The sequence below is a fragment of the Natrix helvetica genome, assembly GCF_964273705.1.
Source record: "Natrix helvetica genome assembly, chromosome: 6".
Classification (NCBI taxonomy): Eukaryota; Metazoa; Chordata; class Lepidosauria; order Squamata; family Natricidae; genus Natrix; species Natrix helvetica.
In genome coordinates, this window is record NC_138553.1 from 38230302 (window position 1) to 38302390 (window position 72089).

Below are 72089 nucleotides of genomic sequence, written 5' to 3' on the forward strand. Positions count from 1 at the left end.
GTCTATAACCCCATTCCAATCCCCCATAAAAACAAATGATTTGTAGTCCAAGTCCGATATTCTCCTCTGCAAATCCTTAAAGTATTTCATCTGCTGTTGATTAGGGGCATAAATCCCAACAAGTAATATTTTCTGATCCAGTAGCATAAGTTCCACTAAAATATATCTCCCTTGCAGATCTGCTTCCAATAAATTAGCTGACAAGCTTTTATTAACATACAGCACCAAACCATTCTTTTTTTCAGGAGCTGAGGCTACAAAACATTGTCCCAATTTCCAATTGTCCAAAAATTTTTGATCACTAGACTTAATATGCATCTCCTGAAGGCAAATTACATCATTTTTATGCTGTTTCAAATAATAGAAAACCTTTCTTCTTTTTTGTGGGGAATTAAGTCCATTAACATTCCAGGTCAGCAGCCTGACCATCGTCAAGCTTAGTTTGAAGCTTCTGAAACATAGCCCTCATATCAGTAGGAAATCTCTTAGGCCTTGCTCCTCCCACGGCTTCTGATTGTGTAGGTACATCAACAGAGATACTCGAAGTTTGCTGTATAGTCTTCTCCATTTTCTTTGCCGTTGCTCTGGTAATTCTCTGTTCTTTAAATTCCAATCCCAAGCCTACTGCTTCTTCCAGTCTCTCCACAAGCTGTTTATCAACTGACGCAAGTGCCGAGGCTGCTATCTCTATTGACTCCTGCTGAACAGGCTGGATCTTTTCCGATTCCAATCCTAGCTCACCAGCATTCAGAACCTTGGAATAAAAGTATCTAGCCTTCTGAGTAGAATCCAATCGATATCTTTTCCCAGAGTAAATCAAAGTAACGCCAATTGGCAATTCCCATCTAAATTGCAGGTTACGTTTCTTCAATTCATCCGTCAAAAATTTAAACTCTTTGCGCAGCCTAAGCATTTTCAATGGTATTTCTTTCAAAACATTCACCTCCTGATCTCGCACAGTACATCTCTGATGATATGCAGCCTGTACAATCTCATTATGCAGGTATCTCCTTTCCAGATGAACCACCACATCTCTTGGCAAATTTCGCTGTCTTGCATACCAGGAGTTAACTCTGTAGGCTTTCTCAATCTGTTGGAGAATCTCTTTTGGATCCACTTGTAGAAGGGGGGCAAAAGCCTCCACGCAAATCACCCTCAAATCTTCTCCTTTCCCGCTGTCTATATCCTCTGGCAAACCCCTTACTCGCAAAACAGCCTCTAACTGCTTGTACTGGAATAGCAACTGCTCAAGCTCAATTCTATCCGCCCTCTCTTCCAACTTGTCTGCCCGGTATTCCAATTTTCCAACATCCTTCTGAGTCTCTTTAACCACATCATCCAGGAATTCCAAATTTACAGCCAGTCCAGAAAGGGCAGAAACAACATCATTTCTAATATCTTGATTAGCCCGAGCTGCCTGATCCCTCATCTCTTCCATAGTTTGGTTCATTTGATCCATTTGGTCCTGTTGGCTTCTCATTTGTTGTTTCAAATCCAACATATTTTTCTCCATATTACCAAACTTAATGTTCAGAGTATCCAATATTTCTTTATTGGTAATTGCTGCAGGTGGTGGATTTTGGGATTGAGATTGAGGTTGTGCCAACAAGGACAGCTGAGATTGTTGTAAAGGAGAGGAGGTGCCCTTAGGCTTGGTACCTCTCTGTACAGCCATAACTTGCCAAGGCGCCAAGCAAGTAAAAAAAAAAAAACAAGAGGAAAATCCTCTTTTCTTTTCAATTCCAACCACCGGATGGCACTGTTGTATAAGGTTTCAGTAAGAGTCAGTTAAGGAGAACAAGCAGAAAAAGAAAAGTAGCCATTTTAAAAGGGAAAAGTTCTCCGTTTTTTTTCCCCCAAAGTGAAAGTCTTTGTTATAAAGCTGTAGAATAATAAGAGAAAGCAGAAAAAAAAACCCAAAATACTTGCAGCCACCGCTTCAGTCTCAGTCTGTCCGTTACAATTCAGCACCAATCAACAATGTAGACGGAGACGTGCCTTCCAGAGCTTGCCCTGCAAAGCAGGGGGATCCAGCTGTTGGAGCTTCCTCTCGGGCTACCTGGGGAGCACCGCTTCTACCTCCTTCGTGGAGGGTCCAAACAGGCTCAACCCAGCCCGAAAAAGCTCTCCTCCGCCTCTTTGCTCGAAGCAGAGGATTTTCGCCCCTGGGAATCGGCGAAACAATCAGCTGGAGATCGGACGCTCTAAAGGGAGCGTCCTTTGCCCTGGTGGCATCCGCCGGAAGTCCGGATATGATTATTTACAACTAATTAAGCTCAACTCAAAGGTGACTTTGCGTTCAGGCCATGATGCATTGTTATTTAAATCAACTTAATGTTAAAATTGTTTAAAAAATGCTTTTCAGTAGGTTTTCTAGTAAAAAGAAGAAAAAGGGTGACCTACATTTACATCTAAAGCTCTGTGCTTTAAACATAATTTTATGCACTAGTTATTAAAGAATTAGCAAAAGCCTAAGGGTGTCAGTATGGTAAGTAAGTTGCTTTCCCTGGATTATTTCCAATGTATATTCAAATCCACCCAAAGTCCCTTGACATATCAGAAAATGAATAGGAAGTAAGAAAGATAGAAATGAGCTCATAGCTTTCCAGTACTCCAAAGTGCACATGGACGGGAGAAGAGAATAATGCAACACTGAATTTTGGGAGAATTGGAAGATTCTTTTCATTGGAAATAATCCTCTTTCTATTCTAAACTGCTTCTTGGTTTCCTTACTTTGGGGAATCCTGAAGGCAAAACAGGTTTGCTTATTTCTCTCTTCAATAATAATTTCAGCCCAACCTTAAGAAAATATTAGAACCATAGTTTCTCTGTGTATATTCCAGACCACATGCAGAAAACTGGTATCTTTTTTCCTACATGTCTGATTTTTCTGATCACTAATCATAATAATTAACTTCGACCCAAAGAGGGGGGCTCATCCAAATGTCTCTAGGATACAATGGTACAAAGAGCATTGCATAAGAACAGGGACGTGCGGTCAGGGGAGGCAGGGGAGGCAGAGCCTCACTGCTCTCATCATGAAAATAAAAAAAAAAGGGGAAAGGGAAAAGGCGCTGAGGAGCCTTCTGCACACGTGGTCCGGGAATGTGTGCAGGAGGCTCCTCTAGCCTCAGCTTCCCTCCTGCACATGTGGTCCCATTCCCCACCTTCCTGAGTCAACATGAAGGGGACCGCGGAGCGTGAGCCGTGGTCCCATGGAGTGCGCTCCGTGGTCCCCTTCATGTTGACTCAGGAGTCAGGAAGGAGGGGAATGGGACCACGTGTGCAGGAGGCTGAGGCAGCTTAAGCCTCCTGCACACGTGGTCCCATTCCCTGCCTTCCTGAGTCAACATGAAGGGGACCGCGGCTCGCGCTGATGACGTCACCAGCCTCACCAGCCATAAACCTCACCGCACGTCACTGCATAAGAAACATTATCAAAATGGCTTTAAATTAAAATGATAAACAAATTGGGACAATATGCTATACGCTATGCTGATTTTAAAAATCTAGATCATCTGAATGAAATTTTTATACAGATGGAACAGTAACCCTTAAATTAATCAAGAAACCCAAAGGGTATGGTTGACATCAAACATCCTCTACAGCTAACGTGCATCTTATAATCTGCAGCACCTTATAGTCCGAAAAATATGATAGTTCTCTGAAAGCAATATACAGTCATTCTTTTCTTTCAGGAAATATATTTCTCACTTCTTAGTCTAATTTATAGTATTAGGGTTTCCTGATGATCTACTATCTGAATGTTAATCAGAAATGATCCTGCTTAGCTTTTCAAGGTCTGTCTATATATTATTGCCTGAACATTACATTTCCCCATCTGTTCTATTATTCACTATTTTCTATAGAACGATTGTTCACTCTCATTGGGAAAAAAATATTCCTTTGATATAAAGAGTATGGAAAAAATAGGAATAAGTCCAAGAATTCAAAACTTCTGTGCTATCTTTGAGAGAAATAAAATGAGAGAGAGGGAAGAAAACTGAAAGGGGGAGAGAATAAATGGGATTTGGCGATAGTGAGAACTAGGAAGTCCTACTTCAGTCGCTATTCCCTTTTGGATGGTCTGACTTTTATCAGTATCTCCCTTGATCAGTCTCAGATTTCTTAACAGCACTTGTATTTTCTTCACTAGGCTTTTTCTTAATACATTTCAAGCCATGTGATTTAGGTGTAGCACAACTAGAGCTACAAAATATTCCTGCATGAATCCTGTGCATAGAAGAGTATATTTGGGGGGGGGGGTTGATACCTAAACTAAAATACTGTGTTTCATCATTATAGTATTAAACATGCATATGTGAATTCAGCAATAATTTAGAATAAGAACGTTCTGGACACATGGGTTCTAGGCTGGGGGAAAACCCAAACTTGATGGTGACAGATGATCATTGCAAAAGGAAGATAAAAAGAAACAAGCTAAGATAAGTGGGAGAGAGGCAACATAGTCCAGCCTTGCCCTACTAACTTCCACAGAATTTGCCTCCATCAAAGCTGATAGCAACCAGTTGAACCATGGCTCATCCAGCATTGGTCTACTAAATCACAGTATATTTGTTCCATGCATGGAATAAAGGCCCTTTCCTTCTGGCACACACTTCATAAACAAGTGTGCCTTCTGCAAGCCACATTTAACAAGGCTTTAGCTCACTTGATGTTCATATACATTAAAACATCCATGGAGATGTGCAGCAACTCTGAGCAGGCACCTAGGACAGCCACATGGTATAAGAATGTTTCCACAATTTTCAGGACAACAGGTCTTGTTTCTAGGCATAACCTTAGCTAAGTCAAAAGGAACTTCACCACTGAATTAAAATGAAGGGCAAACTCTTATGTGTAATTTCATACTTTTCACAGTTTGCTTCTTCATCATTTATCTGCTATGCAAACATGACTTGGTGTGTAGCATTGACTTTTGTCTTTGTCTGATTGTTATGCCTTAGTTCATTATTTTTTTTATCTGCATATTGACATGAAGTCTTAGTAGACACAGAGGTAATTTATAAAGGTGCATCCACTTGTACACATATGTACACATGTACATATTTTCTCTTATTACTCATAGTCATTGTAAAATGAAATATCATTTCTTTTATTCCAGCTGTTTTTAATTAATTGCCAGTGTAGAACCACTGCTTTTACATACATATGAACAAAAATATGCATATCACCACACACACAAACACGCATACACCTTGTGTAGTAAAAAGTTCTGCTGCTCTTCCTTTACCTGCCAGCAAATGGTATGCAAACCCATACTCTAACGGTTTCTGTTACAATTTGTGTATAGCTGGATATTTTTCATACTGCTGTGCCAATTTTTTTTACAGAATGACAGATAGATGTAATCAGTCCCACTGAGCAGCAAAAATTGTGCTAATGTTATCATTATCTCTTAATCAAATTGGACTTTGATAAGCTCAGATGCTGCTTGAAACCAAATTCATTCATCAACAGGACATATTGTTCTACTTTTGCTTTTGTAATAACACAACTAGAGAACAGTCTTTTGGACAAATTCCAGAGTAGATTGGCTCTTGATTCATGGGTAGTGCATTGGATGAAATGTAACCCCATGATTTTACAGAAGTAAAATGTTCTAAGCTATGTTTTTAAAATAAACAATCATTGCCACTAATAGAAATATATACTTTTCAACAATGAAAATTACCAATAGATCGGCAGTGGTTATAGGGCAATATTGGTTACTGGGTAGTGTGGGATCAGTGGGATGAATGTGATGTTAACTTAATTTATTCATTAAAATCTAATTTTGCTTCTTTTATTCAAATTGCCTCAATATATAATTTAAGCCTCTGTTTAACCAGAGAGAAAGAGGTTTATGGCATGGATTGCACTCATCGGATGCAATGTATCGGTGGTGGATTATATATTAATAATGGATCATTGGAGAACCGAACTCCCTAATACTGTGACTCATAGGACTTGGATTCAACCAAAGTTTCACTAGGTAATTCTGGAAATGGTATTCTTTCTGGGTTTTAGCATTACCGGTATATTCTAGAATGGGAGTAAGTAAATAAATTTCTAGACAACTTGTGTGCCGTTGAGTCATCATTTGAGAGATATTTCTTTACTAAACAAAGAAACAGAATGTCCCCAGCTGGGCAAGAAAACCTCAGTGGGAGTGGGAGCAACTGAATTTCTGTTGGCTTCCCCACTGAGTTTCCTTGTAGGAAACTGACGGGACGTATCAGAAGGTACATTCTCTGATTTAAGTTCTCACATTCAGGACTGGGTTGTTGGACACTTGGATTATTGGATTCTGTTTCACTCATGAGAGATTCATCTGTCCCTTGCACTTCTCCGTCAGGCGTTCGCCTCAGAACTTTCCTTTTCATCACAGGTTTCTTAGAAACTCTGGAATTCTCGAGGTGGTCTGACTGGTAAGTGGCTGCTGCTGGGTGGGGAAAGGACAGAGGGATTACATAACATTGAAAATGAAGATCATGGGACCACAGCAGCAGTCCAGCAATGCTGAACCTTCTCTGTGATGGGCCCAGTCCTCTGGAATGACCTCCCCCCCGACATTAGGACTACTACTGATCTCCGCTCCTTCCGCAAGAAACTCAAGACCCATCTGTTCCAACTAGCAGGCCTGGCTCAACTATAGCTCTATCTTCTAATCCCCCTGGCAATTTTAAATGTTAGGGTATTTTAATGTTTTTTAACTCTATTATTATTCTGTTATTTTATGGATTGTAATAATTAATGTTGTGAGTTTTTATACCTCCTCCGTGCAACGTGTGATGTGTATTTTTATTGTACGCAGCCCCGAGTCCCTTCGAGGAGAGGGAGCAACTTATAAGTCTAATAAAATGAAAATAAAGGAAATGAAATGAAATGAAGTAGCCAGTAGTTACAACTTTTCTAAATTTAATTCCCTCAGCAGTCATGGATCCTGGACTCAAAATTCCACAAATTAGCCAATTTGAGGTATCTTGGTTCAAAAACTGTTGCCCTATGATGCCCTGTTTTGTCCAATTAAAGATCATGACTATGAGAGTTTATGTAGTATATAGATAGGAAAAAACAAAGAGTGTAAAGCATATCATTGCTCTGAAGAGCAGATGTTTGCTATTAGTATTAGACACAGACAAGGTGAACAAAGTTATAGGCCAAGTTTTCATAGATCTAAGGTGATTTTCTATCAACTAAGCTTGCTTTGCTTTGTGTGTTGGCTGGGGTGGGGGTGGGGTGCCTTTACATCAGCATTGATTCCTAGTGATGGCCTGGAAAAAAATCACTGTAGTTTTCTTTGCAAGATTTTGGAAGTGGTTTTCATTGCCTATTTCTAAGACTGTGAGAGAATGACTCACCCAAAGTCACTCAGATGGCTTTGTGGCTAGCCCAGCAAGATGGGACTAAAACCCAGTCTTTGGGTTTCTAGCTGATGCCTCAACCACTACACCAGACTCTATTTTGTGCGGTAGGAATAAGAGAAAGCAATTTGTCTTCTGTTATAAAAGGGCATCTACTGTTCCAGTATCAGTGAAACAGAGGAGATTAAAATGGTCATGATTGTATGCTGTATTTAGGTACATTAATCAGGTATTTGCTTATACTTGTACAGTTTCTAAATAAATATTTGATCATAGGCTACATAGACCCACTTTTTATTTTTTTAATTATCACCGAGCGTGTATACAAAAAAACAATATCAAGTTAAACATCTATAAAATGGACCAAGAATTTCAGCTCTCCAGTTCTGATTGCTCTGTAGATGTCCTGAATACCCTTCACCGAACACAAGTGATTGTTAGGTTGCATAAAAACAGGCCATTCTGAATATTGGCTTAACCATGGTGTATATTTGTGATCCAAGTACTTCAAAAATCAAAGAGAATGACTTTTCTTTGCACCATTCCTTATCTCTGTCACAATATGAATGAATTAACATTGTTCTATCTTTTGCTTTCTGTTTCATCTGAGGCAACAGAGTAGGAATGAATTCATTTTATTCCGTTGTCACTTCTCATTTCTGTCTTTGTCAAGAGAATGAATTATAAGCAGCACTGTCATGCCAATTCCTTTTGTTACAGAGTTTCATTTTGTGAGACAAGCATAGTAATCAGAATGGAGAATTGTGTATACAAAATGGAGACCATTCTTATGACACCATAAAGGTGTGCATTACACTGAAATATGTAGGGCGAGAAAGCGAGAAAGATTAATGCACATATTATGCTAACAATTAAACCTAACCTACATTCATTGTAGTAACTTTTTTGCATGCAAATAAATAGGTTTACAAATGTGACAAGGCATTGTCAAAAAGAATTGTTATTCTGTAATGTGTCCTGCTCAGTGATGCTATTTATAAATACAGTAAACCCTAGATAGCAGTTGCTGTTTTATCACTGATGGAAGCCTGTTTGCTACAGGAAAGTTTGATCCATCAACAGAATGGATAGACAGATTACTTTTGCCAGTGTGCTGTCTTTTAACCAAAATGGCTTAAAGTAGCTGGGGAACATGCAGAAAAGCATGGTAAAATAATAATAATAATAATAATAATAATAATAATAATAATAATAATAATAATAATAATAATAATAATAATAATAATAATAATAATTTTAAAAATCTACAAAGACCAAAGACCTACCAATGTTGCTGATAACAGGACATATATCTGTAGGGTTTCCCCCCAAAAAATTCTAGACCTTCAATACATTCTTCTCTACTAAATGGAGAATAGTCTACAGCATGGATGTCAAACTCAATGGCATCACATGACATCACATGACGTATTGCAACGTTTTTGCCTTTGCAGAGGTGGAGTGGGAGTGGCCTGCATGAGATGCATCTGGCCCTTGGGCCACCAGTTTGACACCCCTGGTCTACAGCATTTCTCTCTTGGTTTCTCTCTTTTCTGGTTTCAAGAGCATTTTTCCAACTTACCTGAAGGGACCAGTATCTGAAGCAGCAACCCTTTGTATTAAAAACATGTGCCGCAGCACTGAATGATGTTTCCTTCTTAATTTCTCTATTCCAAAGACACTTTAGCTACCGCCTTCATGAATATACAGATAGAAGACAAAGGTTCTGAGCACGAAAATTCAAGTGAATTTTAAAATTAACGTTATGCCCAGATGAAATTAAATTGCCACATATATTAAAATAGAGGAAAAATACAAATCATCTAAAAGATTGTTTTAGAAGATGGTTAAACAATTACTCTACCGCAATAGCAATTGTGAAAAATTTGGCAACCCTTCTAGAGTTATTTACTGAGTTGCTTGATAAAAAAAGGCAAAGATGTCCTTGTCTCATCTGACATGATTATAAGTCAGAAAAGCAGTGGTGGGTTCCTACTGGTTCGCACCAGTTTGGCTGAACCAGTAGTGGTTTGGTGGCTTAGGTCGCTGGAATCGGCAGCGACCCAGGCTTGCCATGACCCCAAACTGGTTCTCTGGGTGGTGCCATAGGTGGCCACAATCTTATATTTTAATTGCACTGCACATGTGCACACAGCACACATTAATCACACGCAAAATGCATGCACGGCCACAAAGAAGTGAACCTGCAGTAGTGCCTGCTGAAACCCACCCCTGCAGAGAAGGCATTTCAATGTGTCATGTTTTGTAAAAAGAACATAGGAAGAAGAAACATGAAAGTATTTCTGATTTGACTATGATCATGGACAAGGTCATCACTGGACTTGGAACATTTTGAGATTTTTCTTGTAAAAGGAACAAGGAGTAAAGACTGTCTTATGGGAGCATTTTGCATGAGAGAGGAGACTTCCAGACAGAACCATAGAACATCAGGTGGCACTTGTGCAAGCTAAATATTTGTATCAAGGGATTATATATATATATATATATATATATATATATATATATATATATATATATATATATGTGTGTGTGTGTGTGTGTGTGTGTGTGTGTGTGTGTGTGTGTGTGTGTATGTATGTTGTATTTGTACTGATAAATAAATAAAGGGAGACTAGTATAGATCTATTTCGAGCTAATTAGCTCTCATCAGCTAGCCATACCCTTACTGGGATTTGAACCAGTAAGGTGTAACACTAATACATACCTATTTCCCTGGCTCAACTGATAAGGAGGCGAGCCTGTGGCTTAGTGGCTAAGACTCCTGCCTGAGATATATAACAGCCCAGGTTCAAATCCCAGTAAGGGTATGGCTAGCTGATGAGAGCTAATTAGCTCGAAATAGATCTATACTAGTCTCCCTTTATTTATTTATCAGTACAAATACAACACAAATATAAAAAGGCAACATTAAAAATAAAAATATGGTTTTCTGCCTGCATGGTCTTCTGTGATGAGCCGAAAGGACAGAAAGAGGGAGTAGTGACCTTCCTCCCATATTTAGGCATACCAGGGGTTGTAACACAAATACATACCTATTTCCCTGGCTCAACTGATAAGGAGGTGAGCCTGTGGCTTAGTGGCTAAGACTCCTGCCTGAGATATATAACAGCCCAGGTTCAAACCCCAGTAAGGGTATGGCTAGCTGATGAGAGCTAATTAGCTCGAAATAGATCTATACTAGTCTCCCTTTATTTATTTATCAGTACAAATACAACACAAATATAAATCTTCCCCATGACACTGCCAGCAAAAATTTCTTGACTGACAGAATCCACAGCTTGCCCTTCTATCAGTGCAGGTGAAGTGGGCCCATTAGGATCTTTGGGATGAGGCAATTCCTCAGAAACTCTGAAAATTTTGCAGTACCTGATTCTGTGTATTAGGACTTTGAAAATATTTTTAAAGAATAAATATATTTGTTGGAAAGAAAAACTCTTTTATATTGAAAACATAATAAGATGAGTAACTTATAAGAGTCTTCAGAGATATCTTTGAGGAACTGTATTGGGATTTTGAATCAATTATGTCAGCTATGTTGTGTTCCCAGAGGAAGATGTTACAGAAAAAGATATTCAACAAAATCTACTTGATGAGATCAACATGAATGAGACTTTGAATAATAATTTGTTGTCACATATAAAGAAAAAAATTGAATGAGGCTTTAAAAACTAAAAAGGAAACAAAAATGTATATATTGTGTAAATAAAAAAGAACAGAAGAATTTGATGACTTCCCAAAGGGAATGGCACAGTGGATTCATCTCTCTTCTTGTAATGGAAATTACAAGGCAATTTCAAACATAACTTGTTTAAAATATATACTGTATATTGAAAATAAATGGTAGAGTTGGAAGTATCCCCAGACTCTATCTCAGAAGTTACTAAATTATAAACAAAAGAAAGCATGAGAAAAAATACAGATAAGGAGATGTTTATACAGAAGCATTTGCTAGAGGACTGAAGGCAAATTCTAGACTTCTCCTGTAGCAGATTCCATGAAATGAAACAAAATCAGGCCTGTCCATCAGTATATTTTAGAGGTAGGATAAATGGCCTCTGCATTAAATGGATTGTCAAATATATGGTTCTGATTTTGGAGGTTAATGCATAATTTGGGTAGAAAATGCATGAAATATTAAAGTTATATTCATCTCACAAGACTATGAGCTTTGGTAAATATTTTGTTTATTAAAGTTAGATGAAGAGATTATGAAATTGTTTATATTTGTCATAATACGGATGGAAATTTCCTATCAAAGGAAGGGGTTCTTTTTTTACTTTTTTGCACTCTTTTTATACAATTCATTTTTAGTTTGTATTATCTTGTATTATTGTATCTAAAAGTCTTAATATAATTATTAGAAAAATCAATCTCTTTAAGCAATATCACAAAGTAAACCTTTTTCATCTTTAATTATTAAAACTTTCAGGTCATGTGCATTTTAACATTTTCAGGGTAGTGTTATCACTGTAGCTCAGGTTACTGATTTTTCCACCTTCAGTTTTAAAACCACGTTCATCTTCCCTCAATTCAGCCTTCCTCAACATACCATATTTTTTGTGTATAATATGATACTTTTTCTTTAAAATATTTATCTAAAATGGAGGGGTGTCTTTTACACGAGGGTCCAAGAGGAGAACCATGGTTTGGCCAGGGTCAGGTTGGCTGTCGTGGGAGACGTGGTCCATTCCCATCTTCCAGCTCTGCCGCACATGCGTGAAGAGCCTCCAGTTTACAGAAAACTGAAATTAACTTTCATCCTCTAATTCTGTTCTTGGACCACCAAAAATTTGCCACTCTAGGTAGTGTGGTTTAATATAGCAAACCTCTGGAAAAAGTAAACACATTGTCACATGGTCTCCTAGGCATACAAACTATACCTGAAGCTTTTTCCACCTGCACACAACTTTTCATGGGGTTGAGAAGCTGGTAGTTGGATTTAAAATTGCCAAAAACCAAAGGTGGAATTAAGTAGTCTTTGATGCTAAGGAGATAAACGTTGAATGATGATTCAAACTCACCACAGAGGATTAAGCCATTGAGAAGAAGTATGATATGACATGACAACTTTCTATCCAGATACTAAACTGTGGAAAAAAATAGAAATACAAAATAATAGAGGGTTTTTTCTTCAGATGCAAATGAGGAATTTAATTATTAAACATTAATTTAATTATCATTGATGATACTTTAAGATGTAGTATTTAGATAATAATGTAATAATTTATAATTTATTTAACATTACATTATTAATTTATTTTTTATTTGAGAAACAATTATGAAGTTTTAACTTAAGTACTGTTTTAACTTTATTGCTTTTTTTGCCCTTCCTCTAAATATTTGATCTTCATGAGAGAACTATTTTTGAAGAAAAGTATTCGTGTAAAATCTAATGAAAGCATTATATCTAATATGTTATTCTTGAATGTGATTTCATGATAAAATTGTAAGAAAAGATGGATAATATGGACTTTAACCATATTATAAAATAATACTTGGTGAAAGACTCCCAAATGATGCAAAAACTTTGAAACAATAAAGTCGTTTTTATTGAGTGTGGGCATATGTTTTTGAAATTTTAATCTCTCTGGATTGGATATATGACAAAAACTAGTTATAATTATTATCTGTTGCCCCAGTTTTCTGTTTTATAGATATGCTGGATATTTTTTTATAGAAAGCTGGAAGAGGAAGAGTATGTTTATTTATTTTAGGTTAATGTGCCAACCCCCGCCCAATCACAATTTCTCAAAAGTATTTTGAAAAATATTTTTTCCTACCTTATTCTTGATATGCTTCAGAACTATTTCTAAATTATAGAAAACAAGATATAAATTATTGAATAATAATTGTTCCTGAATTTTCTTAGTGGTGTTTTTAAACTTATTTGATTGTGGAAGGTGACAGATGGTAATACTGCTAATGTTCTGTTTTATACAGTTTCCCCACATTGTAAAGGGTCCTATCACTCTAAATCAAACTTGACAACTTTAAGATGTGTGGACTTCATCTCCCAGAATTCTGGAAGTCTAAAGTTGCCAAGTTTGAAGAACACTGCTCTAAATTCTCCTTGGATGCCCACCCTTCAGCTGTTTTTGTTTGATACATCATTCAGCTTGGTCAGAAACTGAAAGAGAGGGAAGGGTTTATCGGACTGAAGAGCTTCTAGAGGGGATGTGAAAGCATGGGATGGAGAAAGTCATTGAGTTAGTGGCTATTACTAGATTAGCTCCTTCTAAAAATAGCTGCTGCCAACCACTGCAGAATATAGGAACCTAGCAACTCTGAATGAAATGGACTCCCAGGTATTGCAACCAAATGGAACTGGGGCTGACATTAGACAATAAGGAAGCATTTCAGGCCATTCAGTCAGAAAGACCTAAGACACAATGTAAATCAGCAGCCAACAAGAACTTTGGATCAAAGCTGGAACACACAGGCATAGAGTGCATTTGTGATAGGCTGAAAATGGGAGGAGGACAACAGTGCACACAGGAAGTGGTGAATGGTATGTACTGCTGATGGTCCAAGCAGCAATGCAAATATGCCATTGTAAATGCCAGACTGCAGTTCTTGCAGTCATGAAAATTTCACATCCAAATATTTTTCACTATTTTGAATGAGAACTAATGGGGGGAAATGCAAGATTTTGAAAATACAACACTAGACAGTGAAGACAGACAAATGTCATTCAGCAGCATCTTAGAAAGAGAGATGAATATTAGGGTCTCCTTCAGCATTTTCTCACCTATAGTGAACAATCTATAAAGAAAGATAAAGTCACACCTTTTCCGTATTTTTCCCCATTTGTATATACAAATCTATTCCATTTTGCCTACTAAACATAACAACTTTAGTCACTGGTTTTAGGCAAGCAATACCATTAAATAAATAAAATAAATAGTTACATTCATTTTAAGATCTATACTGGCAGTGGCATCATCTAACCCATACAGCATTCACTGTAAATTATTCAGATTTTCAGCCAGAAACATCTATATAGAAGGACTTTCACATTTATGTCCCCAATCAACCTTCAAATTACCACAATTCCTCATACATTAATCATAGATACATTAATCAACCAAGACAGCAACTATCTTTATCCTAGTTCTCAGTTTTGAATCACTCGCTAAACTTGCATTTATTCTCTTGCATGTTTTTCTTCTATCACGTCACATTTATCACATTCCACATCCAATCTCCATATTCATGCAAAATATTCCATAATTCAAGCTTATTCATTTTATTTTACTACTTCTTCAAATCAACATCCATTGAACTTTATTTCCATATTCAGAAATTTCTCAATGGCCTACAAAAGAAAAATCCAGTTTGCAGCTCTCCTCCTCTCCTATACTTCCTTGAAATGGATTTCACAAATAATTCTTTTCAGTCTGTTCTGAACAGCTTTCTCAGCATCTTTTCCTATGTTCTCTGTGCTTATATGTTTACCATTTATTCTGTTTCTAATATTTTTCCATACATGGTCCATATGTCTCTCATGCACTATTTTCATTCTACTTACCAACATTCATTATCCCATTTCTTTTAACTTTACTTAACATTAAATGCATGTATTTCTCTCTCTTAGATGTAGATAAGAAGCTGAATGAAATAAACTTCAATTTTCATTTCTGTTATTTATAGCAACTTTGCTCAAGTATCATTGAAATTCCAGGTTCATGGTGCTAAATGCTATTTATGGCCAGGTTAAAGCTATATGCTATTTTTTAAAAAAATATTTTTTTATTAATTACATGTGCTTAATACACATTGTGTTGGCTGGCTATTTAATTTGCTTAACAATACATATTACATTCTTAATCTCCACCTCTTTTTTCCAATCACTGGTAAAATAAATTCCATGCTTGATAATATTGTGTTTCTTCTTTCTGTTTCATTTTTAATATCAGTCTGTCCATTTCTGCACACTCTAGTATCTTCTTAATTATTTCTTCATCTCATGGTGTTTCTTCATTTTTTGGCATTGCACAAATAGAATTGTCACTGCTGTCAAGATGTGCAATATTAAATACATACTTTTTCTTTTCCAATCATCTTTTCTAGCCATTCGTGTACTTTTCCCATTTTTTTTTCTTTATCACAAGTTCACCAGATATGATAGTATGTGCCCATTTTTTGATTACATTTCTAACATTTGCTAGACATATTTTTAAACATTTTAGCTCACCTAGCTGGTGGTAAATGCTATTTTTTATCTTCTTTATTCCCTTCTTCATCACATGCTAATACAACCTTGAACCTTATGGCATCTCTCATTTAAAAGCTGCAAGCTGTGTGGGTGAAAGAAAAGCAGCTGGCAAAACCAAGTTGGCTCATGTAATAGAAGCTCTTGGTGTGTGCAGACAAGAGTGAGGTCAAATTTAATCATTTAGAAATATCAATAGTTGGACTATAGCCAGCCATCATCTTCATCAAAGAAACATGTCTTCTTATTGTGTGGAAATGATACCCTTCTTTAGAAGAGATAAGAATAGTAATCAATAATGAGTTTCAAATTATCTTTTGGAAGGGTTTAATTATTACATGTTTTTTAACATCTAATAATGATGACAGTTTAATCTATACTAAGGGGAAAAAAACCCTGCACTATTAAAACAGAAATGAAGAATTCAGTGTATGATTTACCAATGGTGTTCAGTTTAAATTATTTTGCTTTATGTGGTAAATAAAGAAATTTTGTTCCCTATTTTAAAATGCTCATTGCCCATCCCTGAATATCTCAATAAACATACTAGGATTTTCTTGTACATGATCTGTATTTTAGGTCTGTGATTCTTATATTCTAAAGGGTCTTTATTTGTCCTTACATTGCAAGTTCTCTGCATAGTCGAAAATAATGTGTCAGCTGAGAGAGCACTATTTTCCTCATGCCTTTGGTTATGTTTACACTAGGGGCTGTTTTTTATGGAGCCTTTTATTCTAGCCCTCCACCAAGACCATTGCTATTGTTAAAACAATATTTAAACACCGACAATAAAACATCAAAATCAAGTTATTGCAACAAACAAAACAAGAATTATTTGATAACAGGGAGAGTGAAAATGCCCCTGCAATTGGATCTACCAGTGTAGTACACCAGTGAGTGAAGACCATTACAAGGAGACTGAACGAAGAAATTAAAGGCTGTGGTAAAACAGGATTAAAAAATGGTGAAAAGGTTGGTCATGGTCCTAAGTCTAAATAAAAGGCTTTTGAAATCTTAAAAATCAACAAGGATTCCTTGAAGTAGGCAGAATTTAATGGATAATCAGGATGGATCATGAAGAGCAAGCATAGTACAGTTTTGTTTTTTCATTAAAAAAAGTAAAACTATGTTTTTACAAAGAGAAAATGGAATCTATAAACAGATAACCAAGGTTCATATTAAATTCTTACAGGTGTTATCATTCACCTTTTTAAAAAGAATAACAATAAGTTGAAAACAATTTGACAAGTTAACAAAATCAAAAGAAATAGATTAGGGCTTTTATAAAAAGTTGCATCCAGAATATACAATACAATACAATAGTAGAGTTGGAAGGGACCTTGGAGGTCTTCTAGTCCAACCCCCTGCCTAGGCAGGAAACCCTATACCGTTTCAGACAAATAGCTATCCAACATCTTCTTTTTTTATTGTAAATTTTTTATTGGTTTTTTACAAATGTTTTAGGGAAAAAGGTAAATAGGTATAAAAAATTTTTGACAGCTACATCATGCGGGAGGTAGAAATCCCCCGGAATCTCACAACTTTAACAAAAAAGAAGAGAAGAAATTTGAATAAACATTGGCAGCTTTTTGTTTTTACATTCAATCATCAATATATTCAATCATCTTTTGTGTCACTTCCAAAAGTTACATTATAATAACAATTGCAATAATGTTTCAACTCATTTTTGTGATCTGAGTCTTCTAAGTGTTGCATCCTCCCCCCTGTCTGCTGGCAGAGCCGCGGCCCCTCCTTCCTTCACATCTTGTGTACTGTCCCCTGTTTGATCTAGGAGGGCACTATTTTTTTAATGAAGGCCTCCGCCTCCACAACTGTGTTAATTCTAATTCTACTGCCCTCCCAGAAAATCAGCATTCCTTCTGGCAACAACCATTTAAACCAGATTCCATTGTTATATAATTTCTTTGCTAAAGAGGAGTATTTCTTCCTCTTATCTCTTACTTTCTTTGGAATCTGTTTAAGAATGGTTATTTCTTTGTCTTTATATTTTAGTGGTCCCACCCTTTGAGCTCCTAAGACCTCATCTCTTGTGGTCTTTCTAAGAAATTTAACATGTACTTCCCTTGATACGTTGTGTGTTCTAGCGTATGCTGAATTAATCCTATAAATCAGATCAATATCCCACCATAGCTGTTGCTTGTCTCTTTTAATATATTCTGCTAAAATTGTGGTCATAATCTCCTTGAGATCTTCATTCTCTGTTTCTGGCAAGTTTTGAAATCTAAGAAAAAAAGACATTCTCTCAAATTCCACCTTTATCATATGGTTTTCAAATTCTACATTCCCCTTTTGGATTGTCTTAACCTCTTCCCTCAAGCCAGTCGCTCCCTCCTCCAGCACCCCTATTCTCTGTTTATTTTGTGTTGTTTGTTGTCGCATTTCTCTGAGCTGATCACTTAAGTCTGCCAATTGTTTTTTCAGTTCGTCCTGTCCCTTTAAGAGAGTTTGAAACATTTGATCAACAGATAGTTCCTTTGAGCTTTTTTCAGTCACTTTAGGTTGTAAAAATGAAGCCAATGGCGTCTTTTGGATAACCGGGCTGGACATAGAAGATGTTGGGGCCGAAGACGGCTTACCAGATGCTAATTTTTTAGGACACATATTAGGTTCAGAGATAGCTATAAGTCTGCACAAAGAAATGGCATCTGTGGAAAGACACAACTGGGAGAAGTTACAAGGCAAGCAAGTCCAGAGGAGAGCATATACAGCTCCAAGCCAGGTGATATAAATCAATGTTCCAAATCCAAGGGAGATATGTGCAAGGAGAGGCCCCTGGAGATCTCTAGGGTGTGATATAGTACAAAGCCAGAAATTCTTTCAAAAGGGAAATTTCATTCATAAGTGCAAGAAGAAGGAGGAAGTTGGTCATCTTGGCTCCGCCTTCACAGGAGATCAGAAAGCAAAATCCAAAGTTTCCATAAAGTAATTTAAAAGAATCAACTCAGCAATCCTCCTTTGCAATTGTAGCAAGAAGTCATCTTCCCATTGCTTAAAGGAAGAGAAAGTAACTTTTAACACTCTCTCTTCTGAGAGAGAGGGATTTTCCAATTGCCACTTTTCCGACGGGGGGTTGAACCCCCCCTCCAGTCTTAACACTTCAAAAGATTGAAACCAGAGTTTAAAAGAGGCTGCTGTTCATCAATTAAGTAGTTAAAAAGGAGATTGAGGGAAGCTTCCCACCTCACTGCATTTCAGCTGTAACATCCGATTAGTTGTTTCCTTCCAGGCTCCGCTCGGCGAAGGCACGCTGTTGCACACCCCCCACACTCCCTGGCTCCTGGGGCAAAGCTGGCGACCCCCTGCGGCTGCCGCCGATTCAGGGGTCCCAACAAGCCACCCTACGGCAGGAGGCCCCTCCAAGGCTCCCTGTGCTCCCCCTAAGCTTAAGGGGAGCCCACCGAGAAGACGAGCAGCGGACGCGAATGTCCATCGCCTTTGGGGACCGGAAGTGATCTCTATCCAACATCTTCTTAAAGACTTCCAGTTTTGAGGCATTCACAACTTCTGGAGGCAAACTGTTCCACTGATTAATTGTTCTAACTGTCAGGAAATTTCTCCTCAGTTCTAAGTTGCTTCTCTCCTTGATTAGTTTCCACCCATTGCTTCTTGTTCTACACTCAGGTGCCTTGGAGAATAGTTTGACTCCCTCTTCTTTGTGGCAACCCCTGAGATATTGGAACAATGCTATCATGTCTCCCCTAGTCCTTCTTTCTCTTAAGCTAAACATACCCAGTTCCTGCAACCGTTCTTCATATGTTTTAGTCTCCAGTCCCTAATCATCTTTGTTGCTCTTCTCTGCACTCTTTCTAGAGTCTCCACATCTTTTTTACATCGTGGCAACCAGAATTGAATGTAGTAGATATAATCAATATCCTCCCATTTCATAATTTAATTTACTTGGGCTGATTTCATAAATGCTATAATTTTTTGTACATCTACTCAGGATATTTGTAAAAACAATATTACAAAATTAAAAATATAAGTAAAGTATAATCTTTGCATTTTAATTTTCATAGTAAGTAGCTTTAAATGTATGTACCAGGGACGTGCGGTCAGGGGAGGCAGGGGAGGCAGAGCCTCACCGCTCTCATCATGAAAAAAAAGGGGGGAAAGCGCTGAGGAGCCTCGGGGAATGTGACTGCGCGAGCCGCGGTCCCCTTCATGTTGACTCAGGAAGGCGGGGAATGGGACCACGTGTGCAGGACAGAGGGAGGTGCAGGAGGCTACTCTAGCCTCAGCCTCCCTCCTGTACATGTGGTCCCATTCCCCGCCTTCTGTCGGGTTCTGACGCCGGAGCTCCTGGTTCCAGGGCGAATGTTCATGCGTGAGCAGCTCCCTTCCTCGCACTGAGCAACGGCAGGTTTACGGGAAGTTGCTCGCAAAAGGACGGACTTTTCGGACCGTAGGCTACTGTTTCCCTGCCAGCTCGCTCGTGAAAGGACTCTGGAAACCGAGTCGTGGCCGACAACTTGCTAAGAATTCTCTGCCTTCCTGATGACGTCACCAGCCTCACCAGCCATAAACTTCACCGCATGTCACTGGTATGTACAGATTGCAATGTAAGTACACCCAATTCTTTATCTACTCTGGGGAAAGAACAAATGCTCATCATTAATATTGTTCACTAATAAAAGGTAAAGGAGCCCCTGTAGATTTTACTCTGCTAATCATTGCCAACTCTACGAGGCAGAGCTCATCTCTGTTTCAAGACCATTGAACCAGTGCTGTCCAAAGACATTTCCGTGCTCATGTGTCCAGCATGATATCATGGAGCACTGTGACCTTCCGACCTAGCAGCAAACTGCCAACCTAGCAGTTTGAAAGAATGCAAATACGAGTAGATAAATAGGTACCATTGTTCACAATGGTTTCCCTCAAAAGCTCAGAACAACACAGTTCGAGGCTGCATCAACAGAGGGATAGAATCAAGATCACGTGAAGTGTTAATACCATTTTATAATGCCTTGGTAAGGCCACACTTGGAATACTGCATTCAGTTCTGGTCGCCACGATGTAAAAAAGATGTGGAGACTCTAGAAAGAGTGCAGAGAAGAGCAACAAAGATGATTAGGGGACTGGAGACTAAAACATATGAAGAATGGTTACAGGAACTGCATATATCTATATCTTTGCTATTGTATTGTATTATTGTATGTTCTTAACACAGTACAAGTTAAACCCACTCCAACCTCAACTTTTTGCTTTTACACATTAATATAATTACTAGCCGTTCCTATAACAGCAAATCTTTCTGATCAACAAAACCAAAGTCAAAGTTTCATTTTTATTTTCTTCACAAGCACAATATACAGAAGTGATGTCAAAATAAAAACATATTTTCCTGGAGGAAACCAGGGTTTTGAAAGCTAACCAGTGATGAATGAAATAATTGAATCAATCTTGAATGAACACAGCTTCTAGCATACCAACTACAATGCTCCCTACACTTTATATAAGTTTCCCATGTTTACGTATTCATGATGGTAAATCTGAAAGCTTCTTCATAAGAGGAGAAAGATTAGCAGCAGGGAATGTAGTTTCTAAAGTGAAGTGTACATAAATAACTCCTGGTAAAATTGCTGGATTCTCTGTTTTAATTGATTAAACATAAATTAGAAAGTTGCAAGCTGGACATACAGATGCACAGATGCATGTATTGCATTGACTATATAAAAAAAACCTGTGATTTTTGTTATTTGCCTAGATATTAGGTTAAGGAAAAGGCCACAAGCGGAACAAGCAGAAGAAGCAGAACAAAATATTTCTTCCTATTTTTGCCTTATTTTCAAGAATCAGATTTCCCCCCAAAGTATTTTCCTCTTTCTAGTACATTAATTTTAATACTCCTATTTCCTCGTATTCATCAGAGGAGAGTTTTTTTTCTCACAAGCTCTGTTATAATTGCCACTCTATGGATTCAAATGAAAAACAGTTGATTAGACAATTGTTTTAGAGACAGCTAGCTAATTAAGGCTTTAAGCAAAACAACATTATAGCAAAAAAATAAATAAATGATAAAAGTGAAAATTGCAAGGTAGAAAGATTAAATCAATATTTGAACTGCTGTGGATAGGAGCAAAACATATTTTGAACACTCAGATATAGAAGGGTATTTTTGAAAAACAACAAAAAACTACATCTGTAGGCTCACAGACACAATCAGAGCAGAAAATATTCAAATAAGTGCATTTGTGCAAACATCTTAATGAGTTCAGATCAGAAATAACAAGAATATATAGAGTTGCAATGGCAGGAGGTTATATGAGTTACTGAAATAAAAGTGTATGTTAGAAATTTTATGCCCCTTGAGACATATAGGGACTCCAGAGGATTCCTAGAGTGCTTCAAAATTTGTCATAGGGTTTTTTCTTGGGCTATTTGTTGGGAGCTTGGAGGGAAAGAGAGAGAGGGAGGAAGGGAGTAAAGGATGGAGGGAGAGAGAAAGAGAGGGAGACAGGCAGACAGACAGACAGCCAGAGAGAGAGAGAAAGAAAGAGAGACAGACAGCCAGAGAGAAAACATTGAAATAATACTACTCAATTTAGTAATAGCATTTTCTGCCTCAAAAATATGGAGTTGAGTAAATGTCGTTCTAACTAATACATTGGGAGTATAAATCTATTATTTCCTGGAAATCTCATTCCTAGAAAGTCTTCACATTTTCAAAATGTAATGATTAAATTGCATTGACTATTTGTTTAAGCTCTTTAGCTATAAAATAATGTTCCATGAGAGGATCTGTGACCGCCATTCAATACAGAATATTTCTACTTAAATATTTTTACTCAAAAACTAAAAAAAAAAAAAGACTGACTGATTTCTCTGTTCAATATTGCATCTATATGTTAGTCTTGTTTTGCTCATGAGCACAGTTACATAATACCAAAAGCCCAATTTATATGAAACAAAGCAAGAAGAAAACATTGTTATTTTAATGGACCAGAGCTAAAATGTTTAATCCAGAATGCTTGATAATCATACCCAGAATATTCTCATGCAGAATGTGAGAAAAATTACTCTGCTTTTCTGTTTTTCTATTTCTGAGAAAAAAATTAATTACTGTTACACTGGAAAAAATATTTCAGAGATTTTCACACCGAGTCACTAAATTTTATAGACCACATTTGTGTCCTACTAATTTTATGCATTAAGATAAATTAATAGAATAGATATATGCGAAATTACATTATCTATACAATTTATAAAATACTTGAAATGATAACAACCAAGGAGTTATACATTGAACTGGGAAATAAATTCCCTTTAAGAAGGGATAGTTTGTATTATAAAAGAGAAACAGTTCTAACAGTTCCTAAGATAACAGAATCAGGAGAAAGCCAGACGTGTTTATAGCAGATAGTTATCTTGTTCTTGTTAATAAAACCAGTTTAAAGTAAAAATTGCAGCCAGTTTCATCTGAACTGAGCACATCGCAATCATTGGTGTGATATGCACTTGCTGTTGATATTTGAAGTACATAAAAGAAGAAAGTTTAAAGCAAGTTAGAAACCAAATCAGAAAATTCATAAATTATCCTGGTCGCAGGTCAAATTTAGTCTGGTCTTCAACCAAATGAAAGTCATAAACCCATCTTTCAAATCATGCCCCTGCAAGTAATACAGAACCATTTTTTTTAAAAAAAAATGGCTTTTCTTGAATTGTTAGTTCACCATATTGTAACATAGAGAATTTGTACTCTTGATTCTGATTAAAAAATCCTCAAATTTGGAAGAATAACAATGATAAATTATATCACTAGAATATAGAATAAATTTCAGATAGCAATTTTTGAGCATGCAGAAGCCCCACTTGGGTTTGAGAATTTTCATCTGAAACTTTTTATCAGCTGACGTCTGATTGACTCATAGCAAAATTTGCCTGGCCAATGGGAACAGCTAAGAAGAGAGGCTGGAAATGCAATGCATATGGTTGGTTATAGCTTTGATTCTTCAGGGATTGGGCCATGGCAGCCAATCAACGTGGAGTTTGCTGAACTGCAAGCTCCGTGTTGATTGGCTGCCACAGCCCAAATCCCTGAAGATGCTCATTCAAACCAGCCAGCAGCAAGCAGGAGACTTCTGGCGTCACCCAGGCTGGGCACAAATGAAGCCTGCAGGGACGCTGGCCTCATGGCAGAAAAAGTCTTTTAGTCAGATGTTGGCTAAGCTGTTTTCATTAGATCTCACGTTCTTTATACCTTCACCAGCATCTGAATAAAAGACATTGTCTTTTCTGACATGTGGGTCAGCCTCTTCTGAAACTCTGGAGATCTTAATAAAAAAAATAACTAGGTGATGGGAGATGGGGTGGGGAGGAGAGGAGCAAGTGGAATCTGGGAGGCTAGAAACAGGCCCCGTGACGGTGGAGACCCAGCACCGTAGGATAGGAGGGGAAAGCAACTATGGGGATCCCAAGGGATTGTAAGCGAGCATGAGGTATCTCAGCCAGCTGGGGAAGGCTTGGGTGGCCTGTTCCAGCACTAGGCCCCACATGGTCTTCCCAGAGGTGGTACTCTCCTGGTTTGCCCCAGTTTGGGTGAACCAGTAGTGGCGGGAGGCTCCGTTCACCTGCCCAGGCGTTATCATGAATGCTTTGTGCATGCGCAGAAGGTTCTGTGCATGCGCAAAAGTGCCCCATGCGCGTGCACACTCCCAATTCCGAATCGGTAGCAAAAGTAAGAAGATTTCATGCCTGGGTCTTCCCTACCCTGTCATAACTCACATGCACTTAACAACATACACATTCGTTTAGCGAATGCATTGGGTAAAGCAGGGTGGGAATCACATTTATTTAACACGATCCAATGAAATAAATCCTCGGGTTATTCGTAACTGAGGATTACCTGTACTTTGTCAGTAGTACACTGTCATAGATCTTCAGTGCTTTGACTGTTCTTGGGGCTGGCTGAGTGAAACAGGACAAAACATATCCGTTCTTAAAATAATAAAAAAAAGAATTGTTTTCTCTTGCCCACGTAGCCAGTTCTGGAAAACCAGCAAGTGTAGATTAACCAGCAGAATAAATTGGAGGCTGAGTTGATCTGTGGCACTCCCTCACTGCTAAGATTGGTTTGCACGTATAACAAAAGGCATCCCCAAAGACATTTATCCTCTAGTTATATATGGGTTTGGCAGAAATTCAGTTGGAATTTCACAAGCATAAAGAAGGACTACACCTTAGTTCTTCTCCCTAATGCATTCAAGAACACACACAAAGTATTGGCCAACAGACAAGTCTCTAGAATTTCTCTTTTCCTGCTGCAGAATAAAATGAATTGTCCCATGTAATAGTGGCCTCTAGTGGAGGCATAGTGGTAATTATAGCTGCATCTAGCTCTTTGGATAATCCTGCAGACTTTTCCTTACAAAGTCCACATTTGTTAATGAAATGATTATTTTGCCTTACTATTGTTGTTCCTGGACCTATTATACAGCATGTCAATTTTATGCAAGATAAAACGGAGTTAATGATACTATCTAAGAAATTATTGCAAATATTTCTGAAAAAAATGCCAGTAAGTTTTACAAAGACCTTGCCAATTTATGTTTTGTAAAATCAAAAATTGTTTCTTTCTCTTTCCTGCCACGCTGAAGAGTTCGGCCATTCACAGGCAAACACCCTGTGGTTTTGTGGATGCGTTCGATGATTCCGTATATTGGTTTTATATTTAGGCAGCTTGATGTACATAAAGTGCTCCACACATATGCAGGCTGAATTGCTTTTGTTCTCAGTTACTCCCATAGGCTAGGCAGATTTTGCCTTTAACCAATCAGAAGCGAGTTGTTAGGCTGTACATTCTATTTTTAGCAAAATACACGTTTCCTTTCACAATGAAAGAAAGGAAAATAGACGTCAGCAGAATAAAAGCAAACAGTTCCTTGTGTTTTTTTAAGAGCATCTTAGCCTTAGCCCTTAAGTATTAGTCAGCCCTTTGAGGCTAACTTTTAGAAAAAGAAAAGAAGAGAGATTATGTTGCTGGCTCCCACAAAAAACAACAACAACAACAACAACCAAATACCACAAATAAGAAATAATGTGAACTTAGAATCAATCTTTAAAAAAATGAAAATATTATTTTATTCAAGTGTTTACACACTTAGTTAGCAATATTACTCCCAGACCACATGTTTTGTATACTTATAACAAACTTGGAACTTTCCAGTATCAAAATAAGTCACTTCTGAAATGCAACCTAAACTACCTAACATAAAATGGAACAGTTTATTTGGTATTGGGATCTCTTTAGCGGTAATTGATGAGTTGATTTAAAGCTGCTCATTTTATGTCACAATTCTGAACATATAAACATATAGAAAACCATCACGGAAGTCTGATTTATTTTTTACTGTTTGAAATAATTTTGCATGCAATACTGATCCATTGTTAAAATCAAAGGCATAATTTCCTCACTAAGTTATGCAGAAGTGAATGACAGGAGAAATGAAAAATCTGGAACTGTGCTTGAATGATAAGGAACATACATTATATTCTCTAGGCAAAGATTAATCTGAAATAATAGATACCTTTTCTTTTGTCTTATACTCTTGATGTCTGGAACAGGGGATTGCCTTTAAAATAGGAATTTATGTCCTGGGCATCACTAGAAATGTTAATACTCCAAGAGAAATACTATTTTATTTGAAAATACTTACACCTTTTCCTTAAGTATTTTATACAAATAATTACAACTGTATTTGTTTAATTGAAAATTGCTTTCATTTTCTGAAACGCATGCATATTTTAAAAAATTTAACCTGCAAGTAAAATTAAATTTTCTAGTCATGTGGAAAGCGTACACATGTTTATGAATGACAGATTTGTTCAGTTATTTGAGTTACAAGCTTAAATATTCAAAATAATTTAAATGAAATACTAAATCCATAGGATCACTGGCATTTAAAAACTTCATTTGCAGGAACTGTTTTACATGTGTGTTGCAGACTAATTGACAGTTGCGAGATGTGCTAGCATGGCTTGCTCTTTTCCTGTATCTCTTCATTCAGCCTGGTTCTTCTCTCTTTATCCTAAAACAATTGCAAGAATAATGGCACTATTTTATTCAGTTACTACCTTTTCCCATAAGAGGATATTTATAAACCTCGAGTGAGTTGGCTGTATCAGACTCAATTTTCTATACTCAATTGTTCCCCCCAAATTCCCCTTTAGGACAGATGAAAGAGACAGATCTACTTCAAATTGCAGTTAGGATGAATCAAGAATAGATCCCACTGCTGAGATCAAAGTGCTCCTGAGTAAGAGATTCTGCTACTCCATTATGGCCCCATATTTTCAAACAAGCTTGTCTCAAGCTTGTGGCTTTCTGGAAATCATTAATAATTCTGAGAACATATATTTTTTCACCAATATAATCAAGATGTGAAATAATTAAATGTGTATTTAAACTGAATGCCAGCATATACCTATTAGTCTACATTCAGTTTTATAGAGAACAATAAGCATGGGTCAGTGATGTGCGGTGAGCTTTACGGCTGGTGAGGCTGGTGACGTCATCAGCGTGAGCTGCGGTCCCCTTCATGTTGACTCAGGAGTCAGGAAGGAGGGGAATTCCCCTCCTTCCTGATTCCTGAGTCAACATGAAGGGGACGATGGAGCGTGCTCGCGGGATGCCGGCTCACGCTGCGCAATCCCTCCTCCGCGATCCCTCCTCCGCGATCCCTCCAGCCTCCCTCCTGCGCACGTCCCATTCCCCGCCTTCCTAAGTAAACATGAAGGGGACCACGGAGCGTGCTCCGCGGGACTGCGGCTCACACTGCGCAATCCCTCCTCCGCGATCCCTCCAGCCTCCCTCCTGCGCATGTCCCAATCCCCGCCTTCCTAAGTCAACATAAAGGGGACCGCGGAGCGTGCTCCGTGGGACCGCGGCTCATGCTCCGTGGTCCCCTTCATGTTGACTTAGGAAGGCGGGGAATGGGACGTGCGCAGGAGGGAGGCTGAGGCTAGAGGAGCCTCCGGCACATGTGGTCCCATTCCCCTCCTTCCTGACTCCTGAGTCAACATGAAGGGGACCATGGAGCGCTCCCATTCCCGACCACGTGTGCAGAAGGCTCCTCAGCGCCTTTTTCCTTTTCCCTTTTTTAAAAAATTTTCATGATGAGAGCGGTGCGGCTCTGCCTCCCCTGCCTCCCCTGACCGCACGTCCCTGGCATGGGTACAGATAGGCAGGTGTGCTGAGTTTTCTTTTTCCCACATGAGATGTTTTGAAATTCAAATTCTTCTCAGTTTACTTATGAAAAAAATCTCCCCTATCTATATCAACACATTATGTTGATTCTATTATTCTTAGCATAGAAAGGTTCCTGCTATAATTTTGTTTCTTAGCTGATAAATATGAACTATTTATTTAAAAAAACCCTGAATGTTAGTTCAGTCTTCAACTATAGGCTGAATACACAGAGAGTGAAGCCTAGGTTTTTAAAAATTCTCAAAGGCCTCTGTCTGGATGGCAAACTAAATGGTTTGAACTGGTCCGAACTGGTAGGAACCCACCTCTGCACCAGTATATAAAAATAAGATGACATATTAATAACCCCATTCTCTTCTAACAGATGATGTTACCTAGTTTAATAATGAAATGTCTGCAAGAAAATCACCAAGCTCAGAGACCATCAAGGATCCCACAAAGCCACATGCACAAACAGGAAGACAAGGAGAAATCAATTCTGAGTTGTTTGGAGGATTTCAGTTATGATCTAAAATATCTATTCTCTGCCATTCCCACAGATGTGACTATATCAAAATGTATGTATTTGGTAACTGCAGGTTGAGAAGTAGCAGAATGTGATGATTTGGTGCTTACATATTCAGCATCCCCTCAAACCTCTGGGGGCCATATCTGTAGATTACTATACTATGAAATTGTATTTCCTTTCCTCTATTAATGTAATAAATTGCAGTCTATACAGAAGACATATTACTGTACATAGTAAACCATGAATGATTGTTTACATACAAAGATGCTTTACTTCATATCATATTAAGCTGTAATGGAATTTGCTTAAGATTAGAACAAGAGTAAGCTTTTTATGAATCCTTGTTGGGGAATAGAAGACTTAGACATAAGTAGAGACATAATCTCTATCCATAATCTCCCCCATCTTCCTTGGTCTTTGCATAAATAATTTCTTTTTATCTAAGAATTGCTAAAATCTTCCTATTCCCCCTAACATCAGTTAGCTGGGGAATCTCCTACCGTGTTTCCCAGGTATTCAGTCCAGAAGATTAGAGAAACTCTGTTGTTGTGATTTTGTGTTTGGAAGATATGATTTATGTTGGGTGTCATAGGTTATTGTTTTTCACTTTTGCATTTCAATCTGGATACACTATCCAGAGTAATCGTTGAGTAATGTGAATTATTTAAATAAACAAACAAATAAAAATAAATAATACTGACTCTAGTCTTTATTTAATCTTTCTCCCCAGGATTTAAGGAAAACGTCCATCATCTTGTTTACCTTTAAAAAAATATTTGCTTCAAGACTGTCTTTCTTGCTCTATATACCACGCATACCATTTCGTATGCATAACAGCCACTTATGTAGTAATGGGATCATGAAAGCAGTCTGTCACACATCTAATCATAGAAATTAAAGTTTCTTACAAAATGCTTTATGGCACTGCAGCTGACAGGCCACATCACATTTGAGCTCATTAATCACATTAGATGATACACACTTCAATCAGTTATGTGAGTGATACCATATGCAGCAGTTTTTTTGGGCTGCTTTAAGGTCGAAATCCTTATAGCTGTAGTCACAAAGGATTGTCATCATTTGGCAATGGCAGGCCAGTGACAGATTACAGACAATGCTTCTACAAGCTGCAAGTGACAGAATACTAGGACCCTGAATATTTAACAAATCATTGTACAAATTTTTTTTGGGGATTGTACTTTCCTTACTCAAGAAGCTCAATTACCTGTAACAATTATTAAGAAAATATTCATAGCAAATGTCAAAAATGATATAAAAATTACAACATTGATCTTTGACTGGCTTTTGGGTGCTCATATAGTTGAAATGGACTACATTGGAATAAAAAACCTACTTTAATGGTCTCCCCTCTAAGACTCAAGGACTGATTAGAATATTATTAAGCCATCACATACTATATTTTTCTGTATATAAGAAAATACTTCTTTAAAATATTTACCTAAAAATGGAGGGGCATCACATCCATTGGGGGGGGGGGGGGAGAGGAGAACCACGGTTGTAAAACTGCTGATACCTTATCTCTGCAAACTAGCCTCATGAGTGAAACTTCCGATTGCAGAGACAAGCTAACACGTTTCCTCCAATCATGAGCCTTATGTAGCTGATGTCAGCTGATGCTGCAGAGTGTGTGTAGCTAGTGCCCAGATTCAACAGGGAGCTGTAATGTTAGAGTGTTCTGAGCCCATATAAATGTCAGAAAACAAAAAAATAATAATGCCAGTACCAGTAAGCGAATGTCTCACTCTGCAAAATACATGTCTTCTATTTATTGTTTAAAATATTGATTTTTGAATTTGGGGTGAGAAAAGGAGGGGGGCTTGTTTCAGCATTCTTCATGGTAAATCATGGTTGGGCAGGATTTTGAAACAGGTCATCTAACATGCTAGTCATTATCAGTGACGTGCAGTGAGATTTATGGCTGGTGAGGCTGGTGACGTCATCAGCACGAGCCACGGTCCCCTTCATGTTGACTCAGGAAGGCGGGAATGGGACCACGTGTGCAGGAGGCTGAAGCTGCCTCAGCCTCCTGCACACGTGGTCCCATTCCCCTCCTTCCAGACTCCTGAATCAACATGAAGGGGACCACGGAGCGCGTTCTGCGGGACCACAGCTCACGCTCTGCGGTCCCCTTCATGTTGACTCAGGAAGGTGGGGAATGGGACCACGTGCGTAGGAGGGAGGCTGAGGCTAGAGGAGCCTCCTGCACACGTGGTCCCATTCCCGGACCACGTGTGCAGAAGGCTCCTCAGCGCCTTTTCCCTTTTTTTATTTTCATGATGAGAGCGGTGAGGCTCTGCCTCCCCTGCCTCCCCTGACCGCATGTCCCTGGTCATTATACCTGACCACTGTATGTAGCTCCTAGTCTATGGGATTCATTTGGTCCCCATAGTACCTTCAGATTCTGCTATTAAAATTCAGCATGCTATAAACTTGCCTTGCTTCAGTTTTCTGCTGCCATTATCATCTTCCCCTTCTGTTAAGTGCTAGTATTACCATGGCATGCCTTTTTCCTTTCTGTTGCCTAATAGTCCATAAAATGACATTTTTAAGCATTGCTTACTTCCTGCTGTCTCTTGCTTATCCAATGGAGATTGCTAAAAAAAAAAGTGGGTAGAGGTGGAGTTTATTTGGTTTTACTTTTGCAAGCCTCCAAGGGTAAGTTGGCCATATTTTTTTTTCTTAATAAATTAATAAAATAAATAAATAAAAACAAAAGTACTTCTGGCATTTTTGGTTTCCAGAGCAATACAGGCATAAAAATCACACTAGACAAATAATTACAAAAACAACATAATCTTCCCCATGAGCATTGGCAGTTAGAATGCAACAGGTTGACCTTTTTCAAATAAAACGATCCTACCTTTGCCAGATCTTTTGCCTGTTACATATTTGTTGGAAATAGCAAGGTTTTATGATGATGGGACAGATTACAGTTCTATTTAAATACCCCAAGGTTTTGAATATTCTTGCTCTTTATTCCTGGTATAAAGATAGAAGAAATGGTGAAAGAAAGGACTAAGAATCTGGTCTTCAGTTTTAGGGGTAGGAAAAGTTCAAGGATTTTCAGATCATGACAGTTCTTCCTGTTTTTTCATTTGCTCCACTGTGGCAAATGGCCAGAGGCTCATTCTTAAATTCTTCATAAAACACATAAAGACATTCTGTTCAAGATATCAAATCAGAAAAAGAAAGAAGGAATGGAAGAAACACTTTAGCTCTAATTCCATGTATGTGATTATGAAAAGTACTTTCTTGTTTAAGTCCTTTGCACTATATGCTTCGTCTCAAAGATACCGTAATCTTGCAACGAATGGCAACCTTGGAGTCCATCCTTCTCTTAAGATCTGAAAGAGCCCCTACCTGAACAACCATGAATTTTATTTGGCCAAACAATCCAGTTAGAGATAATACTGAAGTAGATAACAAAAACTATTTGTGAATTTGTACATGAGAAAGATCTAGCTCTTACTGTGGCTTTACCAGGAAAAAAAAATATTTCAATTTGACTTATAATAATGGTTTTTATTCTGTATGACTTATGTTGTATGTATAACTGTTGTTTTCCGTATCTGATCTGCAGTTCAAGTATTTTAAATATAACCTTACAATGAAGCTACAGCTGTCTTTTTCTGCTCATTACGGTATTTGCCATCTTGATGCGGATTCCTCCCGTGTTTAGATATTCGGCTCCTATGAATGAATTTAATTCCTTTTTCTTACTGAGACTTAGAAACTTTATTAACTTTTATAATATTTTGAGTTTGATTAAGGAAGCATACTTCTTTAATTGAGTGCAGCACTTTTTTTTGAAGGTAGATTAGCTGTAATTAAGGCAGTCACACTATCTCCATTTACAGTTTTGATTAATGGCTGGATCTATCTTTTGTGTTCCTTTTGATATCTTTTGCAAGTAAGTGTTCACATTAACATTCATAATAATAGTACTAGGCATTTCTCTGGCCTAATGAGACCAAGCATATATTCCTGTCTTCTAATGAAATGATTTACTAAATATGACTAATGCAACTGGCATAAAACTATCCAGTATATTGCAAAGTGGAATGTTGTTTCCACTGGATGTGGATCTACTATGATGTTATCCAAGAAAAAAAGTCATACTTAAGTGAAATCCTCAGTGTTTCACAGTCAATAGTGTCTAAATCTACACTGCTATCACATATTGAATTCATAGTCTGTATATTAGGGTCAGGCATTGTTTTGGTGTACAAGGACTCAATTTCACATTTATAGATGGTGAAAAGTTCCACGTGTGTGGGACACTGCACACATAAATATATATACATAGTCCATTCCAGAAAAATAGATTTAGGAAAGAAATAGTTGGATTTCATTCATTAGATAATCTTATTGGTCGCTTGGTGTCACTGTTGCTCCCTTCAGTTTTGAATTATTCAGTTAAAAAGGAGGTGGAGGAAAACAGTTCAGTCAAAAGATTTATACAAAGTTGCCCAATTCACAACTCCAAAGTTAAAGCAAATTATCCTTGCTCACTTTTAGGAATTTTATAATGTAATTTGCAACTTAAAATATCACCTCAACATTGATATCATAAGCATTTTAATAAAATGTGATATGTTTTATATATAATATACTTTAGTACTTTCATAGTAATGTAACATTCTTACAAAAGTATTTAAAGACATATTAGAGAACATTGATAATCCTCTTCACTAAATCGTAATTTAGCATACAATAAGTATATACCATAACTAAAATAAGGTGTACAGTCATTCCGTTTTTACATAGATTGGGGAGGTTTTTTTTTAACATACTGATACTAAAATTTGCTGAAATGAACTTTCTGAAGGAAAAATAAAAAACAGATTTCTCCATCGTTCACTATGCTGCACAGGTGTGGAATGTTGCTATTACAGTGGCTTATTCCACTATGAAATGGTATATACCAAATAACCAAAATATCCTGCAATAAACATGCTGAAATAATAGTTAGCAGTTGCATATAAAATATAAAAATCAAGATTTGCCCTATATTTATTTTAATAGGCATATATGCGTGTTTAAAGTGTTTCAATATTTTAAGTATTCATTTATTTCATTCACATTCTAGCTGTTAGATATTGTCTTTTTAAAAAGAGTTCAAATTCAATGTGTGTTGTATTTATAATCTTGCATTCATGTGGTTCCAGATTAAATTCCTAAGATCTTTATTCAACAGTCATTGGTAATACAAACAGAGGGGGAAAAAAACATCTTTCTGCTTTTAATCTGGAAATACTTTATTGATTAAGGGCATGCTTGCTCAGTAAAGGTTTATGCATTTAGTAACTGCATCTCTCTCTCTTTCTCAACGCTACGTGGCACTAGTAGCTTTATACCAAATTTCTGTTTCTCTGCTGAAACTCTTGAATCAACTGCTGCATTTTGCTTCATAGTTAAGAGATAGCAGATTCCTGCGTTCACTTAGCAAATGAATTTAGTTTATAAGTCATTTTACTAGAGAATCAATCTGGAGTGCCTAGATGTATTTCACTTTAGTCTTGTTGAGATCAATAGAATGTTTAACAAAATGTAAGAACTTCATCTAAATTGCTTGTTGCTGGACCTGCATAACTTACAACATTCAGTAAACATACATGAAAATACAAAATGTGATTGCCTGATTATAGCTTGTAGGATGTGGCCACAACCTATTGACATATTAGCCCTTGCTCAGCGTATAAAATATCCTAGATCTGAAAATCTCTGGCATTGGGGCAGGGGGAAATACTGATAAAATCATAGAGGTCATTCGCAATGAATCTGTTTTCCTGGTGGACTTAATTGGATCAGTAGGAAAGGCTTAATGCCTAATGGGAAAACCAAAAGAATTAAGTGACCCAATCAGCTAAGCCACACAAGTTAGTTTTAGCTCAAATCACAGTTAGCTCTAAAGAATATACAATGAACTCCATATAGTTAGCTATTATTGTAAAACTAAAAAATTGATCCCATTTTCCCCACTTCTTTCATGAAAAAGAGAAAAATGCTTGAAAAATCAGAACTTTCCATTACAGAAGTCATTACTAAGGTTGTCAGCTTGGAGGAGACCTCCCAAAATGGAGTCAAGCTACTCTTCTTCCCAAGCTAACAGAAAAAGAACTACGAGCATCTTAGTGGACATGGGTGGTGTTGGAAGAAATGTCCTTCTGGGTTCGGCTCCAAGTGGGGAAAAAGACACTGGAGACATGGAGGCTGCTTGGAAAGATGGTTTTAATGGTGGACAGGACCGCATGGCTTGAGTCCTGAACAGCAAAGGTGATCACATGGTTCAATGTTGGTGGAGAAGAGAAGAGAAGGGAAGAGAAGGGGAAGAGCAGACAAGAAGGGCTGAAGAAGGGCTTGCAGGGATTTTTATAATCTGTTCTGCCCCACCTCTCTGTTTCCTGTTCCTGTGTAAGAAGTGTATTCTGATTGGTTGTCAGACTCCCATGGGTCCATGCAGGGGCAACCCTCTAGGCTGTTTTGAATTCAGGTTTGATTGAGTTCAGCTGCCATGTGGTCAGTTGAGTAAAGGCTTATATTATCATGCCTTCATTGTCACTGCCAGAACTCTACACCCATCCCCCTGGAGCTGAACTCTTTATTATGTAAAGTGGACTAGCTTGGCCTTCTTAATGGCCCATTGACAAAGTGGGGATGGGCAGGAAGCTGTAGGAATTTAGTGTTTAAAATGTGTTTCTCCCTTTTTCACATTCAGGAAAATATAATATTCTGCCTTATCAATATTTCCTAGGATATTTCATTTTTCTGGGAGAGGGCTGGGTGATAACTTCCTACAGTGGATGTTCCTGAAATGTGATTTCACACCCAAGTCAGTGTGATTATGTGTTGCCAGGAACATTGGCATAGGACATTGTGTGGGTTAATGACTGATTGTGTTATGGCTGTGGGAATATGGCGAGTATAAATAATCTTGAAGTAGTTGGATTAGATTTAAGACAACTTTACCTGTGTGTACTTTATTATTGGAAAGGAAAGGTGGGATCTCCATTACTGAACCATCAAATATATCAGTAATAAAGGGAATTAGTATTGCCAGTGAAATATCAAAAGAATAAATGGGGAGCAGTAAAAATTATCTGGTTTTAAAATTTTGATTTAAAGACCACCCCAGCTCAAAGCTTTTGTAGCAAAAAAGCCAAAACAAATATAGCAGTGACGTGCCGTGAGGTTTATGGCTGGTGAGGCTGGTGACGTCATCAGGAAGGCGGGGAATGGGACCACGTGTGCTGGAGGCTCAGGCTGCCTCAGCCTCCAGCACACGTGATCCCATTCTCCGCCTTCCTGAGCGTGCTCCCCCGGCTCGTGCTCCGCAGTCCTCGAAAGCGACTGGGGAACGACGAGAACATTCCTGCCTCTGCTGGACTTTGCGCGCTCCTCGTGACTGCATATTGCAGTCGCGAGGAGCGCGCGAAATCCAGCAGAGGCAGGAAGGTTCTCATCATTCCCCAGTCGCTTTCGTGCCTTCGTCATCCGGGAGCGCCGACAACATTTCTGCCTCTGCCCTCCGCAGCTCCCGGGCGCACCCGGACAGATGTATATAATATTATATATATATATATATATTATATACTACTAATTATATATACTATTATTTCATGAAGAGAGGTGAGGCTCTGCCTCCCCTGCCTCCCCTGACCGCACATCCCTGAAATATAGTGTTTTAAAAGTATATTAAATGACCAGAAAATAAACTTCATATTACAGAGGAATAGGCATATCACAATCTACACAAACAATGTATATCAAATAGGCACACCACTGACCCAACCCAGAGCTTGGGAAAAACCAAGTTTGTAAGATTGCCTGAAGGTTTGGGAACTCAGAGTGGTCCAGACCTTTAAGAGGGATGGGCACATCAAGAAAAAGGAACTGTGGGAGAGAAGCCACATCAAACAGCATGATCCAGTCTGTAAGGTCTGTAAAGTTAAGAAGCAAGGATGGAAACTAATCAAGGAGAGGAGTAATCCAGAACTAAGGAGAAACATGCTGACATAACAATCAATCAGGGGAACAACTTCTCTACAGAAGTTGTGAACCTTCCAACACTAGAAGTTTTTAAGAAGAGGTTGGACAATCATTTGTTTGAAATGTTATAGGGTTTCCTGCCTGAGGAGAGAGTTGGACTAGAAGACCTCCAAGGTTCCTTCCAACTCTGTTATTCTATTATTCTGCTGTTATTCTGCTTTACAGTGGGCAGAAACTATGGGACAGAGACGGTACTTCAGAGATCCAGGTCCTATTTAACATGTATTTTTCATCTTCAATGTGTAGATTTTGAGAAGCAGATGTAGTTTTTCCCACCTAAGCATAATCCTTATTTCTCTGAGGATTTCTCTTAATCCTCTGATGTGAATACATAAATATCAATCATCATGCTAGTATCTTTTGGGATAAGCAATGTAGTGCATAAAATAAGGAGAAGTCATAGGAAAAGTAAGAAGTTTACCAATAAGAAAAAAAAATCTGAATCTACTTTATACCAACTCTTTCCATTTATCGGGAAAGTAGTTTGTATCAGTGGTGGGTTCCTATCGGTTCAGCCCAGTTCGGCTGAACTGGTAGTGGCATGCTGGCCTGAGTCACAGAACCATCAGCGACCCAGGCTGGCTATGCCTCCGAACCGGTTCCCCAGTCACTGCAGTCGCCACCGCCATCTTGTTTTTGAGTTCTGCGCATGTGCGCACCATCAACCGGCAGTAATGCCAGCTAAAACCCACCCCTGCCATTTCTTTTTTAAACACATGATTTTAATTCCACCTAACCACAACTTCGTTGATTTACCTCTTCCTCTTTGATCCTTTTATTCTTCTTTCACAGGTTTTTGATTCAAGCTTTTTGTAAATGAATTATTGTTCAATTGCAAAAAGTTATTGTTCTGTTTATATTTGTAGAATATGTGATGTTCTCCCACTTCAGCCTTCATGGCATCCAGTTTTGGTCCCCACAAAATAAAAAAAAAGTTGTTGAGACTGTAGAAGGACTGCAGATAAGAGTAACAAAGATGATCAAGAGACTGAAGGTTGCTGAAATTGGGTACATGTAGTTTAATAAAAAGGACTGGGGTGACCTGATAGCAGTATTCCAATATCTAAGGGCTGCTATAATAAAAAGAGGGTCAACCTATTCTCAAAGCACCTGAGGGCAGAATAAATGTATGGAAACTAATCAAGGATAGAACCAACCTAGAACTAAGGATAATAATAATAATAATAATTTTATTTGATTAGCCGCACCCTCTCCCGAAGGACTCGGGGCGGCGTACAATCAAAGCAGATAAAATACAGATAAAGACAAACATAGATACATAAGAAAACAAAGACATATACATGTGCATGGAGGAGGTAGACTAATGAGTGAAAACAGTTAAAAAACACAATTTAAAATCCCATTAAATAAAATTACTGAATTAAAAAACCCGTCAGGAGCGTTATGAAGTTATGGTTGAGCCAGGCCAGCTATTTGGAATAGGTGGGTCTTGAGCTTTACACGGAAGGAGCGGAGGTCAGTGGTGGTCCTAATATCTGGAGGGAGGTCATTCCACAGGGCTGGGCCCGCCACAGAGAAGGCTCTGCTCCTAGGCGCCGCCCCTCGGCACTGTCTGGTGGACGGCACCTGGAGAAGTCCCTCTCTGTGCGAGCGGATGGGTCGTAGGGATGTATGGGGCAGAATACGATCCCGCAGGTAACTAGGTCCTGAGCCATGGAGCGCTTTAAAGATCGTAATCAGGACCTTGAAACACACCCGATAGACCACAGGAAGCCAGTGCAGCTCGCGCAGGAGAGGTGTCACATGGGAGTACCTAGTACTCCCCATAATCACCCGCGCGGCCGCATTCTGGACCAACTGCAGTCTCCGAGTGCATTTCAAGGGAAGCCCCATGTAGAGAGCGTTACAGTAGTCCAGGCGAGACGTCACCAGCACATGAGTGACTGTGCGTAAGGTGCCCCGGTCCAATAGGGGGCACAATTGGCACACCAGGCGAACCTGGTGGAACGCCCCCCTGGCCACGGCTGTCACATAGTCATCCATGGACAGCCTGGCATCCAGGAGGACGCCCAAATTGCGCGCCCGCTCCACGGGGGCGAGTTGAATGCCCCCAATGGCCAGAGATGGAATTAACTGGTTGAACCGGGGGGCCGGGACCCACAGCCACTCCATCTTGGAAGGGTTGAGCTTGAGTCGGTTGTCATCCATCCAGACCCGTACGGCTTCCACACACCGGGACATCACTTCGACGGCCTCGTTGGGGTGGTTCGGGGTAGAAATGTACAGCTGAGTATCATCAGCGTACAGATGATATCCCACCCCGAAACCACGGATGATCTCGCCCAGCGGCTTCATGTATGTGTTGAACATGAGCGGCGAGAGGACCGACCCCTGTGGCACCCCACAAGTAAGAGGGCTTAGGGTCGACCTCTGCTCCCCTGCCAACACACGTTGCGTCCGGCCAGAAAGGTAGGAGCCGAACCACCGCAAAACAGTGCCCCGGACCCCCAACCCCTCCAGTCAGTGCAACAGGATACCATGGTCGATGGTATCAAAAGCCGCCGAGAGGTCTAACAGGACCAGGATAGAGGAACAACCCCTATCTCTGGCCCTCCAGAGATCATCTACCAACGCGACCAAGGCCGTCTCAGTGCTGTGCCCGGGGCGAAAGCCGGACTGGCGCGGGTCTAGATAATCATTCTCCTCCAGATGTCGTGGGAACTGAGAAGCCACCACACTCTCTACAACCTTCGCCAGAAAGGGAAGGTTGGAGACAGGACGATAATTGGCCAGCTCCGTAGGGTCCAGGGAAGGCTTCTTGAGCAAGGGTCTCACCACCGCCTCTTTCAAGGCGGCCGGAAGAGACCCCTCACCCAATGAAGCGTTCACTAGGCCCAGGAGCCAGTCGCGTGTAACCTCCCAGGATGCCAGTACAAGCCAGGAGGGACACGGGTCCAGTAAACATGTGGTAGGTCGCAGTCGTCCACGCAATCTGTCCAAATCCTCGATGACAACCAAGTCAAACTCCTCCCAGAAAGGTTTCTCAAGACTCGCCACGGACGTCTCCACTGGGCTGCTGAAGGGGACCCAATCCTTCCGGATTTGAGCGACTTTATCCTGCAGATATTTCCCAAATTCCTCTGCCCTACCCTGTAAAGGGGCCTCCCGCGGCCTCTGAAACAGAAGGGAGCGGGACACCCGAAACAGGGCGGCAGGGCGGTTCTCTGCGGATGCAATGAGAGCGGCACAATATTGGCGTTTGGCCGCTCTCAATGCCACTAGGTACGTCCTTAAATGGGCTCGCACCTGTGCTCGGTCAAATTCGGATCGGGAGGATCTCCAACGACTCTCTAGGCATCTCTTGCGGCACTTCATCACCCTTAGCTCCTCGGTGAACCAAGGAGCCAGGGTGGATCGTTGCCGCCGGAGAGGCCGCAAAGGATAAATTTCTTGACAGAACAATTAATCAGTGGAATGACTTGCCTCCAGAACTTGTAGATGATCCAGCACCAGAGGTTTTTAAAGAAGAGACTGGAGAATGATTTCTCTGAAATGGTATAGGGTTTCCTGCTTGAGCAACGGCTTGGACTAGAAGACCATCAGGTCCCCTCCTCAACTCTGTTATTCTATTATAAAGAGCTATATGGAAAATGGCTTAATATATGCTAAATAAGGAGCCTAGAAACCTTATAAGTTTGTATCAATTACATGAGAGTTCATCAATTTAATTCATGAGGGGAGGATCACCACTATGTAAAACAAACATATAATGTGCATATAATTTTATAGAGACATGGGTGTGCACCATATTTGTAATCCTTTGTGGCATATCTAATGTCTAATTTCTCATATACATGATGCAATTCATAACATGCATATTTCTTATAATGAAGAGCAAGTGTTACAGTTTTAACAAAAGGTTTAGTTGGAGGAGAGAGACTTCTAAATTGTAAAATATGTTTGGCATATCTTAAAGTTTTACCTTTTCTGCCAAAGTGGCTAGAGTTAAATATCATACACCACAAATATATAATTATATTTCATGAGAAAAACAATCTAGGCAGTAATGAGAATATTTATTTGACAAACTTTGCAATGTTTGCTATGAATCTGGCATTGTAAACATCCCTGGAGCTTTCATATAAACAAAACACATAGATTCACAAACCTCAAACTACGCAGCTCACTCTGCATGATGGTATGTTGTCTCAGGTTTACATTCACTTCTCCCACTTATGTGTTTGGCATAAGAGTGAGGACCACAACTTCCAGTATCTCTTAATATTTTGTTTTGTTTTATTTATTTTATTTTATTTTACTGCTTTGTTTCTGTACTCTTCCAGGTAGCAGCCCAGATGAGTGCCCAGTTCAGAGCTTCCACAAGCCTTGGAAAAACACCTTCATCCATATTATATATGCATTTGTCTAAATCCTAAAGGGATTCTATGAGGAAGAGCTGCAAGCAATCAAGCCTCCTTTCTCATGTGCAGTGGTGTGGATATAAACCAGTGGTGGGTTCTGGATCCCGTTGCAATTGGTATGGTCCAACGGGGCTGGGCATCCACCACATGAACGTGTGCAGCGCAGGTGTACTTACTGCACGTGATACTCTGCGACACCTCCGCGACACTCCAATTGCTCGGAAGAGCATCACGCAGGTGTCATACACTCTGTGCGTGGAAGCCCCCAAAACCTCAAATACCGGTAAAAAGCATGGGGGGGGCCTCCGGAACGGTACTTGGTGCTCCCAGCAGGCACCGGTTGTAATCCACCACTGATATAAACATTCTTAAAAATGGAGATATGGATGACCTAAACAAAGTCCATAGAGAATAGTATGTCAAAGATTAGTGCTACTACTCTGCTACACAACAGCTGAACCAGAAATAAGTCAGCTTAGGTCTCAAACATTGCTTGATATCACAGGACCATAATTATGTAGAGCTTGTGTTGAGCTGGTGCAGAGCTATTGTATGAAACAGTAATGGTATCCTCTTTTCTTCACTACCAGTTCGGTAGTGGGAGTGCGCACATCTGGGCATGCACATAACCTTCTGTGCATGCGCAGAAGGTCCGTGATGACATCTGGGTGAGTGGGTGGGCAGAGCCTCACGCCACCACCACTTCCGGTTCGCTTGAACTGGTGCAAACCGGCAAAATACCACCTCTGGTATGGAAGTATCCCCAATCCTACGTGTTAGGAATGTAAGCTAACAGTTAGGTTAGCAATATATAAACCAAGATGGTAGTACTGTTTCTTTAAGTACTGCTGTAATATGATTGGTTGCTGTTACCTCAAGCAGCCATAAGAGGGAGCCAGGGAGCTGTTAGCTCTCTGTTTGTTAGACGTTGATCGGTGGTTGTATTGTGAGTTACTGTGTCTTTGCTATTGTTAGCGTAAACCGATTATTTGATACTGGACTGTGTTCGAAGGATCATTCCTTAATTGAGAACATTGAGAACTAACTGACAGAACCATGTATGACTTAGACTGTAAATTGAACTCTGAATACCTCTATATTTTCACATAGTAAACTACTATATTTTATACTATTCGGTGTCCCTGTATGCTGGTTTGTATGTGTTCTTCCATACCACTCTCATTACGCTTCTCTGCACACTCGCTCTCCTAATGAGGAGCTTACTTACTTAACACTATGCACTTCTTTTCTACTCAGCAATTTTTGTTTTAGATTATGCTGCTCTATGTACAACATTCACCAATCATATTTGATTGTTCTTCACAAATCTTTTCAACATGTCAGAACATTTTATTTGTACTCTGCCATAAACCCTGCTATAAATTTCTTTATTAAAACAAGGGAGATATTAAATGTGCTGATGAAAAAAAAAGCTCTATTTTTTATTTAACTTCGTGTGTTTTGTTAAGACATTCCTCTTTATACCACTTCTATAGATTAATGTTGTATTAAATAATTTGATTCAGTATTTACTGTATTTTCTAGATGGATAGTTCTGGTATATAAAAGTGAACAAGAACAGTAATGATGGGAAAAAAACTGCCTACAGAAGGGTAAAAACTGCTAAATCTGTTGAGGCATGCACCTGTAAGGGTAAACGTCATCCATCAGCAAGAGACATGAGTATAAAAATGATGTATGGGGAAATAATAAAAGTTATGCTCCCTAGAGGGGAACTGCTTGGATGTCTTAAGTAATCAAATATTAAAAACCAGAGAGGAGAAAATTAAGGAAAATTGTTTCTAGTAATCAAAGCACTTTAAAGCATAGTTATAATTAACTTCTCCTTGTTTTAGTCTGGGCAGTTAAAGTCGTGTGTGTATTATTATTCTATATTAGTGGTCATAATTGTCTTATGATTATAGAATTAATGCTAAGTAAATAATTAATTATTTCATATCTACTATTCAGCTACTTGGAGAAAAAGCTGGGCTTATTTGGTGCCTGAGCTGAATCAGATCATTTATGGTTCCATTTGGTTTGGAGGTGACAGATTAGGGCAGGAGGCCCATATCAAAATGCAGTTCATCCCAACCTAAAATATTTATTTTAGGTATATGAGATCAAACATGTCTATAATTAACTGGAGGTGCAGGAATTTTACCTTGGATAGAGAACATTTTGGACTGTAATTAATATATATCATCAAATAATGGACTACTGATATATCTAAATGTAAGTACAATGGAAAAGTACAATGGAAAAAAAAACCTGTAGTCCTGTGAATATATTAGACAATGGTGTCTAAATGTCCTCCCACTAGAAGTTGTTAAAAATTATAATTCAACAGCTGTAATAGAATAGAATAATATTGGAAGGGACCTTGAAGGTCTTCTAGTCCAACCCCCTGCCTAGGCAGGAAACCCTACACCACTTCAGACAAATGGATATCCGACATCTTCTTAAAAACATCTAGTGTTGGAGCATTCACAACTTCTGGAGGCAAGTTGTTCCATTGATTAATTTAATTGTTCCAACGGTCAGAAATTTCTCCTTAGTTCTCAGTTGCTTCTCTCCTTGATTAGTTTCACCCATTGCTTCTTGTCCTGCCCTCAGGTGCTTTGGAGAATAGCTCGACTCCCTCTTCTTTGTGGCAACTCCTGAGATATTGGGACACTGCTATCATGTCTCATCAATATGGCAGTATATTTTGCTTCAGAAAATATTGTGCAGATTTACTGTACTTTCTTCCTCAGGAAAATGTTGATTTCAAAAAATGGGAGCTGAAAACAAAAGCAAAAAAAAAATGCTGACTGTAGTTGAGTACAAATATTGGTATGTCATACATTTTTCTACATATTTTTGCTTTGGTAATAAAAGGAATATGAAAAATGATTACACAAGTTTTAATATTTTGAACCACAGTTTATTAGCTCTCCTCAAGAAGGGTCTATTCATCCTCTTAAAAAATCTTCAGAGATGAAGATCCCACAACCTTCACTTTTCAATAGCTGTTTATCCTGGGCAGGAAAAAAAATGATAAACCTAAACTATGAAACAACTTTTAATATAACTGCTAAATTAGATGTTTCCTGTTTTTGCTTTCTGAGGACTGGTATGGTGAAAAATCGGTTGCAGCAGTCTTCCCAATACTAAGAAACATCTGTTCGTGTATATAGTATTGGTGAGAGAGGGGAGGAAATCCCCAAATGGCATCAGCATTTGATTCTGGGTTGTCAAGTCATCGATCCCTGCTTCATTAAACCTATCAGATTGGAGCCGATTGCACACAATAAATTTTCCTATGGAACATAGTCTCGTGGGCTGCATTTGCACAAGCACATTTGCCACTTTTGCTAACAAGAAATCTTGTGATTATAGGATTACTTACTCTATGAATAAACATTTCACTGTCAAATTCAGATACATCCCAATGGCATCTCTACCAAATCAATAATGAGGCTGCAAAAACGTGTACTGAACAATAGAGATACTTTCTCGGCCAGGATTAAAAAGTCACGAGACACCTCTGTTGCTGCTGGTAGGATAAGAGTACCTCTGGTCAAGGAGCCTCCATCCCCAGTTTTGGACATGTGCCATCCCGGACCAAACAACGGATAAATAGAGGAGGAGAAATCCCATTTAAGCATAGGGTTAGAAGGGTTTCCAAGTGTACTGGTTTTTGCTTATAGAATAGAATAACAGAGTTGGAAGGGACCTTGGAGGTCTTCTAGTACAACCCCCTGCTTAGGCAGGAAACCCTAGACCACTTCGGACAAATGGTTATCCAACATCTTCTCAAAAACTTCCAGTGTTGGAGCATTCACAACTTCTGGAGGCAAGTTGTTCCACTGATTAATTGTTCTAAAATTTCAGGAAATTTCTCCTCAGGTCTAAGTTGCTTCCCTCCTTGATTAGTTCCCACCCATTGCTTCTTCTCCTACCTTCAGGTGCTTTGGAGAATAGTTTGATTCCCTCTTCTTTGTGGCAACTCCTGAGATAAGGGAACACTGCTATCATGTCTACCCTAGTCCTTCTTTCCATTAAACTAGACATACCCAGTTCCTGCAACCGTTCTTCATATGTTTTAGCCTCCCGTCCCATAATCAACTTTGTTGCTCTTCTCTGCACTCTTTCTAGAGTTTCAACATCTTTTTTACATTGTGGCGACCAAAACTAGATGCATTATTCCAAGTGTGGCCTTACCAAGGCATTGTAAAGTGGTATTAACACTTCACGTGATCTTGATTCTATCCCTCTGTTTATGCAGCCTAGAACTGTGTTGGCTTTTTTGGCAGCTGCTGCACACTGCTGGCTCATATTTAAATGGTTGTCCACTTGGACTCCAAGATCCCTTTCACAGTTACTACTGTTGAGCAAGGTACCTATACTGTACCTGTGCATTCTGTTTTTCTTGCCTAAATGTAGAACCTTACTCTTTTCACCATTAAATTTCATTTGATTAGACAATGTTCAAGTTTGTCAAGATCCTTCTGTATCTTAAGCCTGTCTTCTGGAGTGTTGGCTATTCCCTCCAGCTTGGTGTCATCTGCAAATTTGATGAGTTCAAATAGTTTTTTCATTGTTAAAAAAATACTGTAAACATGCAGATATAAAATACTTAAATCACACTGACATAGAATTGGGTGTGAATACAATGCTTCCAGGATTTCAAGTTTGAACATACTGTATATGCTGAATTTTTAGAGGCAGGAAATGAAACACAATTAAAGAAGAATGTTAATGGTGAATTTGCTTTTGATCCCTGAATACACAAAGTGTAGATATATGGCTTAAATAAAAAATGCACTTTTGTGCCCTTTTAAAATGCTATGAATATCTCTCTTCCACAATATTTCATTCTATTTCAATTTATAGAAAGTTTTTTAAATGTTTTGTATAACATATTTACTTCAACTTATATACTTACATACTGTACATACATACACATACATACATACATACATACATGCATGCATACAAAATACATTTATATCTTTCATATACTTGATTGATTGATTTGATTGATTGATTTATTGGATTGATATGCCGCCCTTCTCCCAAAGGACTCAGGGTGGTGAACAACATTAAAAAACACATCACAAAAGTTAAAAGGAAATTAAATAAATATCCAAAAAACCAAACCCAATTAATATGACAATAACATTTTAAAAATGAGATAAAAATTAACAGGCCAGGCCAGCTTGCTGGAAAAGCCAACTTTTTAGGGCGCGTCGGAAGGACCGGAGGTCAGGGATTATGCGAAGCTCCGGGGGCAGCTCATTCCAGACGGAAGGCGCTCCCACAGAGAAGGCTCTCCCCCTGGGGGTCACCAGCCAACATGTCTGGCCGACGGCACCCTGAGGAGGCCAATTCTGTGGGATCGTACTGGACGGTGGGAGGCTACTGGTGGCAGTAGGTGGTCTCGTAGGTACCCTGGGCCTAAGCCATGGAGCGCTTTAAAGGTCATAATTAATACCTTGAATTGCACCCGGAAAACAACCGGCAACCAGTGCAGGCCGCCTAAAAGGGGTCTAATATGGGAGTATCTAGGTACCACCATGACAACCCGTGCAGCCGCATTCTGGACCAGCTGAAGCCTCCGGGTGCTCTTCAAGGGCAGCCCCATGTAGAGAGCGTTGCAGTAGTCCAGGCGAGAAAGGACGAGGGCATGAGTGACTGTGCACAGAGCATCCTGATCCAGGAAGGGGCGCAACTGACGTACCAGGCGAACCTGGTAAAAGCCCTCCCCTGGTCACGGCCGTCAGATGTTCTTCTAAACTAAGCCGCGTATCCAGGAGGACTCCCAGATTGCGAGCCTTCTCTGAGAGGGCTAAAATTTTTCCCCCTATCATCAAAGATGGAGCAAGATACACAAATCGGGATGACGGAAACCACAGCCACTCAGTCTTGGAGGGATTGAGCCTGAGCCTGTTCCTCCCCATCCAGATCCGCACAGCCTCCAGGCATCGGGACATCACATTGAGGGCATCGTTTGGGTGGTTTGGGGTAGAGATGAAAAGTTGGGTATCATCAGCATATTGATGATACCGTACCCCAAAACCACAGATGATCTCGCCCAGCGGTTTCATATATATGTTGAACAGTAGGGGTGAGAGAACTGCCCCTGGGGCACCCCACAAGTGACGCGCCTGGGGGTTGATCTCTGCCCTCGAGTCAACACAAACTGCAACCGATCCGATAGGTAGGAGGAGAGCCACCGTAAAATAGTGCCCCCCACTCCCAGCCCCCTGAGGCGTCGCAGTAGGATACCATGGTCGATGGTATCGAAAGCCGCCGAGAGGTCTAATAGGACCAGGACAGAGGAGCAGCCCCTGTCCTGGGCCCGCCAGAGATCATCTACCAACGCGACCAATGCCGTCTCCGTGCTGTACCCGGGCCTGAAACCCGACTGAAACGGATCCAGGTAGACAGTTTAATCCAGGTACTGGGGAAGCTGACGTGCCACCACACTCGCTACAAAGCGAAGGTTGGAGACCGGACGGTAGTTGACTAAAGAAGCTGGGTCCATGGAAGGCTTCTTAAGGAGGGGCCTCACCACCGCCTCCTTCAAGGCGGTGGGAAAGAACCCCTCTCTCAATGAAGCGTTGGTAATCGCCTGGAGCCAGCCTCGTGTCACCTCCCGGGAAGCCGAAACTAACCACGAGGGACACGGGTCCAGCACACAAGTGGCAGCACTGAGTCTCCCCATAATCCTGTCCATGCCCTTGGGGGTCACAGGGTCAAACTCATCCCAGATTGTCTCCTCAAGATTCATCCCCATCGGCTCGCCCAAATCTACCCAGTCAGAGTCCAAGCCTGTCCGGATCTGAGCGGTTTTATCCTGCAGATACTGAACAAATTCTTCAGCCCTACCCTGCAAGGGGTCTTCCCCAGTTCCTTGGTTAAGTAAGGAATGGGTCACCCTGAACAGGGCGGCTGGGCGGTTATCTGCGGACGTGATAAGAGTGGAAAAATGTTGCCATTTTGCCGCTTCCATCGCCACTAAGTAGGATTTAATATGAATTCTTAGTAGTGTTCGATCAGATTCGGACCGGCTGGCCCTCCAGCCACTCTCTAGGTGTCTTTTCCGGCGTTTCATCTCCCGGAGCTCCTCGGTAAACCAGGGAGCCACACGGGATCGACACCGGGTCAGAGGCCGCAAAGGCACAACGCGGTCCAAGGCCCCAGTGGCCGCCCTATCCCAGGCTTCCACTAGGGCTTCGGTCGAGTTGTGAGCAAGGGATTCAGGAAAAGTCCCAAGCTCCATCAGGAACCTTTCGGGGTCCATCAGGTGACGGGGCGGAACCATCTGGTCAGTTCCGCCTCCCTGCAGTGAGGGGTAGCGGTATGGAAGTCAAGCCTGATGAGGAAATGATCAGACCATGACAAGGGTTGAATAGAAATATCCCCTAAATATAGATCATTCATCCACTGCCCAGAGACAAAAATCAGGTCGAGCGTGTGTCCCCCATTATGGGTGGGGTCTTGAATTAACTGAGTTAGGTCCATAGCTGTCATGGAAGCCATGAACTCCCGAGCTGACTCGGATGTCTCGCCAATGGAAGGCAGATTGAAATCCCCCAGAACCATAAGCCTGGGGAAATCAACCGCCAATCCAGCTAACATATGCAGCAGCTCTGGCAGGGCCGATGAAACATAGCAGGGAGACAGATACGTAACAAAAAGGCCCACCTGAGCTCCAAGGCCCCACTTCACAAAGAGGGACTCACACCCGCCTATCTGAGGCACAGTGACCTCCTGAGGTCTGAGACTTTCCCTAATAACCACCTCTACCCCCCGCCCCTGCCCTGGGCTCTCGGCTGGTGAAACGCTGGGAAGCCTGGTGGGCATAGGTCACTAAGGGGCACACCCCTCTCATGGCCCAACCAGGTCTCCGTAATGCACGCCAGGTCTGCTCTACCCTCTTGTATGAGGTCGTAAATGAGGGGAGCCTTATGTACCACAGACCTGGCGTTAAGTGACACCAGCCAGAGACCAGGGTCCTGTAATCCCGGGCACCCGAGGGTGCGAGAAGGGTGATGAGGGTCGAACCCGCGATCGCTCTTTAACAGCAAACCCGCGTCCTCCGAACATCATTTGGCCCTCGGCCCCCACCATGCCTCTCCCACAAACAGTAGAGATGGTGAACCCCCCAATGGAATGGCTTAATGTCTCCCCCTGAATCCCAACCCTTTCTAGCCCTCCCAACCCACGCCCATTAGTTAGCACTGGCCTGTGCCCTGGCAGACTCCCCCCCAAGCCTGTCTGAGCCATCCGAATCAACCCACCCCTCCCACCCCTTAAAATTTGGTTTAAAAGCCCCTGTAAAAAACCCTTAAGAAGTCTCTTCTTCGCATGCCACCTCTCGGGATCCCAAGATCCATCATTAAGGAAGCGTGGCTTGAGTCTAAAAGTTTTAAATATTACTAGAAATACTCAAGATTTTTTTCAGACCCACAGGCCACATCACAATTGCTTAGATGTGTCTTCAGTTTGAAATAAAAAACTCATTATCTGGCAGTAGAGGATTTATTTTCAAGAATATATTATTCAGCGATATGATATTTATTTATTTTATATATGATTTAGGAATACAATTTAACATTTTCTAAGCTAACATGGGGTGGGGGAGGTTATCCCATATGGCTTAGTATAGCTCCAGCCAAACTTTTATTCGTGGTTTATTTTTAACTGCTACAGGGATAACACATTTATGTTTGAGCCATTTATTGTATTAGATTTTATATTTTTTGTTATCTACCATATGTAGAGTTATTTGTCATCCAATTGCACTCAGCTTTCTGCCTTAGGGTCCTGTTTCACAAGTGCCAGTTCTCTTCAGATGGACATAAATTGTCATTTTGCCCTTTAGAGACTCTCATAAATACTGCATTATTTTGTATTGTTTAGAAAGCAGTTGCTCTCCCACCCACTGTTTTAAGATATAAAAGCAACAGATTCTGAACTATGCAGCTTCTTTACCTAAGTCTGCAACTAAATCCTGAAATTATCAGGTGCTTCTCTAATCTCTTCAAGAAACAACTGAAAAATCAGCTATGAATTTTCCCCTCAGCATTTTTTTCACATAGGTAAGCACAACCATCAACTTTGTTATGAGCTGATTAAACAGCCTTGCGGCATCTTATCCATAATGACAGTAAGAACAACACAGCATTGACTATCTTCTTCCAGAGCATTTTGCTGAACAGAGGTAAATTGGGCAACTATATGTTTTGAGTCATCCATTTTCATCCAGTTTTATAGACTGGATCCATTCCAAAGGGATACAACCTTTGGACAGATTATCTGTTCTTCAGTCACCTTATGCCTTCTTGCAAGTTTGTTAATTATGTATGTGACTCCAAAAAGAGTATGATAAAGAACACAATTGCTGTACTACCAACAATCATTTATGGAGCCACTCTTCTTATTGCACTTGATCTCAGATTAACTTTTGGTTCTTTTGTATTTGCTGCATCACTCTGCATCCTGCCATATGGTATAAGGCTTCTGCCATACATTAGAAAGTCCCAAATAGCTTTGAATAGGTGCATGACCCATATGTGAGAATTTGCAAAGGACCTCCAGTTACAGAGCAGTAACCAGATTTTTCTTTGAAATGAATAGTAGTTCAATGTAAACAAGACAGGGAATGTAGTACTTCTTGAACCACCACCTGCACAGGTGCCAAAGCATTGTTCATGCACCTGTGACCTTGACTGGATGCTTTGGAATTTGATGGTATCACTAGCTCATTGAACTTGGACTGTATACAGGAGTCACACTAGGCAATTGAACCACTTCGACATGACCTCCCTCCGTAGAATTCTGAGGATCCAGTGTCAGGAAAAGACACAGAAGTCCTCTCCAGAACAGGCCTGCCATCAGTTCACACCCTGCCCAGACATACTAGACAGGCCATGTTGCAAGGATGACAGACCATTGCATCCCCAAACAGCTCCTCTATGGTGAGATGTCTCAAGGAAAACGATCGCACAGGAGACAAAGGAAGTGATACAAAGCCATGTTGAAAACCTCCTTCAAGTCCCTGGATATTGATACCACCTCCTGGGAAACCCTGGCACAAGATCAATCGACATGGCACATGCTGGTCCACCAAGGCTGTCAGACATATGAGGACAGAAGAACAACCATAGCACAAGAGAAGCGAGCACGCTGCAAAGCCAGAGCTGCAAATGCTGCAACGAAGATACCCACACATGTCTACCGGACATGTGGCAGAACATTTCGTGCTCGTATAGGCCTTACCAGCTACCTGCGGACACATCGTGGACAGCCCACAACCTGTTAGACGTCTTCGAACACGATGGACTAACATCACAGCTGCATGAATATTACCTAACAGAGAGGTTCTTACTTATTTCGAGTGACATCTAATTATACTAATAATTATACTTCAAAAAGTTTGGAAGCTGTATGTGATACAAAATACTAGATAAATACTGTTGCCCACCTGGTACCTTGAATAGTTATGAGTTTAAAACGTCTATTAAAGTTTGTGCTGCATAGCAGTTTATTTTCAACTTGAAATTGATTTCAAATTAGGAAGCTATTTGTATATTAGCCTCTTAAAGATCAGTCTTTTTTCTATTCACTGTTTTGTAAGATGATTCTGTTTTTTTAAAAAAGTCCCAGAAGTCAAGAAAATCACACACACACACACACACACACACACACACACACACACACACACACACATACATATATATATATATATATATATATATATGTTATATATCATAATGATATATATATATCATTATGTCTTACAGCATAAAAAGATTCTGTAAAATGCCCTCGAATTGACTCCTGGCGAATATATATATAAATATATTTACAGGATCTTTTTATGCTGTAAGACATAATGATCTCCCAGGAAGCTTTTGCTACAGTAATTACCCCTAAGGAGAGAAAATGATAATTTTTCAGAAGCGGATTTTTTGTATATGTTTGCTTTGATGAAGGTTTCGTTAGCTTTCTGTACTAATATGAAGACATTAAATATTTTGATTATTCCTTTAGGTACTTATTTTTTAAAAATGGCTTAGACATCATAGTTGGAAAGTGATCAAGATATATTGAAAAGATTTATTTATACTGATGGATAAATAAGTGTAATAACAGTGCATATTTCCAGATTATATCTAATACCATTTATAAATTGCCTATCTTGTTTCATTTCACATGTTTATATAAGTCAGTGCTTTACTTATTTTTTTTTAAACAAAATTTTATTGGTTTTCAAATATATAGGGAAGGGTAAATAGGTATACAATTTTTTTGGCAGCTTTCATACTGCTGGTAGAGATCCCAGCACGATACTCATTTATATAACATTGTACAACAAATTTATAGAAGAAAACAGTAAACCAAATCTTACTCTATATTGTTAGTCTTGTGTTCCTACATGTTTCTCTTTGTCGTTTTCTAATATATCACTAACTGCTATTGTTCCTTATTGCTTTACTTATTGATGTTGTAAAAATAACTTAGACACTACTTTGCATTCTAGGCATGAACCTTAATTTTCATTTAAGTGTTAATTTCCAATATTAGCAATCTGTCTCTGACTCAGCTTTGACCCAGCCTGCAATCCCATTTCCAACATACACTTATGTTTTTAATCTCCATTTGTTTTTGTTTTTTAAAAAACAACCCTCTATTTTCTATCTTTTAATTTTACTGAAAAATAATTTTCCATACCACTTAAAAAGAATGAACAAGTAACAAAACAATAATAATCTTATGTTCAATGAGGAAACAATTAATTCAGTGAGAACAATTAATCAGTGGAACAGCTTGCCTCCAGAAGTTGTGAATGCCCCAACACTGGAAGTCTTTAAGAAGATGTTGGATAGCTATTTGTCTGAAACGGTATAGGGTTTCCTGCCTAGGCAGGGGGTTGGACTAGAAGATCTCCAAGGTCCCTTCCAACTCTACTATTGTATTGTATTGTATTGTATTGAAAGTTAGAAAATTTAGTAGTCATCCAGTGTACTAATTTTGTTGTATTTGATTCAAAATTGTTTGAATAGTTAAATGATTCCTGTCAGTATATGCTCCCCAATGTACCAATATCACTCCTTCTTAGGGATCTGTCCTATCACTTTAAATATAGCTGAAGTGACTATAATTTCTGGGGAATGTCCTACTGGGTTTAAAATATAATTTAAGGAAAGACAGTGGCTATTCTTGCAGTAGATATAACTGTAAATTCATGTCATTATGCCCATGGAGGAAATTCATATCTTAAGGTATAAGCATAGCTGAAACACAACCACTTAGAGTGCAGTTTTTCAAACCCAAGGTTTCCACAAGCATTGGCATGGTTTCAGGAGCCCAGGGATTAGGGGAGCATTTTCTGCAAGGAACTAATAAAGAAAAAAACCTCCCCTCAAGGATCTAAACCATAAATGTGATAACTCAAAGCATTTTCATTAGCCTTGGTTTCTATATCAAATGTATTCTTCCTGGAAAAGAGAAGCTTGTCATCGATGTCCTGTATTTATTTATTCATTCATTCATTCAGTTAGTTTGTCAAACATGTACGAGATACCAGGTATAAGTATAAAGATGGACATGAACATAGGAAATGGGTATGAATAAATGGGGACAGTAGAACAGGGATGGTTCGCACGCTGGTGCGCTTATGCATGCCCCCTTATAGACCTCTTAGGAATGGGGTGAAGTCCACAGTAGACAGTTTAGGGTTAAAGTTATGGGGGTTTGAGGATGTAACAAAGGAGTCAGGTAGAGCATTCCAGGCATTGACCATTCTGTTGCTGAAGTCATATTTTCTGTAATCGAGTTTGGAGCGGTTTACCTTGTGTTTGTATCTATTGTTTGCCTGTGCATTATTGCGGTTGAAATTGAAGTAGTCATTGACTAGGTAGGATGTTGTAGCAAACAATTTTGTGTACTATGCTTAGGTGGCATAGTTCTAGGTTGTCCAAGCCCAAAATTCCAAGTCTGGTGGCATAAGGTATTATTGCAGTTGAAGCTGAAGAAGTCATTGACAGGTAGGACATTTCACTCTTTTCATGAAATACCTCTGGACTCACTCAATTGTATTAATGTCCCATATACAATGTGGATTCCAGGCAGATGAGCTGTATTCAATAATTGGTCTGGCAAAGGTTTTGTATGCCCTAGTTTGCAGTATAATGTTACTGGAGAAGAAGCTTTGCAAAATTAGGTTAACAACTCTTAATGCCTTTTTGGAAATGCTGGTACAGTGAGCTCTGGGGCTTAGCTCATTTGAGATGAGTACTCCTAGGTCCTTGACAGAGTGAAGGTCGTCTACAAGATCATATCTGCCCACCTTGTATTTGTTGTTCTCATTTTTGTTGCCAATGTGTAAGACAGAGCATTTGTTGGTTGAGATTTGGAGTTGCCAATTGTTCAACCATTTTTAATCATAGTCAAGATTGCTTTGTAGGGCAGCAGTATTGTTGGTGGTGTTAGATAGTTTATCATCTCCATAGTCTATGGTCATCTCTCTAATTTTGCAGGCTTTCCCAGTGTGGCAACAGTTTCATTTAATCTCTTCCATTACAGTCAGATGAGCATGAAGAATGAAAAATGCCGCACTATGATGCAAATTTTTAAAAGATTAAAGAACAGCAACAACAAAATAGGGAAGGTAAAATGAGTGAAGCACTTAAGGAACGAATGCTCCTATGCCATAGACTAACTCTCATTCAGAATAACTTTACCCAGTTTCAAATAATTTCGTAATTTTCCAAACTGTAATATTCCTTTATAATTGATATTGTATTTTATTATGGTTCCCAACCAAATGTGTCCTTTACTCTCTTTTACACTCAAATTATACCATAGCTAAAGTTCCTTAAATATTTACAGAGTCCAAATATGCTTCTGCTGGACTGTATGCACAGTTCAGGGAAATAATTTAAGGCAGAGGTTACACAGGAAAGAAAAGATGCACATTAAAAGGAGAAAGTCATTGTTGTTAGTTAAATTAGAAGGAAGCCACCATACATATTATGATGTGGAGATATGTGAGACTAGAGGGATATAGTGAATTAAATTGTTATTTACATATGATTGATATGTATGCTTTGCCCTGTGCAGCTTTGCAAATGTATGCAATGTTTTACAAGAGTGCAAAGTGAACATTTGTGAGATACTAGACATCTTTTCTGGAAACCAGATTAACTCTGCACAGGCAGCCTGCTTAGTGGTCCCCTGCTGCACCAATATAGCCTTATGGTCCTCAAGGACCCTTTCTGTCACAAGCAGAACATATTACCAAAATATCCAACATTTTTCCTTAAAAGACATAACAGAGGATTAAGAGCTTTGAGGACTGGTGTGTGTGTGTGTGTGTGCATGTCTTTGTCTATGTGTTCTTCTTTGGAATTTATCTGTTCTAATTTTCAACAGTTGCAGAATGAGTGGTCATAATCCAAGGACTGCATGTATGTGTGAAAAATGCAGTCCACTATATTGCATAGTAAGTCTACTGTATTCAGGGACTTTCAATGAGTTTTCTAGCATTGTGACTATAATCCTACTATTGCTTCAAATGATGCTGTCTTCAATATAATATCCTGTTGCTATATTACAGTGATGGCGAACCTATGGCGCTGCCCTGTCAGCTGGCCAATGCACATGCGCGCACTGGCCAGCTGAGTTCACCCTTTTTTAAAGCCATTTTTTGCCCTCCCCAGGCTCCAGGGGCTTTATAGGAGCCTGGGGAGGGCGAAAACAGACTCCCCCATCCCCCCCGGAGGCCCTCCAGAGCTTCCCTGAAGCCTTCAGAGCGCAAAAAAACAGCCCTACAGGCAAACCGGAAGTTCGGGAACGGACTTCCGGTTTGCTCGGAGGTTCATTTTGACTGCTCCGGAGGCTTCAGGGAAGCATCCTGAAGGTCACTGAAGCCTTTGGAGCGCTCAAAACAACCCTCCGAGCTTGGAGGGTCATTTTGACTGCTCCGGAGGCTTCAGGGAAGCCTCCTGAAGGTCTCTAAAGCCTCTGGAGAGCTTCCAGGGGGCGGGGGAGGCTGTTTTCGCCCTCCCCAGGCTCCTATAAAGCCTCTGGAGCCTGGGGAGGGCGAAAAAAGCATGCACAAAATGGGGGGGAGTCACACCTGTAGTGTGCGCATGCACACTGGGGGGGTCATGCATTACATTATGGGTGCGGCATGCCCGCACACGCCCCCCTTGCACTACCCCCACTTATGGCACACAAGCCAAAAATGGTTCGCCATCGCTGCCCTAGGGAATGGGGTCCCCAACATTCCTTGCATCCCTGCTCTGGTGGGTCAAGTAGATGTAACCAGCAAGAGACAGTCCCTCAGAAAACCTGGTCCCAAGCCATGAAGGGCTTTAAAAGTGACAACCAGAAGCTTGAATTGCAACTGGAAGCAAATCAGTAACCAATGCAGCTCCCACAGGAGAGATGATACATGTGCACACCGAGGTCTGGACATATAGATATACATCATATTCTACATATAGAGATAGATCTTAATCTTATAATTCTAGGCAGTTCACATTACTACAAGAGTGTAAATAAAATTCTGTGTAACTTATCATAAAACAGCATTCTAGTGAAACCAAAGACTAAAAACTATATCCAATCGCAACCAGTGCCAGAGGGAAAAGCCAGAACTTCAATGTCTACTGGAAGACTAACAGAGTTGGGGGCATCTGGGTCAGCGGTGGGATTCACTTACCTTCCCTACTGGTTTGCAAACGTAAGTATATGCGCCACATCTGTGCATGTGCACCGCCTTCTGCGCATGCACAGTGCTTGTGCATTACATCAGGGTGGGTGGGCGGAGCCTCCTGCAGCTGCCGCTACCGGTTCACTCGAACTGGAGAGAACCTGCTGAATGGCACCTCTGATCTGGGTCTTAGGGAGAATGCTGTTCCATAAGGCAGGTACCATGGCAGAGAGATTTTTGGTGGTGTTGTGCTCTTCCAGTTTTCATGACAATTCCTGTGAATATTAAGAACTATTAAGATACATTATGAGTATAATAGCATATCTTGGTATTGCAGGGCAGGGTGATGTCTGCTTCAAAATTTCAGTATTGCAATTGTTTCGTAGCAGTTCTCATAAAATTTTGCCGCATTGTTGTATAGACAGCGAAGAACAGGAACATGTAAGGAGAGCTTTATAGACACAGGGAATTGACACCTAGACATTTTTTTTGCATTGTTTTCATGCAAAATAAATGCTTGTGATCCCACATTTCTTGTGTTTTCCTCAATTTAATGAAGAAAAGAATATATCCTAGCACAGAGTCATCCTGCTGAGTTATTCAACAAGATACCCACGTCCACAGGAAATATTGCATCAAAATGTCATATAGACGGTAAGATAGAATGATCACTCTGATCTCTGTTTCTTGCAAGAGATTGGTAATAAGAAAGATTTGAGATATATGCAAGTGTTCACACAAACACAAATGCAAAAGAACAAATTAATATTCAGCCCTGGGCACATTCACAAATAGAAATTGGGAATATTAAAAGAGACATGCTCACAGGGTAGCAATTGGGGCCTGCAGCTGCATACTATTCCTTGCCAAAAACATGTCCCAGAGAGAGAAAAGGATTTGCTGAATTCAGAAAGTGTCTGCCTTAATTTGATGCATGACCTTCAACCTGGCATTCCAATTTTTGAATCAGGATCATGTGACTCATTATTTTGCTCCCCGTCTCTGAAATCCAAACCTTTGTTTGGCAGCCTGAAATTAGTGTATGATTGTAAATCTTAGTTTCTGCTTCTTACCATTACCCTCTTTACCTCCCCGTCCCTCTGGCAGTTCATTCATTCAGTATTACCACTGCTCCACCTCCCTCAGCATTTCTCCATAGGGTTCTCAGACACAGTTGGATTATAATGTGATTCTGTCTGGATGAAGAGTGGTTTCTGGAGAGTTTAGAATCTCTGCTAATCTCAATCCTTAGAAGATTCCAATGACTAAATTCTTGACTTTCCCAGGAATGCCCTTCTATTAAATATTAAGCACTATTTCCCATCAATGATTTGGAAAAAAGAATCTCCCTGTAAAAAATAAAACGTAAAGCATTTTAGTGTAGCAGTGGACTTTATTAATATTTTCCATTTTCACAATGGCAATTTTTGTTGTTGGTGGACTACAGCCACCAAGACCAAGCATGTTATTATTATTATTTAGAATTGTACTGCATTGTTAAATGATTTGTACAGCCTGTCGTCCACTGAGATTCAATTTGTAATTTGGATTAAAATGTTCCACTCCAGCTTTTTGAAAGTAATAAAATATAGTCAATATCTATATAGATTTAACTGTAAAATATCACTATTTTTGCTTATAATTTATGCCATTTTGAAGTCAACACACACACAAAACTTAAAGAAACAAACCAACAGCTGCAGTTTATAGAAAGGGACATTCTCATGCATACATTTAGAGGCCTTCATGGACCTAAGCAACCTTCTCCAACTAAATATTGCAGCAACACGCTCAGGGCCAATCTTTAGAATTGTGCGGTTTAGATCTAGACATGGATTGTTTCTCACATGGACGATTATATGTTGCGTGTTCTGAAATAAACAGCAACGCGTGGCCGGGTACAGCTAATGTCATAATAAAATTGCAAATGAATTCCTACCATTAGCCTTAGCATACTAATTACTTCGAACTATGAAACCAAATCTCTTGAGCCAGAAATAAATGTTACAGTCAGTGTCCCTAACTTATTTCTCTCTGGATAAGTTGACATCATCAACTTATCACTTATGACCTCATAATTTGGCTGCCGTGGCCAAAGTGCTGGTGGACGATTCTGTAACTTGAAGTCCAACCTATCTGGAGAAGACAAAAATGGGACAATTACATCACAACAACTTTAGCAGCCGCTTGGTATCTTTTGTTTTGCTCCTTCCTTTCAATCATGTCTACTATTGCAAACATTACTAGAAGTGATTCACCCCACTGTGAATCTCCAAACCCTCTAGATGTGGCAGCAAATGAATGGATAAGCAGATCAAACACCAGAGCTAAATCATGAATGATATTGAAAAGGAAAGGAAGAACCATCTGAATTTAACTGCCACTGGCTAATTGAAAGGTTTTCTCATTTAGTGTAACTGTAGTTCAGTTCTGTTTTTTCCTAAAATAAACCATTTACAAACTATTCCATTCCAACGAAGAAAGAATATTTGCAAAAATAAAGCAAAATAAAATACTCTGAAATAGAGTGACTAATACGAAAGCTAAATCCAGAAACTAAGAAACCACATTGTTTCTAGATTTCAGTAAAAATACAATGCTTGGTTTGAATGAGGCATGCATGAAATACATTTTAAAATTCCTTTACTCTGGTGTCATTATCACTTGGAAAGTTAGATGGCGCTTGTGTAGTCTGCCTCTGTCTGTCTGGGAGCCAGGGGAGCCAGGCGGACCCACAGCTGTGAGTTTCAGCCAGAGCAGAGTTTGACATTGCTGTTTTTCTAACTTTGAAAGTGATGTTACTTTGGGGCTGAAAAGGAGACATTTTTTGTAATGAGATATTACATTCCTAATTCACTCTGTGCATGTGTTCTTTTAATTTGTTTGATAGAACTGAGTAAGCCTGTTTTCTGTCCCATTTTTTTAAGCTTCCCAGTTCATAAAGATCTGTTGGGAATAACATTTTGCTTGGTTTATCAGACAGCTGGTGTCTATCAAATCCTAGTGCTAAAATAGAGCAGACCTTAAAGGCTCTGTTTCTGGATGCTGAGTTGCAAGCCCCTTCCCCATCAGCTATAATTGAAAATAAGAATGCAATTTTTCTGTTCTTATATTATGAGAGTTGGATTATTCTAAACTGAATAAAGGGGCTTTTAAATAAAGCTTATCTTCTTTTACATAAGAGGAAGTAAAAAAGGAAAATTTCATGGAATCTAATTGGGTTGGGCACAGATGTCCATATAAAGTTAGAGGGTTGCTTTATCTGAATTTGTCAAAAGAAACTTCTTCACATTTTCTCAAGCCAAATGAGATAAGTTCCTAATCACTCAGGGTCACTGGGAGTTGAGAGCCATATAAATGTAATAAATTGTTGTTGTTTTAGAATTTAATGGAAGTGTGAGGATCCACTACACACGAGCCTTTACAAACACACACCATTGTATCCTGATAACTAAACAACTTTAAGAACAGCAAGCCTTACTAAAAGGTAAAAGAAAGAAATTCTTATTTTTTTTTAAATAATTCTATAGCAGGCGCTAGTTAATTAAAGTGAATGACAACACTGAAAACTTTATCTACCCAGGCTAAATGGCAATACTCAGTCTGAAACAGAATTCTTGGCTTTAATCCATGAACATGCTAATACCCGTGTTTCCCTGAAAACAAAACTGGGTCTTATTTTATTTTGTGCCCCAAAATAAGCACTAGGGCTTATTTTCAAGGGGTGTCTTAATTTTTCCATTTATGGGAGGCTCACTTCTTCTGCTTGCTCGCAGTCTGGCAGGAGGCTGTGTGGTGCACCAGTGCCACCTCTGTGAGGCAGGAGGGTTGATCTGCCCCATGCATGGTGCACTGGGTTACCTTAGGACCCTCGCAGTCAGGCCAGCCATGCCCCAACACCCGTCTTGTCTCGCAGCCGCAGCATCAGCACACCACATGGCCTCCTGCTCCATTGCAGCATTAGCAAGCAGAAGAAGTGAGCCGGTGGCCATGTGGGCTTTTGCTGCACGTGGCTGCTGGTGCAAGGCATATGTTGGGGCATGGATGCCCTGGCTGCGGGGGTCCTGAGGTAACCCAGTGCACTGTACATAGTATTTTTCTCGCCTCGTGGCCATGGCATCCCAAGCAACCAGATGGAATGTTGGGTGACAGGTTCCGCAGGCTCTTATGTAGGGCTTATTTTCAGGGGAGGACACATGAGGAAAAACATGTTATTTTTGGGATAGATCTTATTCTCAGGGAAACTGTATATAATGATTAAAATGCTGGACTGGTAATCCATATTTTATTCCACGGAAGTCGGTAACTTGGGGCCAGTTATTTTATCTTGGTCCAAGCTATCTCCAAAGTCTGTAGCTGCAGGGGAAAATGGTAGTTAGGAATGCTTTGAGTTCCTGAAGAAAAAAAATAGGATATAAATGGAGCAACTTTAGTTTAAAGAAACCCTATGTAATAACTAGTATTCCTTTGCATTACAACATAAAGCAGACTTTTATTAAATAAATAGTCTCTCTGGTGATAACTCTTTCTGAAATGCACATACTGTAATCCAATACATCTCTAAAAATGTAAGGATGAAAGCAAAAATGTAATCTAATCTAGGTTTTCTTCCTCCTGTCTGGAGCCTTTGTACACATTGGTAGGATAGTTTGGTGTGACCTACAAAGAATCGGTTTACTTTTGCTTTTCAACTTAACTGCGTCATAATGTGGTTTTGACTCTTAATAATATCTAATGTGCTTTTAAAAGGATCGGAAATCTTTCAGTGCTGGCTGCTTTTAATGATAAGCTTTGGGTTCCTGCAAGCAAAGTACAAAACAAAGACTGAAGAAGTAGGACAAGCAAAACCACAAAGATCAGTACGTGGAGCTGTTCTTGAAACCATATGAAGTAAAATGGTTTGGAACAACAATATTTTGCATATCCAAGGACAACCACTTCATCTGCATAGCTCAGGACAAGCATAAAGACCATGGGTTAGGGCCAAACATAACTATGTCAAAAAGAAGTGGAAGGAGATTCCACCTATTTATTGTTTCCTGGCCTTTAATATATAGCTTTAGTCTTCCATTTATTATTTCCCAAAAAACCAGAACCTATCTTTTGAAAAGTCTTTTGAAAAAAGAGAACCTATCTTTTGAAAAGTCAATGCAAATTAAATCCAGCAATTGAAAATCTTGAGAAATTAAGAACTCTGATTAAAGATCCCCTTTCTTTGGACCTAACAATGACAGAGTGGAGTTTCCCTTATAACACAGGCAAGACCAAATGGATTTGGGTGCACAGAGCTACAAGATTTGAGACTTTAACCAACTTAGTGCTGGGTAAGGTGGTACTCCCCCAGACAGACCCAGTTCGCAACTTAGGGGTTCTCTTGACTTGCAATTCCTTCTTGAAGAACAGGCAGCAGTCACAGCCTTTGCACAACTTTGGTTGGTGTGCAGTTGCAGCCTTTCCTGGATCAGGAGTCCCTGCACCTAATCATTCAAGCCCTGGCCATCTCACATTTGGACTACTGCAATATGTTCTTCATGGGGCTACCCTTGAAGAACATTTGCAAGCTACAACCGGTGCAGAATGTGGCAACCTGAGCAATTCTTTGGGTCCCTGCTGTGGTCTACACTGGCTGCCAATCTACTTCTGGGTGCAATTCAAGGTGCTGGTAATTACCTTTAAGGCCCTGCATGACACAGGTCTAGTCTACTTGATGAATCATCTCACCCTGGTGGCACTGGCCTGCTCCACCCACACTGACAGAGGAGGCATGCTCTGGGTCCATTTGCTCAAAGACTTCTGACAAGGTCAAGGAGGAGGGGCCTTTCAGCCATGGCTCCTGCCCTTTATACCCTCAGGTGAGATTGACAGAGCCCCCTGAGGGTCAGCTGGCAGAGCCAGGTCTTCAGCCTCCTGCAGAAGGCCAGAAACCTGGGAGCCAATATCCTGCCCTTCTGGCCTTCCACAGGAGCCTGAAGACCTAGTTCTGTCAGCTGGCTCTAATAGGGGAGCACCACACTGGAGGTAGTTGATGACTTCAGAGGCAATCCCATCCGCCCTCGATCCCACATCCTGTTCCCTCTGTCTCTACCTTTTAAATATATTTTGTCTTGATTGGGATTTCTACTTTTATTCTTTTAAAGATATTTATTTGTTAGAATTTTAATGTTTTAATGCTGGAAGGTGCTAAGAGTCATTTCATTAGAGATGGGCAGCAAATAAATTCAATCAATCTATCTATCTATCTATCTATCTATCTATCTATCTATCTATCTATCTATCTATCATCAATCAATCAATCAAGTTGAAAAGTAACCAGCACAGACCAATTTTGAAAGTCCTGGTATTTCAATCAAATCCTACCACACACGTCCCTGCGACCTATCCGCTCACACAGAGAGGGGCTCCTCCTGGTGCCGTCTGCTAGTCAATGCCAGCGGGCGACACCTAGGAGTAGATCCTTCTCTGTGATGGGCCCAACCCTCTGGAATGACCTCCCCCCAGACATTCGAACTACCACCGATCTCCGTTCCTTCCGGCAAAAGTTAAAGACTCACCTGTTTCAATCAGCTGGCCTGGCACTTTCTTAGTTTTACCTCCCAGGGATTTGTTTTATTTTAGGGTTTGGGGTTTTAATTGTGATGTTTTAAGATTAGAATTATTTATTTCTTAGTACAGCCTATTTCCCCCTCCAAATGTATCTTAAATGTAGTTTAAATGTATTTAATTATTATGAATGATTTTATTATATTGACTGTACACCGCCCCGAGTCCCTTTTTGGGAGAGGGGCGGTCTAAAAATCTAAGAAATAAATAAATAAATAAAAAAATTATATATAGGCAATATATTCATGATCTAATTTTGGCCTGCAGTTTGAGCATAGATATGGAGAATTTCATAAATTGCACTTTAATGAATTCTGCATGAACTGTTTTATATAAATATATAAGACTACAAGTTTATGTTAGTGTCTCAAATTTCATCTGGACAACTGCTGCACAATTCCATGACATAAGGCAGGGGTGTCAAACTCACAGCCCATAGGCTGGATGCATCACATGCTGGCCATGCCCATGCCCAGTTTAGGAAAGGGGAAAAAGTCATGATACATCATGTGATGGTGTCATGATGACACAAGTTTGACACCCCTGGCATAAGGACTACGTGTATAAACCTTGTCAGCAGTGGTGGGTTTCAAAATTTCTAAGAACCTATTCTGTAGGTGTGGCCTGTTTTATGGGAGTGGCTTGGTGGTCATGTGATCTAGTGGGAGTGGCTTGGTGATCATGTGACCAGATGGGAGTAGCTTGGCATTCATGAGACTGAGTGGGAGTAGCTTGGCAATTATGTGACTGGGTGGGAGTAGCTTGGCAGTAATGTGACTGGGTGGGAGTGGCCAAGTCGATGTCACTGAATTCTTTGCCCCAAAGAATGACCTACAAAAAGAAGATATAAAAAAAGGAAATTTATTATTTTGTGCACTTACTACTTAAATAAGAATAAAATAAGTACACAAAACAATAAAACAGTTGTCCTTGATGGTCTTCAACATTACTGACCACCTTACACAAACACTTCCAGCCCCTCTGCCTCTTCCTTCTTCCTGGATTCACTCAGACATTTTTAAGACTCACAGCCTGTGCACACACACAAACACAATTCCACTCTTTTAAAAAATCTGAGTGAATCCAGGAAGAGGGAAGAGGCAGAGGGACTGGAAGAGTGTGTGCTGTGCACAGGCAGTGAGTTTTAAAAACATCTGAGGGAATCCAGGAAGAGGAAAGAGGCAGAGGGGCTGGAAGAATGTGTTCCTATAGTATCTTCCAGCCCCTCTGCCTCTTCCCTCTTCCTGGATTCACTCAGACCTTTTTAAAACTCACAGCCTGTGTACACGCACACACTCTTCTAGCAGCCTCTCTGCTTCTTCCCTCTTCCCCAACATCCTCCCCACCCACCAGTTCTTTCTTCTTCTGGTCCTTCTTGTGAGAACTTTTTGGCAGCATGGTGAGCATGGGCGGGGCGAGTGAAAAAGTGAATGAGAGGATGGAGCGTTCTGGTACGGGGACTCCTAACCACCGGGTACAGGAAGGCACACTAAATTTCACCATCCGGTATGGCTGTACCGGTCCATACTGGTTGAAACCCACCCCTGATTGTCAGGAACACCTAAATCTTCCCAAAAACTGTAGTCAGACCATCTAAGAACTTGTGTCCAAATGGCCTTAATAACATATGTAGATATTATATAGATTAAATTTAGTCAAATGTTTTGAATAAACAAGAAACTATGTCAAGGAACTAAATAGTATTCTGGTGACTAAGTGTAATGTATTCAATTCTCTATAAAAAAATAATGATTTCTTTTATAATCTCTAACAAAATGTTACGTTCAGATCAGAATCACATTAACTAAATTTAAACTAGAGTCATCCCTTCATCAGAGTTGAAAACAGGAAATGTCCTGGTACATGCATAAGCACAGAGAGGTAACCCAAAAGGCAATTTGTCAAGCAGAGTTCCGACTTCCTTACACAGGCATCATTTCTTTATATGGCAATACATCATTCCCTACATTCTTATATACTGTGTTTTTGTGGCTTTTTCATCAGACTGTTTTTCCTTGCTGTGGTTAAAGTGAACTGTTAAAATGAATGTACTGTATAAAGGGGTTAATTTAGCAAATTGCAACATAGACGGTTTTCAGCATAGAATGGAAACTCAGAGTGAGAACGAAATTAGGTTATATTTTTCTTGTTTATTATTTTCAAACTTAAGGAATAGTAGAATTTTAACTTTAGATCCACTTTAGTCCTTACTGGCTTCTCTGTGGAGTCAGGAAGTTAATGCTGTTTGAAAAGACTTTTATTTGTGACAGGTTATTGTCAACTACCTTTTGTTTCTCAAAGTGTTTGCCACATACTTTCCTCCATGTTCACTGAGATCAACCAGCAGGTATTATGTCTCCCAAGGGAGGAATTATTGAGCTTCATGCTTCTCTGCTGACATTTTTCTTGATCTCTGTAATATCTCAAGGATGCAACAACTTCAGTTTTCCCCAGCTTTTTCTTGTCCATTCTTGTACAAACAATCATAAGGCGTGTATGTTGCTGATGAAATGCTTTTGGAATAAAATGTACTTAATCAAGAAGAAAGTGAGATTCTTCCAAGTTAAAACAGTCACTCATGCCCTCGTCCTTTCTCGCCTGGACTACTGCAATGCTCTCTACATGGGGCTGCCCTTGAAGAGCACTCAGAGGCTTCAGCTGGTCCAGAATGCGGCCGTGCAGATTGTCATGGGGGTACCTAGGTGCTCCCATGTCACACCCCTTTTAGACGGCCTGCACTGGTTGCCGGTTGTTTTCCGGGTGCGATTCAAGGTATTAATTATGACCTTTAAAGCGCTCCATGGCTTAGGCCCAGGGTACCTGCGAGACCACCTACTGCCACCAGTAGCCTCCCACAGTCCAGTACGATCCCACAGAGTTGGCCTCCTCAGGGTGCCGTCGGCCAAGCAGTGTCGGTTGGTGACCCCCAGGGGGAGAGCCTTCTCTGTGGGAGCGCCTTCCCTCTGGAATGAGCTGCCCCCGGAGCTCCGCATAATTCCTGACCTCTGGTCCTTCCGACGGGCCCTAAAAAGTTGGCTTTTCCAGCAAGCTGGCCTGGCCTGTTAATGTTAATTTTAATTTATTTTAAATGTATTGTTTCTTTAAAAAAAATCGGTTTGGTCTTTTTAGAAATGGGTTTAATCTTTTTTTTAACTTTTGTGATGTGTGTTTTTAATGTTGTACGCCACCCTGAGTCCTTTTGGAGAAGGGCGGCATATAAATCCAAATAAACCAAACCAAACCAAACCAAAACTAGAATGAAGTACAGCAATAGATGAATTTGGATCAAGAATGGAACTTGTGTCCCTCCAGCTTTAGTTTCCTCTGTCTCATCATTGGTTAAATTAGGAATTTAGCGTTTTAGCACATTTGGTTCTAATTTAATTATCTCAGATTCAAGTAATTCAGATTTTGTGGAATTGGTAACTCTCTGCAGTTTACCATTTTCCATCTGTTAAATCCTTAAGATTTTAATAGCTATAGATAGATAATACTTAGTCAGAAAGATCTTGCCATTCCCTAAGAATTCAGTGGATTAGCCATAGTATTTTTCCCTCCAATTTATTTATAAAAGAATAAACCTGGATGGAAGATTATCTCAAAGTCATGATTAAAGATGGACTTCAATCCCAGTCCTGTAGAAGTATTCTATTACTGCAAATTCTATAAATGGTATTTTTGATTAAAAATAAACTCAATTTCTTGTCAATGGTGTAAAAATTCTGTTGGTTATTGTGGCTAATGTACCATCATTTACAGCAGTGGCACTTGTGCAAACTGAGAGACACAAGAGGTCCGTTAAAGTGGTGTGAGAATTGTTGAAACTAAAAAGAAAAGTCTGCTTTTCTCTTCTCCCTATTGCAAAGCTGTTCTTCCAGAAGTTTCATATAAACAAATTGTACCATTTGTCAATTTGCTTTCCTACTTCAGTACTGTTAATTGCTTCCCCTTTGTGTTAGTTCTGCCTCTTGGAATAAACAGAACAATCCTTCTATCTAGGTGGTCCCATATTTTTTTTTCCTATTGGTTGCCAACACATCCTTGCTATAAAAAAAAATTATGTCTTGGACATTGTTCCACTCTGAAATGTCTTTTGTTATTACTTTTGGGAAAAGAATAAAAAAGGTAATTGAATTACGTTCAGAAGAAGAAGAATTACTTGTTTGTGGATGGATTTGTGTTTACTTTTCTGATTTGCCAGCACTGTTTTGTCAGCAAATGCTGAGTAGGTGTGTATTTTTTTTCCCATCCAACTATAGGTTTTCAAAATGGAAGATCAATTAGGACTCCATATCTGAATACCATCATATGTGATTAGGGGAAACCATTCAACCCTCCCTGAGTAATTTATCTATGCAACAGTGACAATTTTCCTATGCATATTTATATCACTGTAAATTACTTTGCTTGTAGATGAGGAGCTGAATACTTTGTAGCAGCGATAATTATACAATGATAGAACTATGTATTTTTATATATGTCACATATGACCTCATAAAATCTGGATCATATAAGCTGAGGTCCCTTTTGAGTTCTTTTTTATGAAAATTCTTTGGTTTGTGTTGACTGTAGATGCTAATTTCCATTTGAACACCTCTGTTAGTGGCCACTAAGTTTCCTGCCAGATTTGATTGTAGATAATTCTCTTTAATCATCATCTTCTGGGCAACACATAATCCACAAAGTGTTCTAAAACTACTGGCGGATGGCTAAAGACAGGGCTAAAAGTTCAGGATGAGAACAACAACAATCCTCAGACATAAAATTGATCATCATTTTGGAAGTATCATCATTCTATCCTCGATAAGAGAGTGTGATATGAGTGGACAGGCCTGTCATAGCAGTAATTTTATAAGAATATTCACAATAGGATCTCCAAATCCCATAAGACATGAGTTTGACTACCTTCTTGCCTTATTTTAGGAGTGTCAAACACAAGGCTGTTGGCTGGATCCAGCCCATGGGAACATCTACCCCAATGCAAAGGGGAAACATCGGGCCAGCGTGGCTTTGGCCCAGTCTACTCAATGCAAAGAAGAAACATGTCAGCAGTTTGGCAAGTGGTGTCAAGCTGGCCACGCCCATCCATTCAGCGACTCCCACCCAGTTGGTCACGCCCAGTGAATAGTGTCAAGCTAGCCATGCCCACCCAGTCGACCATACCTGCCTGGCCCCCAAGGTCAACCACAGCCCTGATGTGGCCCTCAATGAAATTGAGTTTGACACCCCTGCCTTATTTCATGACTGCAGTCTAGAATTCCTCTTTTTTTATCAGTGATATACAATATAGTAACAATTGTACCTAATTAAAAAGAAGACTGCCATAGGTATTTGAGGCTAAATTTGAAAACAAGTAAGCAGTTAGGCTCAGCAAACCCCGCAGTTGACTTTTAAAGAAGAAACAAAGTTGGCAATAATTATAACATGTGTTATTACGGTATTTACATATGGCCTTTTAATTCCTTTTTTTTCCCTCTTGTTGGTAAAGATGACACATCTGTCCAACCCAAACTCCATTGTAATGCCTTGGCTGTATATATGGACAGTGTTGAGCAATAATTTGATGTTTTTCCATACAGCTTCAGATTGCCCATGCAAAGGAGGTGTGATAGTCTGGCAGATGTTTTGATATTTAATAGCCATGACCTGATTTGTTCAATATTGTTGACAGAGAAATCAGTGCAATGACAAACAGTAGTGATGATAGTGTGTCTTCTTCAAAGATTCCTTCCTTGATATTAACCTCTCCCAATCTATCACCATTGACGAGCAACTGTATCTTCCATTGTGTTATTGATCTTTTACAAATGTCCCAGGATACAATCTGAGTCAGTCACTAGGACCAGAGGTTTAATCTTCTGAGTTTTTGGGCTGTACTTAAGCTCATCTTCAGGGGATTTCCCTCTAGCAGACTGTAAAGAGTGAATTCTTAAGTAACTGCTATGTCTTTCCCCTTTCCTGCACAAGAGTGCCCCACAGTTTCAAACACAAGCTCAGATTTCTCTTTTAGACAAAAGTAAAACACACACTTGTAAATCAAGGAAAGAGATGAAAGATGAATATTATATTCTGACAAAATGCTGTTTCATGATTAAAGGTTATCAAAATTGTCCAACTTTTTTACTGTCTACTGTTAATACAATCTCCCCTCTCCCTCAAAAAGAAAAAGAAAAAGAAAGAAAGAAACAGAAGGGAATGGGTGGGACACATATTTTCAAAAGTGAAGCCTTTTTTTTTTTTTTAAAGCTATCTCATACAAATTCTGGATTAATCTTCAAGGTGGAAGAATGGAACTAGCAGGCTTTATTTCCAAAACTAACAAAAATGTTCTCTTTGGAAATTTATGTCACTTACCAACCCAGGCTCATTTTTACTCACATGATTTGAAGATAGAAATCCAGTTCAATACATTCTTTTCACAGTGTACCCAATATGCCGCATAAGTTCAGGCAATATTCATACTGTAAAGCATGTTATGAGTGTAAACCAGGGGTGTCCAAACTTGGGAACTTTAAGACTTGTGGACTTCAACTCCCATGGCTGGCTGGGGAATTCTGGGAGTTGAAGTCCACAAGTCTTAAAGTTCCCAAGTTTGGACACCCCTGGTGTAAACTGTCCTTGGAAATATTCTATGTCTAATTACTATAAAACGGTGGTTGAAAATATTTTATACACGTAGTCCTTGACTTACAACAATTAAGCCCAACATTTCTGTTGCTAAGTGAGACATTTATTAAATGAGTTTGCCTCCTTTTTACGACCTTACAACCTTTCTTGTCACAGTAAATCCGTTAAGTGAATCACTTCAGTTGTTCGCAACACGATTGTTAAGTGAATCTGGCTTCCCCATTGATTTTTCTTGTCAGAAGGCAGCAAAAGGTGATCACATGACCCCGGGACATTGCAACCATCCTAAATAGGAGTCAGTTGCCAAGTGTCTGGATTCTGATCACATGGCTGTGAGGATACTGCAATGGTTGCATGTCTGAAAACTGTCATAAATCCCTTTTTCCAGTGCCATTGTAACTTTGAACGGCCACTGAATGAAACATGGTAAGTCAAAGACTATCTTGAGTCCTCATCTTGAGCTTTAAAGTCGTATGAGCAAAGAATATCTTGAGTCCTCATCTTGAGCTTTAAAGTCGTATGAGCAAAGACTATCTTGGGTCCTCATCTTGAGCTTTAAAGTCGTATGAGCAATCTGTGTATGAAGGCATCTTCCCTTAGCAAGATATTTTCTGCTTGCCCCATTGCTTGTTCATGCCACCCCATCACTTATTGAATGTAGGAACAGAATATGTTGCCATCCATTTACTACCAACCCATTCAAAATGTACCCCTTATTTATATTTGAAGCCTGTTTGAAAATTGTTGCTTTCTGTCCTATGTTGTGTTCCAGCAGTACCCCAGATGCAGCTCCAATTGGCAACAGCCTCTTGCATTCTATTTCCTGCCCGGTAGCCAGTCACATAGAAAATGCTAGGTCTCCTATATTATTTGGTGCTTGGTCAATTCTTTGAGAGTGATTCAATGATGGACTATTAACAGAATAAGAGGATAACAGAGTTGGAACAGATCTTGGAGATATATTCCACCTCCCTCCTCTTTCAGGCAGGAAACTCTGTAACATTTCAGATAAATGATTGTCCAATCTCTTCTTAAAAGCCCCCAGAATTAGAGCCCCACAACGTCCGGAGGCAAGCCATCCCATTGATTAATTGTTCTGTCAGGAAATTTCTCCCGGGTTCTAGATTGCTTTTCTCCTTGATTAGTTTCCATCTGTTGCTTTTTGTCCTTCCTTCAGGTGCTTTGAAGAAAAGGTTGACCCTCTTTTCTTTGTGACAGCCCCTTAGATATTAGAACATTGCTATCATGTCACTCCTAGTCCTTCTTTTCATTAAACTAGACATACCCAATTCCTGCAACCGTTCTTCATATGTTTTAGCCTCCACCTTTAGTGCTCTTTTCTGCACTCTTTCTAGAGTCTTTTAAAACAATATAAAAAAACATCTTTCAGTGACCAAAACTTGATGCAACATTCCAAGTGTGGTCTTATCAAGGCAGTATAAAGTGGTACTAATGTTTCACATGATCCTGATTCTATCATTTATATAACTACAAAGCTTACCTTTCTTTTCTTTTCTTTTTAAAAAAAGGTTTAGGTTGCAAGATAGGAATGTTGCTTACTTTGTTTCTATGTAGCTGAACTAGCAGTTGCTCTTTGTACTAATTTCCCAAGATTTTAATAGATTTCATAGTTATAAAAAGAGGACAATTGACAATATTTTATTTTGCATCTTGGTTTCCTCCCAGAGATTTTCATAGTTAAAAAAAGCAATCTCAATGATCTCTGATTTTGTTTAGTAGAGTTCTATTGCTAAAAAAGTCTTCCTGCTTTTTCTTGTATTTCTGATCCCACATTTTGATTTTTTTTTAAACGGTAAAGGATTAAACAAAAAGTAAACCATCAATCTGGCTGTACAAATGTGAGTTTACATTCACCTGGATGATAATTGAATAAAGCTGCACGTGTATGTGGACAGAAAATGACATTATTATTAATGGCTGCTTGAAAAAAGTGTAGTTTTCTGTGACCAAAGCATTTGAGTCATTTTGAAAGCCCAGGCCCCTCATTTTTAAATATCTTTTTTTAAAAAACCTCTTCAACTTCAACTTCCTTCACGCTAATCTTCCACACTAACATAGCACAGAACTGTATATATTTCCAGATGTGGAGGAATTTCTTAATCATTAAAACAGCCCTTGAATTGGCAAAAATCACATATGATTGAATAAAATGGGCAAAAGGAATGTCACTCTTTGGATCCTGCAGAAATACATAAAGACTGAAGGAAGGATCGATTTTTATAGGTTGAAGAAAGGACAAATATCTGCTAGTCCAGAAATCATGCTACTTTAGAAGTTGTATTAAATCATTATGAAGTTCAGTTCAATTATCTCCTATATTTGTCTGGAAAAGTGATTAATGCT